Genomic DNA, 72,089 nt, shown 5'->3' on the forward strand with positions numbered 1-72,089 from the left:
GCAACAAACATGTAACATATGGATAGAAAAAAAATAAAAATGTAAAAAAAGCAAGGTATAAAGCAGTACAAGTTTTTATGTACATGGATAATCAGTACACACAATCTACAATCTTGAAATGTTCAGCTGTCAATCAAACGGTTAATATTCATGAAGTAGATAACTCGATTTCTCTTAATCCTAAGATTAGACTAGAGTTTCTCCTAGGAATACTGCCAAAAGCACGAGTTATATTATCACAACATTAATATATTTGCTGGATTTTCATTATAGAACTTACACATTTTAAACTTGCAATACATCTTATGGGGTTTCAAAACTCATAACTTAGTTTCCTTGTTTTCAAATAACTGATTTCTAAGTCCATGGATAGGGCTTTAAAGTTTTGCATAGATCTTCTTATTTACATGAATTAAAGAATCACGTAATAATATTACATTTTAAAATGTTTTAAATTCTCTTATTATGAAATTCAAGGAGCTTACATTATTAACATGAATGAATTCCCTTGCATTTCTTGAATTTGTATATAATTCTGTCTTACGAAAAAATACATTCTTAGGAGCAAAACATTTTTTTTCCGTAGGAGTTTGAAGTTTTGTTACTTTTTCTCAAAATACATTTGTTAAATTCTGTGGTTATTTTGCTGGGTGTTAATGACCTTTTTGTAAATGGATTTCTGAGTTGTTGAATCTTAACTATGGTGCGTTCATGAATCGTATTTGGATGTTCAATCAATAAATGAGTAACTTCTTGGTTGAGGTATTTTGGTTCTAGTAACAAATGTGTGATATGTAGAACAAGCATGGGTAGTGTTGAAACAATACACAGAGCTTTTGAGTGTTAGTTTAGAATTTCCCTTAGACGTTCAGAGTATGTCAGACAGACTTCTTTTAACTGACTCTCACTAGTAACTCATGCATAAGTCTGTTACGTTCTCTGTTTTACCAGAATCAAGGCAATAATAGGCTTTGATATTCTCCTGTGAATTTGAAAGAAAAAAAAATTCTTTCTTAAAATTGTCAAATAATACATTCATTGGGAATACAAAAATTAATCTAAAGACATGGAGAAAGTTAAGAAGGTGTCAAAAGTTAAGGTATCAATTAGAAATTTGGTCTTTTTAAAAGAAGGTTGCTCAGATTTTGCTCAGCATTTTGCACTTGCAATTTTATGTTTAAATTGTTATGTCATCGTATACAAGAGCAACGTAGAAATCACCAGCAAATATTTCTACATGCTGGTAGCATTATTTTTTAAAAAAAGAAGTGTGTTAGAATTAGGGAGGAGGAGTAAAAATAAAGATAATAAAAAAATAGTAGTTAAGTGGCTAATTTGGTTGAATGTGAAATCTAAATTGCTTTGACTCAATTGAACTAATATTTCTATTGAACATGCTCATTGCTTAGTTTACAAATATCTACAGAGATTGACTATTGGCAATTTACACCCTTGTGTCTATAGCATACATTTTGGCAGTCTCTGTGCGAGGGGCTGCATATAACTTGGCTGCAGACACACCTGTGGCTGAATAGGGCTTCCTCATGGAATAAGGATAGTTTCTTTCAGATCCAACATCTGTTTGAGAGAAATGCAAAGATATATAATATAGACCATAGTAAACACCAGAGAATTAAAAAAAAAACTGAATATTCTTCTCCAAAAGAATTAACTTTATAAATATTCTTGGTAGAAAATAAGTGGAAAACAAAGAATAACCCATGAGGGAAACCTGAGGATTTCACATCAAAAGTCATGTTCAGATTTAATTCGGCCCAGTGACTTTCCCAACCCCCTATTTCTGTCTTTCTGATGAGGAGAGGGGTTGTCTTACTTCATCAGATGATATTTTTAGGAACTCAAAGTAAAATCCTAAATTGCTTTTTGAGGTTCTCTTTCTCTTAAATGATTTGGCGCATTTGTTTTTTAATATCTATCACGCATAATTGACACATAAGCGTTGTGTGTGTGTTTGTGATGCACCTTGTGATGTGTGTTTGCATGTATAGATTGTGCAGGCTCAATTAAAGATAAACATATCTACTTCCTGAAGTATTTATTTCCTTTTTGTGAACACTTTTGTGTCTTATGTTCAAAATGTTAAAAATATACAATATATTGTTTTTATCAAGACTTGTCCCAGTGTGCAACAGCCACTAGAATGTATTTGTAATACTCATTTATAATGTAATAACCTATTTATGAAGTTTTCCCTTTTCCCTACTCTGATAGGCATTATTTTAGATGTTTTATTTGTTTACAATAAATATTTGTCTCTCAGTTTACTCATCCATTTCATTCTAAATATAAATTTAGTTCATTGAGTGAAGTATATGTGTAGGAAAATGCATCAAAATAGCCATTGCATTTTTTGTATATTGGACATAGTTGTAAGTGTGTATTTTCTTTATCAAAACTGTGCCATTATTGGAGTAACAAGTGTTTGCCATTTACTGTAATTTAATTGTACTTTTAATTGTACTTTTGAAATATTGTGGTAATGTAGATCTTGTAAGAAACATTATTTTGGCCTGCTGAGATGGTTTCAGTGGATTGGAAAAGAAGAAAGTTGAGGGTAGGTAGTGTGTTATTGTAGATTGTTCTTACCTTGAAGGCGGTATAAGCAGCATGTGAGGACAGCTCCAGCCAAAAAGCAACCCAAGGACCCAGCCATTGCAAGCCAACAGGACCAACCAAATTTGTATTGGATGCCAAGAAATACATTGTGAAAAATCAGAGAAGAACGTTCCACATAAACATCAAGCGCATACCACAAAGAGCCAATGATTCCTGGGGCACCTGGAAGGGAAGAAGGAGGCTAGAGTAACTTGAGACAAAAATACAAGGATGTTGGCTTCCTATTCAATACGAACAGCACTTGGGGACAACTCAAAGACTGTACAATTCCTGCATCCCTTTTGTATAACTTGCGACTTATACAAATAATTCAGTGTCGATCAGTGAAAACCTAAAGTTAGCATTACAGTTTTCTTTATTTTTTTTTCTTTTCATTGCTGTTATGGCATGAAGGAAAATACTAAAAACAATTATAAAACAGTAAAACCAAATTTAACACAAATGATTGAGTGCATCATCTTTCAAAGTTGAAATTTCAGATTGCACCTGCCCATCATTAATGATGTTCTATCATTTCCTAGACCCATGATTAATTGTGCACCACTCAGTACCTGAATGGAAATTAGGCTTCTAACATTATTAATTTTAGTGTGTTGGGATAAAAAATAAGTAACGTAAAAATAGTCTTCATTTTGAAGTAAACCCTTATCTGCCAACACCACATTACATAACAATGGGCAAACAAATGATCCTCTTTTAATAAAGATTAATTTCTACACTTTAGACAGTGAATATTTATTTCATTTTTTTTTTTTTTGAGAAGAGTTAGAAAGGGAGAGAGAGAGAAGCAGAAGAAGCTAGAGGGATATCCTCAATACAATGGCCCCTCCACAAATGACTGCAATTGAGGAGCAGGGTAGGTCCGAAGCCAGAGACCTGCTGTGCTCACTAACACAGGTGTGGGGGCTTCAGCATCACCCTCAAAGGAGGACCACCAGGGAGCTAGATCAGAAGGAAAATGGGACTGCAACCAGCATCAATTTAGAATGCTGGTGCTGGGAGGCAGAGAAATACCATGTTAAAGACACTGATCTTTTCAACAAATGCTGTTGGCACCATTAGATAGTAGCCTGCAGAGCAAGAAGCAAAACCTCATCACACCTTATACAAAAATCAGCTCCAAATGAATCAAGCACCTAAATCTGCACCAAGAAGCAATCAAACTATTAAAGCAAAACTTCGAAAGCATTTTCCAAGATACAGGAATTGGGAAAAACTTCTTAGAAAAGCCACCACATGCACAGGTAATTAAACAAACAAAGAAAACAAGTGGGACTGCATCAAATTACAAAGCAAAGAAAATGGTTGTCAAAGCAAAGAAGCAAAAATGGAATGGGAGAAAGATCTTTGCACACCACACATCCAATAGGGGACCAACATCCAGCACATACAAAGAACCTCAGAAATTCAATGACAGCAAAAGAAACAACCTTGAGAAGAAAGTGCCAAAGGACAAAGTCCGAAGTACAAATTCCAATGGCTAATAGAAATATCAAAATAATCCTCAGACTTCCTAGCAAGAAGGAAAATACAAATGAAAATCACACTGCAGTTCCACCTGTCTCAAGGCCAGTGAGATTGGCCTATATTCAGAATTCTGTTAATAACACCTACCGGTGTGGATGTGGGGAGAGGGGTTCCCCCTTCACTGTTGGTGAGAGTGTAGGCTAGGACAACCAGTCTGGAAATCAGTATGGAGAGTGCTAGGAGCACTGAATATTGACCTGCCATAGTAGTCACAGTTTATTTGGTAAAACAAGAATGCTTATTTGAATCGACTGATTATAATTGACTAACTCATCAGGAGGCATTTACAATTTAGTAGCTGAAACTAAAGGATTACTGTAAACATCAGTGACATTTTAGCTAAAGCTCTCGTGTTCAAATCCCACTAGACAGATTAAAATATCACTTTCTAAAATTCATTATGCTGTATTGATGCTTGCAAGTGACAACTGATGCAAATAACTACTTTAAATGTTTCCTGCAGCGGGTTCCGGGGCAGACATTGTGGTATAAACGATGAAGTCTCAGCCTAGGACATCCACATCCCACAGGCATGACTGGTTCTGAGATCTGCTCTTGTTTCTGACCCTCCATGTCTGATGCACCCAGCGAGGCAGAAAGTGATGCCTCTGGGTCCTAACCACCCACTGTGAGACCCCCGACTGAATTCTGACTCCTGGCTTGGTTGTGTTCTCCTAATCTGGCTGCTTGGACATTTGGGGAGTGAATTTGGGAGGGTAGGTTAGTACAAACACTGTGAAGGTCAGTATGGAGAGTGCTAAGAGAACTGAGAATCCATCTGCCCTATGACCCAGCTATCCCACTTCCTGGGAATATACCGAAAGGAACTGAAGTCTGCATATGAGAAAAGCATCCATAATCCCAAATTTACAGCTCACAATCTTTTTCCTTTCTTCAGTGACACATGGGTCATTCATCAGCATGTTTTTAAACTTCATGTCATAAATTTTCTATTTTGCTTCTATCTGTTGATTTTCTTTTATGACTTTGCATTTAAAGAGATATATAGTAACTGTAATACAAATAAAATATCCAGATGTGAAGTATGCATCTCTACTTCCAAATCAAAGATGGATTTCCAATGAAACTGTTCGATATATATTGACAATAGGAAGCTGCATTCTCTGCCATTGTCCATACCTACATCATCAGGACACACTTATACAGCAGAATGATGGACTGGAGTTATGAGTGGTTGTTAAGTACTATACTGTTGTAATGATATAGAGGATGTCGGGGGTTGGGGATTTGGGATGTATGCTTGGGAAAGGAGGAAAGGGAAGTCCCAGAACCTATGGAACTGTATCATCAAATAGTCAAATAAAAATTTTTATAAATTAGGTTTCAGAAGCTTCCACTATTTTTAATCTAAGGTGTAAAATATTTTATTGCATTGCATACTACCTGCTTAATTCTAGAAGTACTAAATAATCAACATACACCCTACATCAAAGTATAAATTGCTGATATTATCTCCTAGAGCTTTAGTTGTAAAGTCTCATTTTGAACCTTATAAACAGAAATTGATTTTAAAAGACACATTTTTATGCCACTAATTCTGAATCATGTTCCAAAATGTTTGGTCAGGCATGGCCATTTATTTGATCATCTTCACTAATTCCCTAAATTCTCTTCAAACACTTGCCTTTCTTTAAATTTTATTTTGCTGTTTTATTAAAAAATAAGGCATATAATGATGTTACAAGCAGCATTCTTGAGTTAAAGCTGTATAGTATTATACAATGTTTAAATTTCCTTGATACATGCTCTAGTTTTGTTGTATCAGGAGGTTAAAATATTTCTTTTAAAGATTTTTTTTTTTATTGGAAAGGCGGATATACAGAGAGGAGAGACAGAGGAAGATCCTCTGTCCAATGGTTCACTCCCCAAGTGGCCACAACGGCTGGTGCTGAGCCAATCCGAAGCCAGGAGCCTCCTCTGGGTCTCCCACGTGGGTGCAGGGTGCCAAAGTCCTTTCCCAGGCCACAGGCTGGGATCTGGATGGGAAGTGGGGCTCTGGGGTTAGAACCGGTGCCCATATGGGATCCTGGCGCATTCACAATGAGGACCTTAACTGCTACGCTATCGTGTCGGGACCAAGAAGGTTAAAATATTAAAAGAGATGTTTTGAGAAGTAAGAATTGTTAAGAAATTGACTTTAATTTAAGCTGAAGATAAGGTCCTTAAGCCAGCTTTACTGGGTATTAAGAGGTAAAACCGTTATGTCGTGATAGAGGAAAATTAAGTTTTGAAGTTGAAGAAATATAAGAATTAAATAGTTTATTAATAAATCACATACAATTTTGCTTTATTAATTATGCTTGATTTATTCATCTTCAGAACACCATTTTTAATCGGTTTCTTCAAACCAGATAATTATGTAATCTGCTTATTATTATGTTAATACAATGGTCAAAGGAGATTGTACTTAATAAATGTCTGACACAGAATCTGATACATTTTATCTCATTGCTAAAACATAATCAGTAGAGGTGAATAAAGGTGGCAGGTTGAGGTTTATTTTTTCATCTAACTCCAGGTATAATCACAAATTTTTTTTAAAAAATTTCTAAACACTATATCATTTTTTAAATAATTAAAAATGTAATGAAAACTATTATATATCTTACCTGGCATGTTAACCTAAGATTAATTATTTGACATTAAAGCTAGGTATGGCTGATCAATGTGTTTTTAAAAAATAAATTTGTTTTTTTGAAAAAACAGAGCTACAGAAAGACGATGAGAGATGAGAAGGTGGTCTTTCATCTGCTGGCTCTCTCCCCAGATGTTCACAATGGCCTGCCTGCCAGAAGCTTCAACCAGGCCCTCAACGCATTTGTAGGATTCCTGCTTTTTCCAAGCCATTAGCAGGGCATTGGGACAGAAGTAGAGCAGCTGGAACAGCAGAACCCAGATGCAATACACACATTGTTGGGCACGGCTTTACCCAGTCCACCAACATGGCATTCCCCGATAGAATAAAAGCCAACTACACACGATCTTAAAACAAACTGTATCAGAACAGCATTCTTCACCTTCACCTCAAGTTCCTAGATGGCTTTCTCAACTGTAATTGCTAGTCCAGGTCAGTACCTGCTATTAGCATCATGGTTCCTGCAACAAAGCATATGCGAACTTTAATGTACGGTTCATCGGGGAGGAATTTTATGCAGTCAAGTCCGAGGAGCAGGCTGATGAATCCAAATCCAGCTAGAATATCTGCGATAATCATCAGAGCTCGAGTTGCCACCAGCTTCACTGGAAGACCAGGACATGTGGTTACAGCAGAGTCAGAGGAAGGAAACATAACTTTGAGAGGCATATCAGAAACCAGACAAACTGTATATTTCAATACAGGTGCACAAATAGAAGTCAGATAGTACTTTTGCATGAACTTGGAAAAGAGAATCCTTAATTTTTTCATAAATATAAAATATAACATCACATTATTATTTAAGCATACATTTTTAGTCAGTTTTTCCAGCTCATAGCAGAAAGTACTTTAATAAGTACTGGGGAGCTAAATAAATGTGTTCATTTTTCCTCATGTTCTGGAAAAACATGGCTCACTTGTATTACAGTGCAAGGCTGAGCTGACAGATTGACTATTATGTAGAAATTACCCAATAACTATCAAATGAATAAATGATTTCTACAGTTGCAATTTTGTCCTGCAAAGACATAAGATCTAGTTAAAATTTGATCCAGGGAAGCAGGATAGAACATATTTTAAACCTTTTAATTCACATTTCTCGCAGCCATCAGCAATCCTTTAGAAGAATTCACTTCCGGTATCTGTAGCCTACTAACCCTAGAAGACAGGCCATGCCTTCCTTTAACATTTCAGATTGTGGTCTTTCCTAGACAACGTTCCCTACTAAAATTTGCATTTTGCATTGTCAAATTAGCATATTTTAATGCTACAGCTCCACAAGAATACATAGTAGAAGGTCCAGGAAAGAGAAGAGCAGGTATGTATTTGAGGGGTTCTAGCATTATATTCTGCCATTTGGTTATCTTCTGCGGTCAAAGTGGACATTATACTGGTTTAAAAATAGGCACATTTTCTCACAAATGCAGGGCAGATACCTGAAGTTAAAGTAATTATTGTGATATCTGATTGTGGGTGACAGTAATACTATTTATTCCAATCATAGCACCATAATTATATTTGATTTTTATGGTGATCCAGGGTATTCTTGAATAGTAAATAATTTTTCAATAGCTAAGGTAACCTTAGGGCTTACTTGTTAATAAATGGATTGTTTGCAGAAATACAGACAATTTCATTCAAATTTTTAAAGTTTGATTTTTCTGAAGAATTCAATACTAAAATTAGTTTCTGCTAATGAATGAGCTAATATGCTATAAATACGATGATCTTAACTATGTGAATGAGCTCATATTTATTCTTCTATAGTACATATAAAGCAAAGGCTTTCTGGATTGCATTTTGAGATGTTCCAGCAATGCAACTGCGAAACAGCAGCTGCTCTCTGTCAGTGCTTTTCTTGCACTGCAATAGCTGTCTGGATGAACAGTCACACTCCAAGGGTCTACCTTTCATCGATCTTGAGAAAAGAAGTCGTCACGTGCTTCCATTACTCATCTGCATTGAAAGAGATGAGAACCACTTTGGTCTAATAACAAGACCAGGATTTCTTGGCACAGTTCGATGTTTGAGAAAAATAGGAATACGTGTTACGGAGAAAGATTGAAGCAACCAAAGGATTGCTTTTTTTTTTTTTAATCTTAAGAAATATCCTTATTCATAACATCGGCCTTGCTAACACCTAAATGTAACTTAAACCTGACAGTGAGGAAGATGAAGGATACAGCTTTAATATTGCCAATGAAATGTCCTCTGTGTAGCTTTGTAAAAAATTATTCGCCTATCATCAAGAGTCCCTCTCCACCTCTCTCTTTCCTAGAAACACTCATTTGAAGTAACTGTAAACCTTTTCCATTTCATCCAAGTCTCAGGATGCAGCCATTTGTAAAAACACTTTTCATTTAGCATTTCTGATCTAGTGATTACAACACAATGCCCCACATAAGTCACTTCAGTTCAAACAGCATTTCCTCCAATGGTTTACTATGAACAGGGACTATATCTCCACCTTGGGGGTACCCATGGTGAATGACATAGCATTTTTAACCTCAACAAATTCACAAATGTTTGAAAAAAATATAAGATATGCCAAATAGATTGCAAATGCTATTTCAGAAAATAACTCAATTACTAATTGAAAGATATTAATACATATAGGATCTTTTTAAAGACTTATTTATTTGGAAAGTCCGATATACACAGAGGAGGAGAGACAGAGGAAGATCGTCCATCTATCAGATAGCACATTAATACAATGCCATAGAAAACAAGCAGAAAAGGAACGAAGATTTCGGTTCAGTTCTATTGAGGTTGTTCCGGTCTTCCCCCTTGAAAAGCAGGGAGAGCCGAGGCATACATACAGGGATGCTCTGCATATATAGAGTCGTACTCATCACAGGTGCGAATCCCATCAAAGGCGTTGGTGACACACTCCCACCAGAGGCCTCGACATTGTGTGCTCACCTGGAGGTTGGAGAAGACAGCAGATGAAACGACTTGTGCAGACACACTTCAGTTCCAGTGATCAAAGGGGACACCCTGCAGTTGTGTTTGATAATAAAGTACAAGCATGACCAGAATTTCATTTATAGCAACAAAATGTATTTTAGCATATTTTCCCAAAGCTCTGAGAAGTAAAGACCTTCTAAGCAAGAAATAAATCCACTTCCTGAGGGGAGCATTAATAGAGGAGGCAGAAAGAAGTCCAGGGTGGAAGGGATAAGATCAGAACTATAAATATTCAAATAGCTATTATTGGTTCTATGTTTAACCTGAAGACAATCCATTTCACTTCCCATGCTGACATTTACTCAGAAAAAATCTTTATAACAGTGGTTGATAATTGTTAACATTTTAAATCTATTGGGAAGTATATTAATTTGTCTGCATCATGAATACTACATCCCATAAAGAAATGTGTAATTTTATAGAAGGCTCACAAATATAAAAACATTAGCCAAGAAAGCCAACAAGTAAAAACACACTAATAACTGAGGTATAATATTGCATCTCACATATTTTCCTTCCCTGTTTCATTGACACATTACAAATGTTTTTGCTGTTATACAGATGTTAAAAAAATTCCAAACATGAATTTAATATAGGCTTGACCTCTAGGAATCATTTTTACCTGGAAATGATGATTACTAAGAGTTAAAAACGATCAGTGCCTTGAACTTTCCCACACTTAATCCATAAAATGCAAGTAATAATATATTTCTTAAGTTGCAAACATGCCAACAGCAAACAGCTTCAAGTGCTCTTGACAGAGCTCATGCATATGGAACACAGCTTTTTCAGACTGATTACAGATTCACATTACCTAGGAAATCCGGCAATACTTTAGTAAAGTTTAACTAAGAAATATTTGGGAAAAGGAAAATTTCAGTATTTTTCCCAAGGAGGAATAATATAGCTGAGAAAGAGTTATAGAAAATGGAAAGGGAATTGCGAAACAAGGTATCAAATTTGGCTTAGAGTAGACATCAAGATGGACACATTTTTGCATAAGAAAACAACGCCAAGGAAAACATCCGTGATGAAACTCTGCCCGTGCCCTGCTTTTCAGTGCTGGTTTGTGCCAGGGGGAGTGCCACTGCTGCCTGAAACCCCATTACTCAATGTGAAACCGCTCTTCCTATGAAATTGGGTGGGCCTTCTCCCTTAAATCCCTCCTTTAAACATGAAGAAAACAATATGGAAAAAATAATAGTCTTACCCACTTTCCTGTAGCCCTTGAACCTTTTTACCCTTATTAACTATGTAAAGATTGTCGAAATATTTAAAAAAATAAAAATTAAAAAAAAATACATTGAACTGGTAATAGTCAATGAATAAATGCTGAATAGATACTATAAAATAGGTAATATCTAAGCTTATCATTTCATGTATCCTTAAAAATATTGTGAGGTATTATTATTCATTTTACAAATAAATAAGGCAAATGGAAAGTAAACAATAACTGCAAGAGAGTAGTCTTACGATATGGAGACATTGGGATTTAATCACACAGGTCTCTGTGCTATTAAATCTTACAATGTACTTCAAGTCCATTTTCAAAACAAGTCAAATCTGTTTCAGACCAAAGGACTACAGAATTGGATGTTGGAAGGTCATTTTGGCTGATGTGAACTCTAGCTTGAATCTCATTCCTAGACTGTTATTCAAAAAGGCACTCTTTCCCCTGCTTTTCTTATAGTTAAATCTGCAAGCAATGTTCTGAACTTTTCAGAAAATTAGCTGAGTAAAGCCAGATAAAATGGAAGCAGGTCTTTCTTATGAAGTCTAAGCCATTAGTTCTTAAAGAAAAATGAGAGTTAAGATTTTTGCATGCATATATGTTAAACATAAATTGACACAAGTATTAACTATGTTGGACATGGGGAAAAATCTTGTTTCTGAACCTCAGATCCTTATCTGTATGAAGGAGGTAAAGTGGGAGCTGAATTACATATATCAAAAATAACAAATATAGGGCCGAGCATGGTGGCCTAGCGGCTAAAGTCCTTGCATGCCGGGATCCCGTATGGGCGCCTGTTCTAATCCCAGCGGCCCTGCTTCCCATTCAGCTGCCTGCTTGTGGCCTGGGAAAGTAGCTGAGGACAGGCCCAACCAGCACCAGCATGGGAGACCCAGAAGAGGCTCCTGGCTCCTGGCTTCGGGTTGGCACAGTTCCATCTCTTGTACTTTGGGAGTGAATCGTCAGACAGAATATCTCTCTGTCTCTCCTAATCTCTGTGTATCTGACTTTGAAATTAAAAAAAAAAAATTTTCAAAAAATAGTAAATATATATGATATAAATGGTTTTCTAAACGAATGGAAATGGTAGTATAGTGCTCAAACATTATAATGACCTAAAAAATACTTGTATCAGATTTCATTAACTAAATAGTTGAGGGGCTGGCACTGTTGTAGACCTGACTAATTCACCATCTGCGGTGCCAGAATCCCTATAGATGTTGATTCAAAATCTGGTTGCTCCACTTCTGATCCAGCTCCTCACTGATACAGTGGGAATGTAGAAGAAGATGGTCCAAGTTTTGGGCCCCTTCCCCCATGTGGGAGACCAGACAGAAGCTCCTATCTCCTGCCTTTGGCCTGGCTCTACATTGATCATTGCAACCCTTTGGGGTGTGAACCAGTAGCTGGACAAGTTCTCTCTCTCTCTTTCCCCACGCCCCATCCTGCCTTTGAAATGTACAATTGGAGACAATGTAGATTGGTGCCTCTAAAAACATGCTTGCCTGTGAGCATGACTCTGTTGGTAACAGGGTCTTCGCAGTTATGATTAGGAATCTTCAGATGACGATATCAGCTCGGATTATCCGGATGAGCTGGGATTTAATGTCAGCCATCCATATAAGAACAACACAAAGGAGAGAGACATGCACAGAGGAGGCAATGCGACCACAGAGGTGAGGAGTGTCCTGGTGCGGCACCAGGGTAGGGGTGAGGAACACAGCTTCCTCTAGACCTGCCAGAGGCAGTTCATCCTTGCCAACCACAAAATCTCAGATTTCTGGTCTCTGGAATTGCAAGAAACAATTTTTTTTTTTTGTTAAGCCCCTGGATTTTGACTTTTATTACAACAGCCCTCAATATCCGAGTACAGATAGATCTCATTGAACTACAGCAAAGCAGAGAAGGCCTTGTAATAGCCTTCTGCCCTCCATCTCTCCATTAATAGAAGCACGTTGGTCCAGTTCAGTGCAAGCTGAGCTAGGAATGTGGATCTAAGGCTGCTGCATCAAAATCAGGAAGTGACTGTTCACAGTTTGCTGCATTTTAAGTCATCCACTGGGAAAAAACAAGCTAACTAACCTACCACAGTCTTTTCAAATATACATGAAATTATTTAGAAAGTGGTCTGAGATTACCTGCCAAAATTTATTTTCACTATTAAGAGTATTTCTGGCTTTCCAAAATAATCTAGTAGTAGTGGCAATTTCAAGGCCATTGATCATTTACCTCCAAAGGCCATATTTAGAAAAGCAATGAGCTCATTAGCAGAAACAAGGAATCCAATTTCATTAGGTATTAATGCTCGAGGGCATACTATTATATTGTTCAATATTCACATCCAGTTAAGGTATGTGAAAATACGGGCTGTAATTAACTAAACTTCTGTGTTAATACAGCACTTATGGGCGACACCTTAAAGGTGCCATTGTGCACAACAGCAACAACAACAACAAGGTGAAAATAGCTTATATACTCATCATATTTATGAAAGACTTTCTTGATATAATAAATAGTCTCCATCTTCTTACCTCTCTGCTAAAACAGGGCTTGTTAGAAACTCCTTAAAAGTCAACAAAATGTTAAGTTCTTGAAAGTTTTAAGAAAAGACACTTAAAAACAAATTATGCTTAAAATACTATAGTTAACATTCCTGAAATGTGGAAAACAGAAAAACAGGAAGTTGAAGTGGAGCAGCTGAGACTCAAATTGACACTCATATGGGATGCCATTATATTCACAACATCAAAGCCTAAAATTTGATTTTGGTCATGTGGCATTTTTACAGTGTCATGGTCTAGAAGAACTTAACACTAGCCTTAACAAAGATGAAGAAAGAATAAAATAATTGCAATAGCTACCTTTTTACTACCTCTATGTTCCATATTTATAAAATCTGAATGAATGTTGTGAATTTGTCTACTAAAATAAATTTGTTCTTACTTTATGTTGTTATTTGCTATGGAATAAAATTATAAATAATAAAATATGTTATGCAAATGCAATGTATAAGCTATAGCAATTGTGGTCTTCATAATTATACGACCAATTTATTTCTTCAAAATCTCATTTCAATTTTAATATTTCTTATTTAATTTGTTTAAATTACATATGTTAGAATCATCTTTCTTTTGAAAGCATTTTATCACAACTTTGCCATTATTACTGGACAGTGAAAAAATAACAATTCACTAAACTGTGAATACTTAACAAAATATTATTAAATTTTCCACTTCACCCCTTTTTTCCACTTCTGTAATTCTTAAAAGAGTAGGAGGCACAGTTTTTTCACATTCTTTTAGACTAGAATACATTCTTTGCAAACCTATTTAGACATTGTAGGGATATTACATTTTATTCCAATCTTATTAAACATTGAGAAAAATATATGTGTTAAGTTTTTAATCATAGCAAGATAAAAGTTCTTGTTAAAAAAAAGTACCTACAAGTATCTTTTCATTTAGAGCTCAATGTGAGATTTCCAAAGATCATTTCTTATTATATTTAATCTTTATGCATTTTCTCAACAAGTAGCCAAGTATCCAATCAGTGTTCCATCAATTCATGTGAACAGAGGTATCCTGACTTCCTATGATTTGATTGCCTTTACAAGGTGCTGCAGAAAACCAGGAGATTAATAGAAAAATATCTATAGCCTCAAGCATCTGCAGAAAGAATTTGAAATCAACTGAAAAGTAAAACTGGCATAAAAATAATCATGGTGAATGTAAGATATAATCATTTACAATGAATTTTATTTCTGAAAGAATTGTAGCATCATTAATGCAAATTGAATTGCCAGGAGAGAATATGATTATGGGATGAAATAAATTCACATGTGAGCAATCTTTCTTAGATGTAATAAAAGTGTGATCATAGTGGTGTTTGGTGCAGAGCAGATTATCAGCAAATAATTAACAAAAACTGAAAATGGAAGTATCTTTTGAAAACCACTTTTTCCTTCTGATAACTGAACACTCCAACACTCTGTGGAGGAATTATTTTTTTCTATTTCAACATGTAAAACCAAGAGTTGCATTGTCTTGTAGTCAACATGGAAATAATGTAGGAAGTTCACAGTTTGCTTTCCTTGGTAAAAGCTGACATTCATAGATACGTTTTACTATTTGATTCTATTGTCTACACCTTTTCCTTTGTCAAAGGGGAAACAGACATAAGTATATAAATGAACAAAGAGAGCTCAGAGAAGTAAACATTTTTTTTAAAAAATCAATAACAAAAATAATAACAGAATGAGCCTTCATATCTATCTGTTCAGTGAATATGATACAAAATGGCATCTCCTCCTCCAGAACAAAAACACAATAATGGACTGCAAATAGACAATAATATATCAAACATTTATTGGCTGATTTGTATTTGCCTGGGGCTGTGGCAAATGCTTTAGATACACAAGCTCATTTAATCCTTACAAGAAGCTTCTGAGGGGTGTGTCATTATTCTCTCTTTACAGAACAGAAAACACAGTTTATGGCATTTTAAATGACTGTTTAAATTTAGACAGCTACTATCTGACAAGGTGAGATGTAATTTCAGGTCCCTTGGATGATTCATCTAACCTGTATACTTTGCCACCATAAAGGATTTTTTTGTCTGCTTCCAGATGTTTAATAAACTAAACCAGAAGAGGGGACGAGGAATGATGGGATGAAAAATGTAGTTCCTTAAGAATAAACTAGTTTTTCTCTATTTAATCTCTAAGTTTATATTTGTACCACGCCCACAATTGCCTCTGTTTAGTATAGTAGATTTGTCTTGATCTCTCTCTACCACTGTCTTTACCAAATGCAGTCAATTATCAGTCTTCCAAATTCCAGTTCTTGAGAGTTTTCTCATATCTCGACATATTTCTCTTTGAAAGCCATCCCCCTTGTTCAGACCGTTTTTGTTTCTCCCACCATCTTTACCACACGTGACAAAAGTCTCTGAATTACTTTTCCAAGGTTCATTTTACTCTTTCCACCGATTCCCCATCAGTAGCAGCCAAGATGACCGGCCTCTAAAATGCACATATATGTTTGTTTATTGTGAGGCACACCAACTCTACACACTGCATGAAATGCAAAACTTTTGATGACTTAACGCTGTATGGTCTTTGCATTGAAATCTTACCACACTGAAATATGTAAAATGCCACCAAGCTTCACTGTGTCTAGTTCCCTCTGTGCACCATTTCCTCATTGAAGCAGTGGCTCATTCACCTGTTTTTCAAATTCTCACAATGGCATATCTTCTTTTTTTTTCTTTTTTTTTTAAAGATTTATTTTTATTATTATTATTTTTTTATTGGAAAGGTGGATATACAGAGAGGAGAGACAGAGAGGAAGATCTTCCATCTGATGATTCACTCCCCAAGTGAGCGCAACGGGGCCGATACTATGCCGATCCGAAACCAGGAGCCTCTTCCGGGTCTCCCATGTGGGTGCAGGGTCCCAAAGCTTTGGGCCGTCCTCGACTGCTTTCCCAGGCCACAGGCAGGGAGCTGGAAGGGAAGCGGGGCTGCCGGGATTAGAACCGGCGCCCATATGGGATCCTGGGCATGCAAGGCGAGGACCTTAACCACTTGTGCCACCGCGCCGGGCCCAATGGCATATCTTCTTATGAGTAGATTTCCAAAATTAGTTGATAGCAAGTGACCTGTCCAACTAGATAACTTGCTGTCAGAGCACTAGGCACATCAACTGTCAATTTACATGTCCGTGAACACATTGCACTGAAGCAATGTAAGGAAGGTTCAGTTACTATTTTTCATTCAATTGTGTGTACTGTAGTTTCAAGTGTACAGCATTTCTTAGAAAATATTGATGAAATAGAGGATGTAGAAAGTAATGAGAGGAAGGAGGGATACATAAGTAGGGATAAATAGAGAAATGATACAAGACTAAAGTGTAAATGGAAGAAGAGAGAAAGAAGTATAAAAAGGGGGAAGAGTGGTAAGAAAAAAAGAGAAAGGAGGAAGAAGAAGAAAAAAGAAGAAAGAAAGAAAAAGGAAAAAGTAAATATAAGAAAAGTAGGTGGAAGAAAGAATGCATAAAATTAGAGGGGAAAAAAAGTAAAATATTTGCAGTAACACCTCAGTGACATTTCTGGGCGATGTCTGAGACATCCCTGATCCCTCAGTGACTGAATATCTCTCTGAGTTCCCAACACAGTCAAAGCATCCCAGTATTAAACAAAGTTAAGAATGACAAGGACCAGGCCCAGCGCGATGGCGCAAGTGGTTAAGGTCCTCGCCTTGCACGCCCAGGTTCCCATATGGGTTCTAATCCCGGCGGCCCCGCTTCCCTTCCAGCTCCCTGCCTGTGGCCCGGGAAAGCAGTCGAGGACGGCCCAAACCTTTGGGACCCTGCACCCGCGTGGGAGACCTGGAAGAGGCTCCTGGCTCCGGATCGGCATAGTATCGGCCCGTTGCGCTCACTTGGGGAGTGAATCATCAGATGGAAGATCTTCCTCTCTGTCTCTCCTCTCTGTATATCTGCCTTTCCAATAAACAAAATAATAAAAATAAATCTTTAAAAAAAAAATCTTAAAAAAAAAAAAGAGAACGACAAGGACCATAGAAATAAACGGGTCCAGCTTTATGTTTAAACTGAGGAAGTCCAGTCTAAGACAAGGACGTGGCTTATCAGCAGAAGAAAACTAATGTGGCTCCAGATGTGAAACTAGCTTGAAAACTTGAACATGTAAATTTTCTTCACCACATCAGTCTCCCAGAGACACAATGGAATCAATGATGATAGGAACATGTGGGTAATGTAGGGCTTTAGGTCACCGATTAAGGGCTGTGTCTACTGCAGGTTGCTTCCATGATTTATTACTTATTAATATTTTACTTAATACAAAACTTTGCTTGTCATGATAGAAATGCTGCAGTAGACAAAAGAACATTTGATCGGCTCTGACTCTCAGTTTGTAGTCTCAGATCCTGGCTCTCCATTTCTATGTCAGAAATGAATCCTCTCATCCGGAAGTCCACCCTGTATTGTTCACCTTTGGGAGCACTATACATTCTGCCAAGACTTTTCTCAAACCTCTTTTGTTCTGTGAGTCCTGCTTCAATGTTCCTAATAGGAAGGATCATATTGTCTACTCTGTTCAAGTGTTGGTTCACATTTTTCTGAAAATCGTTTTATATTTATTTTATGGTTACATTTATCTGCCTTTTTCTAAGCTAAGTGTACACCCATAAAAGGCAATATCCATTCTTGTTTTATGTTTACTTTTCATAGCAGTATTAGCATCATACATTTATATGGCATATTTTTTATATGTTGAAATGAAAAACATACCCACTTTCCTACTCTCGTACTTGTCCATCTTAAAATACTAACTAACTGATAAATTCACTATACCCTTTATTTAAATTATATGTATATATACATATATATATATTCTTTTTACTTAACACTTGCATTGATTTGTGTTCAGCAATTGTTTGCAAGGAGCTTTAAATATTGACTAAGGAGATACATAACGGGGGGGGGGAGCTGTTTGAATTTGTGGATAATAACATGACATAATATTGGTCAGTTGGAAGAGGAGCTATATAGACCAGTTCTAAAAGTATATTGAAAAATAAAGGTCTTGAAAAATAAGGTATCCTAACAAATAGGCATATCTGAAAATTTATATTATTAAAACATTTCAAGTTGGGGAAATGAGAAAGAAGCTAAGAAATATTCACTAACTATTATTCAAAATTAGCAGCAATAATTGCTTGAAGTGAATAAACTGAAATTTTCTAGTCATTTTAACTAAATTTGTTCTCGTACAAGCAGATGGCAAATTGGCTTGATGTACTGAGGGGGAAGCAGGAAGGAATTTCAAATGCCTTGATGCAGAAGCTTTCTCAGAGAAGTTTGACCCTTTCCAAACTCTGTTTCTTATCAATTGAAGTAATTATATCAGCTTCAGAATAAAGATTTTTAAATTGTTACAGAAAATATCCTAACAATGCCTCTACATAGTTTTACAAAATTTTAACACCTTTAAAGTATGATTTTAAGTATGTTTAAGTCAAACATTTTTCTTTATTAATTGCCTACTCTTAACAGTCTGGATAATGGCAAGTTAATGGCAGCAGAACATTTTATCTGCGCTTTCTCCTGAATTTTGTACAAAGGTCATGATTTTATTCATTCCTTGTATGCATAACCAGGTAGAATGCATTAGTGGACTCACTTTAAAGCAGACATTTGTTGCAATACTTCAAGCCTATCACAAATTTCAGAAATATAATTGTTGATTGTTGGAGAGGTTTTTATAACTCCTCTGAAATGTCATGCAGAAGAAAGAGGAAGATTAAAAGTAAGATAAAATTAGCAGTAAGAATTATATACAATAAAATAATTACTTGCCTTTTGTACTTCCCACTTGAAAGTAATGAATAAAATTATAAGAAAAATGTATATACTTGCTCTCAAGTATCTTTTGTAGACCTCATAGAGGTGACATTATAACATTTGTTGCAGCAAATTGTTTCTTTCAGGAACACCAAGAAGCAAACTGTGTTACCATATAGCCTGTGCTTGGGTTCCTTTTAAATGCTTCTTCTCTTACCTGCGCTTTCTGAAACCTTAGTAACCAACAGCAGATTCTGGAGATTCTCTTTTTTTAACTCAGTTCTACTTGTGTTAGAATCCTACGGCCTCAGGAAATGATTTTGAGTTTCTAAACTACTTGCTTCGTAGCTGTGACTGTGAGGAAAACAAAATGTGTAGATACTTATTTGTTTCTGCAATACAAATGAGTTCTCAAGAGTAGCTTATTTGTTACAGAGGACTTCTTAAATCTCTGTGTGTCTTGTGTATCAGGATTCAATGGAAGACACCTTCTCCCTCGGTATGCATTCCATTTGGGATTTCATGAAAATGTATTTCCATTGCATACCAGTTTTTATATACCTTGAGTTTAATTATTGAATTCTTAGAACATTATTTATTTTTAGGAAGATGTATCATACTACCATCAATGAGATCACTAATATAAAAATATCTGTTTTTTTTTTAAAAAAAAAGGTGTTCCTGCATTGTTGCTGAGTGTCGTAAAGCAGCAATGTGAGAAGTTAATTTCTAGTATTCAACAGCAGAAATGACATAATCACACTCCTCTGAAGTTATCCCTATCTGCAAAATAGGACATCTACACAGTCTATCTCATAGGTACAGTCAGTTGTTGCCTTGCTATTTACTACCCATGTTGGCTTTCTTTGCTATCTGATAGCAAAGGAATGTGTCGGAGATTGAGTGTGGCAGTGAAGCTTAAAAGAGAATGAAGACTTGGAAAGAAAAAAAAAATGTGGTTCTTACCTCCAAGGAATCATCAGCATTCACCATCCAACAGTCTGTCCAGGTGGCCGTAATCAAAAACCCAGTGGAGAAAAAGGCCAGAAAACAGGCAAGGTACTGAAGGTAATCTCTCATGGCGGCTGGCAGCCTGCTGCCAAGGAATCCATGGGCATAAGTCAGCCCCTGACCCACTTCAGGAGCTGGAATGCTGTCAGTTTTCTGCTTCTGGTACTCTGGGAGGAGGGCATCTGACCTTTTGCTTTCCATAACTCCTCACTGCAGGTGTCTTAAGTTGTAATAATAGTACAAACAGGCTGAAACTGACAGAAGGGTTCTAGACGTCATTATCCGAAGCAACTGGCCGCTAGTCAGAAGCCAGTTCCGTGGCTGAACTACCTAGGTTCTAGGTATGGGAGAGAAGGAGGGCTGGGAAGTCTTCCTCTCAGATTACGGACTGGCAGCAGATGATGGTCACCGGCAGCACATACCGCTGCTAAGATGGAGCAGAGAAGGTGGGTCCTAATTTATGTCAGAACCTGGAAACTAATGTTTCTCAGGCCCTCCGGGGAAGGTGAGGTATTCTCCTCCCCCCTCAGAAAGCTACATGGTTGACTGAGCAGTACTTTATTGTTAAGACTATTTTAATATTCACTGACTACCATAGGCAGACAAGCCACTAGTGAAACTATGCTAAGAGCTTGCTTAAGGGAACTTGCATTCCGAAGTGTTTGAGTACAACAGCACCTTAAAGGATTTCTAGTACATGGGGGACCCGCAAAGTCATGGCACCTGACATTTCAACACTACAGGTTTGGGAGTGAGTGCACATTAGAACCATACATCTCTCTTCAACTGCTAATTGACATACAATCATTCTTTGTACAGGATATGGTGTGGCATGTCAATATATATGCATGAGTATTTATAGTTATTTGAGTAATAATTTATCAACTCAAACATTTGTTGTTTATGATGGGACATTTGAAATTCTCTCCTCTGGCTATTTTTAAATGTCATCCTGCTGTGCCAAATCATTCCAACTCTTGGTCAGATTTCCATGTTGTCTCTGTTCTCCTTAGTGTCCTTTCTCCCACTTGTTCCAGTCCCTGGTAGCCACCATTTTATGGTATGCTTCTACGAGATCAACCTTTGTAGTCTCCACTGATACACTTCTCTATCCTCAAATAAAAATGCGAGTGATAACTGTAAATATATATTTGATATGTTTCTTAATGTAAGAGAGTGACAATGAGGAGGAGAAAAAAAAAGTCAGGGAGAGAATGGCAGGGAAATGTATTCTAAGTAAGTCATCACTTTGACAAGATCAGCTGCTGAGATAACACAAGGGATTGCTTTTATCCGTTTAGTAATGATTTGCATGTAGTATTTTTAGGTAGCAGACTAAAAGGCCAAAATCAGTATTGAGAAGACAATCATCAATATGGAATAATACTGGAAACAAATATGTCAAACTATGCCAGAAGATATACAAATACCTGGTCATTAATTAACATTTAGAGGAACCCCAATCAGACTCACAGCTGACCTCTCACAGGAAACTCTACAGGCCAGTAGAGAATGGAGCGACATAGCCCAGATTTTAAAGGAGAAAAAAAATTGCCAGCCGAGAATAACTTACCTAGCAAAGTTTTCCTTTGTCTTTTAAAATGCATCAAAATTTTTTCAGAGTGAAGAAAAGCTCAAAGAATTTTCTCTGCCATACCTGCCCTACAAATGATGCTTAAAGATGTTCTCTTGACAGAGCAAAGGAAGAACATTTACCAAAACCAAAAAGAAGGGTAGGTAACATTCCAGGTAACTGACAACAGATGACTAAGTCAAAGAATGAACAACCTATTACTAAAAACACAGGACCAAATTATGATATTAACCCTGAATGTGAATGGATTAAATTCATCCATCAAATGGCATAAATTGGCAGACGGGATAAAAAAATAAAACCCATCTATCTATTGTCTACAGGAGACACTTGTCACCTATTTAGCATTCAACAATTTTATTTCTGAAGTTTGTGGTAGAGTTGAAGTATTGAAGCAAATGTCTGGCTTAAAGTTAGTCCAATGATGAATAAAATCATGTTTATGTTAAGAAATTTAAAAACGACCAAGTGAATGAGCTAAACATACTTCTGAAGGAGTTAGAAAAACAGCAGCAAAGCAATCTCAAATTTAGCAGGAAAAATAACCAAAATAAGGGAGGAAATAAATCAAACAGCCCGAAAGAACAGTACGTAAGAACAATGCATCAAAGAGCTGATTCTTTAAGAAAATCAACAAAACAGATTCCCCACTAGTCCAAACGATCAGAATAAGGCGGGAGAAAATTTGAGTCAATGACATCAGGATCATTACCATCATTTACTTAAAGAAGGTTTTTGATTTTCATTTCTTCAGAGAACCATTGGTCATTCAGTAGCATGTTGCTTACCTTCGTGTTGTTGCAAATATTCTATTTTTGTTTCTATTATTGATTTTGTTTTATGACTTTCCATTTAAAGGGATGTATATTAACTGTGTAATAGAGACTAGTATATCCAGATGTGAAGAGTCATTGCAATATGCATCTCTACTTCCAAATAAAAGACGGACTCCCTATGAAACTGTTAAAATTATCTTTAAAATTGGATGCTGGACTGTCTCATTGTTCATACTTAAAATATTAGGATACACTCAAATGGTCGAATGATAGATATATGACTGCTTGTGAAAGGGTATACTAATGTAAAGATATAGGGCAACCCAGTGTGGGTGGGGTAGGGAGGGTAAATGGATTTTAGTGGAGGAAGGGAAATCCCAGCGCCTATAAAAATGTGTAAAACATTATATATAATAAAAATAAATATTTTGACTAAGTTTCATTATTTTTTGATTTTAATCATTCTTAGTCATGCTTATAAAATGTGCATTTAAATGAAAAATAAGGAAAAAAACAGAATGGCATGTAAGTCTAATTATTACCATGGTTAAAGACATGCATGCCAATAATAGTTGTCATTAGATGTGTGGTGCTTACATGGGACTTATTATACTTACTTTATTTAATTATTGGAAAAAATAGCTAATTTTTAAGTGCTCATTCAAAGAATGCCATTACCTAATATGCTGGGCAGCCACAGAACACACATTCTACTTTGGTGAGTCACAAATGAATATTTCGCTGGGCAGTGGATTTAAATCCTTATGCTGTGTTGGTGTGGAAGATCATTCTTATTTTCAAAAGTCATGCCTATTATGGGCAAAGGCCTGAACTTAGCTACTGCATTGCTTCCTGGAATTTTTCACAGGCCAGTGGTCATTCAGCTTGTGTGTACACTGAAGTCTCCAAGGCAGACTCAAGAGTCTCACTCCCATATATATGTACTAAAAAAAAAAATGGAGTTAGGCATAAGAATCCAAATACCAATGCATTTTGCATTATAATATGGACTCTGAGAGAGATTATTTTATCTTGTGGGACTAATTCAGAACAAGGAAAATAAATCACCAAAAAACCCAGTACAGTACTTTTCAGACATAGACTATAGACCAAGGACAAAGATGCAGAAAAGGGGATGTCGGAATCATTTCCACAGTACCAACTCCTTCATTACTACCAAGAGCTGATTCCAAATCCCACCATCATACAGGAAAACTAAGGAATAAGAAAAGAAGCAAATGGTAAGCATTGCCACGGGGAAATCAGAGGTTTATCTCACAAGGAAGAGTTACATGTTGACTTGTGTATTTACTTTCCAATATTTACTGGGAAATATATATATTTGGGGGTAGGTGGTTATTTGGTTAACTAAAGAACTGTTTCTGAATTGGGGCTTTTTGCTTTTAAAGAATGAAGTGATCACTTTTACATGCTAATTCCTGTCAAGGTAAAACCAGAGCATGATATATCTAAGAAAGTGACTGAGAAATAAAGATTCCAAGACTGAGTACTGAAAAAGAGGTCAATATTCAGGGAACGGTGAGAATGAAGGGTGCAATGCAGAACGAATCACATGCCAATACAGACACTTCATAGACAAAAAACCAGGGTGGTAGATAACCAGGAAATTGTAAAATCTCAGCCTGGTGTAGTTGAAATGCTGGAAGGTCAGGAATACAATGTACAGTTATTGACCAAGACGTTTTTCTTAGGAGTCTTGGAGAACAAACAAGTCAGATACTTAACAAGCTGTTCAGGCCAATTGTGCCAGCCTAGCATACATCCAGAGATAACCCTGAATGATTCAAACAAAGTAAATAATAGCCCTTATTGTGTAAAATACAGAGGGATAAATAATTAGGCAATGGTAGAAAGCCAAAGATCTTATTGTCAAGATACATTTAGTATTTCCATTGGGTGTCCATTTTTACTCAGATATAGAAATGTAAATTGCAATGTATTTCCAGTTCACGGTATATTTGTCTCCATTATACAGATCCTCTAGATAACTATAGGTGCACACATGTTTGCCTATATGTTTATTGATCTTATATTTTATATGAAGGTTGCTTTATATCAGAGAGAACATATAGTATTTGTCATTTTGCTATTGGCTTTTTCATTGAGGATAATATCATGATATGCTTAAATAGAAAAGTTATGGACTTGTGACTGTTATTGAAGGATGATACTACTGTTACAGCATAGGGGAAAAGAGTGTAAGGATACATGAATTGGAAATATCTGAGCCTATGGAACTGTATCATGGAAAATAAAAACTTAAAAAGATCTGAACAGGCAGCCCTCCAGAGCAAGCAGTGGGCAGATAGATGTTTCACACTGTTTATCATTAGGAAACTGCAACACAATAAACAGATTCTAAGAATGGCATAAGAAAAAGAAAGGAAATAATCATAGAACTGGAAATACTACAGTTGTTCTTTTGATCTGAAGGTAAAAGCAATATTACTTTTTCAATTAATATTTTTGAATTAAATATTTTTCAGTTAGTGTCATAAAACATGATCTTTCTACATTTAATATACTAATATAAGTCCTTAGATTGAACTAATTTATTTCACACCATACGAGTAATATTCTTGCTCCTTTTAGGTGACTTTGCTTATTTGAAAAATCTACAAAAAAACATACAAAAAATCAGTCATTATTGTGGAAGCCATGCTGGCCATAACTAATAGTGACATAAATTGGCGGTTATGAGCTGGTACCTCAGAGTCAGACAGACTGACTTTAGGTTAAACATTAAATATATGTAAGATTCTGAGTAAGCTGCGTAATATTTCTAAGGCAACACTCTTGTCCATTCAATGAGAATTATTACTTGTATTCTGCATAAATCAAAACAAATAATTAATAAGTTATAGTTATATATTATTACCACCTTGCCTTTTAAAATGTGTTTCACACATTTTATACACACATCTGCATAACATTATGTATGTGTGTATATAAATCTTGTTATGAATTTTCATATAAAATGATTTATTAAAATGAATATTTAGAACACAAAAGATGCAATCATAAGAAAGTTCATTTATTTTTAATTTAATTCAATTTAATTTTTAATATCATTTACATAGTTGGCAAGACTGCAGGCCCATAAGAACCACTGACAGAGTGGGGAAGATCAGAGTATGGGAGAAAGTAGTGAGACAAATGCTTTCAATTTTCCTTCTCTTCACTTTTCTCTTGTATAGTGCTGGTGAGGGAGGAGGAGGGGCTACCCCAGCTGCCAGGGTATATCAGTGCCCAGGGATGGGAGGTATGTACTTGATATCATCTTAGAAATCCAGATGAGGAGAATGATTTTTTGATTCTATGGCTTGAGTGTTTTTTTTTTTTTCCTAAAAAGATTTATTTATTTTCATTGGAAAGTCAGATATACAGAGAGGAAGATCTTCTGCCCGCTAATTTACTCCCCAAGTGGCCGTAATGGCTGGAGCTGAGCCGATCCAATGCCAGGAGCTCTTTTCATGTCTCCCACATGGGTGCAGAATCCCAAGGCTTTGGGCCATCCTTGACTGCCTTCCCGGGCCACAGGCAGGGAGCTGAATGGGAAGTGGGTCTGTTCAGACTAGAACCAGGATCCTGGCATGTGCAAGGTAAAAACTTCAGCTGCTAGTCTACCATTTTGGAGCTGCTTGAGTGGTTTAGACAGTTCCAAGTTATTGTTGGTTTCATTGCTCCAAGGTTGAAAAAATCCTTCCAAGAAGCAAAAAGTTAACCAGGAGTGTTATCCAATCTATTCTTCTCTCCATCTCCTGACATGCCACTTAATGTCCTTTGCAAGTCCCAATAATCTGACCATCATGTCCCTGGTATAAACCTTGGCTTGCTATCCATTGCACAGACATCAGCAAACAGGATGGCCTGTCGCAATACAGGCATTCCAAGTTTGGACTACAAGTGCTATGATTCTCCCTGTGACTCAAGTTTTGAGTACAGTTGTTAAGTTTGGAAGTCCCCAAGAAACCTCAGAACCCATACCTTACTCTTGCATGTGCCAGCCAGTAGAAGGTTCAGTTCAGTTCATCACCTGTATCAGCCTATGCATACACTGGTGATTGTGGTTGCCTGGTTAGTTCCTTTCCCAGCCCGTTGGTGCAGCCTTGCCCAACTCAGCACAGTCCAGTGTGCTTCAGGTCTGGCCTTTGCACTCACCAGCAGGATCTGCAGCCTAGTTGAGGCAACCCCCACCTGGCCCACCCCCAGCCCAGGTTCTCATGCATGCCAGTATGTGCAGCAGACTAATTTGTTCCATGTTGCATCCCCATTGGGCTTTTGTGTACACCTACGAGTTTCATAGGCTCTGGAATTCCCCTAGCCCCTCCCCAAGCCCTCCGCCCATATTGAATTCCTCCATATTGTTACAGTAGTACAGTTCATATCCAGTCATGGTTTCTTCATTGTGGGCATGGGCCATGTAGAGAGTCCAGCATCTTATTGTCCAGATAAATTCAACAGTTTCATTGGGAGACCATCCTTGTTCTGAAAGTAGAGCTGGTAGAATATCATCTCCTCCAATGAGATGTTATCACACAACTTCAATAATAGGAAGAAACATCAAAGTTAACAAAAAATAAATTAATTAGTTAAAAAAAATTGGAGCTACAGCCAGAAGCCCCAGATGGTACTCAGAGATAAAAGGGTTGTAAATTTCCTTCTGGACTCAGGAGAGGAGCTTTCTCTGGTCGTTATCTAGTTCCAGCCTTGCTCCCAGGCCTCTCTTACACTGCTCATCAGGATTGCTTGTGAGCCCCAAAATTAGTTCAGATAGACAGAGACTGATAGAGGTCAGATAGTTGATAATCAGACCTGGCTTTCAGGCACACCAGCATGTTGTTCAGTAGAGGAGTGCCCATGGTTTTCCTACTAGGCCCACTCCCAGTCCCAGATCTTGCATGTTCCAAGGAGTACTAGGGTCCAGCCCAGCAATAATCAACACCCTGTTCTGGTCCTTGCTAGCAGATATTGCAGCAAATCCCAACCAGTCAACACCTATTTTGGTCCTTGCATGTACCAGCGGATGCAATGGCCTGACTTAGCCTGGCCCTCCCAAATGACAGCTCACATGCAGGCTGACATTTGTTGCAGTCATGCTGAGCCTAGTCCACCCCTAGTCCCAGCTCTCACACTCACCACTGGGAACAGTGGCCCAGTGAGGGAGGCTCTGCAGCCTCCCAGGTTCACTCTCACCCTGGGGTCTTACATGTACTGGTGGATGCTATGTCCCAGTCAAGCAAGCTGCATATTGCCTCAGCATTCTCCACCATGAGCTGTAGCATAGCCTAGAACAGCCAGGCCTCAGTCCTGTCCCTAATGTGAACAGGTAAGTATTGGTTCCTAACATTGCCTGGTATGCACCACATCTTGACTCTTGCACCTGCCAGCAAGCATGGCAGACTGACTCAACATTTCCAAGACATTACCCATGTGTATGCTCATGGGTACTGTAGCCCAACCAGGCCTGGACATCCATCTCCCAGACTTGGTACTCATGATCATCAGCCAAGGACAAACAAGGGAGTTCCCCAAACTCCCCAGCAGATCAGCTCCTAGTTGTGAATTTTGTGCACAACAGTGGGTGTTTGACTGAACCTGACTTGTCCCACCTCTAGTCCTGATCTTCAGCAGTGGGTATTGTGGATTTGCCAAACCCAACACCCATTCTGGCTCTCACTGGTGGATGTTACAGCCTAGTCTGGCCTTGCCCAACCAATTGCCTGCCTCTCAAGTGGATCAGAACATGCCAAAACTTATTGCAGCCCATCCCACACCCATTCTGGTTCTTGTGAGTATCAGCAGGTGCTGGAGCTGAGTCCAGTCTGGCACACCCCCAGACTCAGCCCACATGCATACAGAGGATGTTCTCGCCATGTTCAGTCTCATCCACCCTCATTTCTGGCTCTTGCTCTCACCAGCAGAAACCACAGACCAAGAGGGGTCCCACTAGCTCCCCAACCAGGTCTGCCCCAAGCCACAAATCTTGCATATGCCAGTGGTTACTCCAAATCAGCCCACATGGCCAATTCCACATGTTGGTCTTTGCCACTGGATACTTCAGTCTGGCCTGACCTGGCCAGCCCTTGGTACCAGCTCCCACTGGTGGATGTTGCACCCTAGCCTGTCCCATCCCTGTTTTTCATGCAAACTAGTGGGTATGATAGCATAACCCAGCATGGTCCACATCCTGTCCTGGCTCCTATATATGCCAGTGTGCTTCAGTGTGGCCCAGTCTTTCCAGGCATACCCTCCAAGCAGTTTCACACACTTACCAAGAAGGGGAGTAGTCTTGCCTGATCTAGCCCCCATCCAGCTCTGACTCTTGTGCTCTCCAGCAGCAACAGCCAAGTATGAAAGTTCTCAAAGTCCCCCAACCAGGACCACTCCCAGATTCCGATTTCTCACATGCCAGTGGCTTCTAGACTCTTACCAATATATTTTTCCCTCAGTGTTGGCCTTTGTGTGTGCTAGTGGATATTGCAACCTGGCCTGACCTACACCCAATTCTTGAATGCACCTGTGGATGCTGCAATCTGGTCCAGCCCAGTGTTCCTAATTCTAATTCCCATAGTGTGAGTTTGGTGAGTTCCATGATTATGCCTAATTTGGCCTGTCACCACTCCCATCCCTAGAGCAAAGCAGCTGATCTGGCAATCCCACAGAAGTGAGCCCCCAGAATATGCCCCCAGATTCTGCCCCATAATCATCTTCCCCCAGATCCAGTTCTCACGCATGCCAGTTAGTGTCATGACCCAGCCTAACATATATGGTCCACCCCTGACCCATTGCTCACTGGTGGTTAATGTGATCTATCCCTGCTAGGCAGGCCTCCCTTTACCCCCAGTCCTAGCTTTCATGTGTGCCTGCAGATGGTGATTAATACCAACAATGCTGTGGGCTGAGGAGTTGATTAGTGCTTGTTTGCTTGGGCAGGATCAGGAACTGGGCTTGTAGCTAAAAACACCTAGACTAATTGGACTCATCTGTATCCAATATCCTGCTAAATGAGGATGTGGGGGGAAGAGTATATAAGGAGAGGTGAGGGAGCAATGAAGGGAGACTTGGCAGAGACTTCTACCATCACTGGTCTCCTGTCGGTGCTTCATCCCCAGACCCTCTCCCTGTCCGCATTACTGGCTCTGCTGGCCGGAGCACAACAAGACCATCTCAGATCTCTCACAGGAGTAAGTATACTGGTCTGACCCAAAACCCTCCTCCAGTTTCTGTCCTCCAAGCCACCTAATCTCAGTTCCCTTTATTTACCAGCAAGTACAGCAGCCTGGTCAGTGGAAGTCCCCCAGAAATCATTTCTCATCTGAAACATTCTTCCTCAGCAGTCCTCCCTCCCACACATCCCCATACGCCTGACTTGAGCAAGCCACAGCCCCTATGCCCACAGACACACAAATCTCCAAGCCTTCTCTTCCGGTGATGTTCCAGCTCTGGACATTTCTTGCCTGCACTGGCCCCATGTGTACTTATTGTGGTCTGCAGCCATGATCCACTGGCATGCCAGCATTTACTTCATATCTTTAAAAAATAAATAAATAAAAAAATAAAAGAGATAATTTTGCTGGCACACTGGTATAATAAACACAAATTTGGCATTAATTGGGCATACAATGCCTGCCAGCCACTAGCCACTTTTCTCTTAGCAAAGTAAAATTTGCTTAGGTACAAGGTGACCTAGGCAGTTGTCTACAGCTGGGATTATTTTATTTTTTGTTTAAAATTTAAATTAATATTCAACAGATTAGAAAAATTCTAGGAACAAAATGGAATTCCACATCCCTCTGCTTCCCCCTTCCCTCCCATCTCTTCCTCTGCACCACTCCGTTTAATTTTTTCAATTTCTGAGATAATATGTTAGAATTACACCACAGTAAAAGGTTTAACTGCTACTTATTCACAAGTAAATAGAAAAAGATCTCAGTTTAGTGAAATACAGACAGTGGCTACAAATAATAATTAAATAGAAAATGACCATTTCACTTATATACAATAAATTATAAATGTCAGGTCTTCAAAACCATTGTAGTATGTGAGGTTGAAGCTCTGACATAAAAAGCCAAGCCTCCACCTGTGCCCTGGCACCTCATATGGGTGCTGGTCTATGTCCTGGCAACTCTACTTTTGATTCAGCATAAAGCAGAAAATGAAATCCTATGATTTTGTACCCACATGGGAGACCTTGAGGAGGCTCCTGGCTTCTGGCTTTGGATGGGCTTAATTCTGGCCATTGTGGCTATGTGGGAAGTAAACCAAGCAATGAAATCTCTCTCTCTCTCTCTTTTTTATCTTTTTCCCTCTCTCATACATAATATCTCTCAGTATCTCTTCTCTGTGTAACTCTGCCCTTAAAATAAAAATAAATCTTTAAAATAACTGTAGTTGTATAACATTAAGATATGTTCGTTTTACTTGAAATTGGAGTTGGAGAAGGGAGAAAGGGAGAAGTCATCCATCTGCTGACTCATTCATCAAATGGTCACAGTGGCATGAGCTGGGCTGGTCCAAAGTTGGAAGCCAGGAGCTTGTTATGGGTCTCCCAAAAGGGTTCTGGAGCCCAAGCCCTTAGGCCATTTTTCACTGCTTTTCCAGGCCAGAAGCAGGGTGATGGGTTGGAGGTGAAACAGCCAGGACTTGAACTGGTGCCCATATGGAATGATGGAGTCACAGAGAGGGACTAGTCTGCTATGCCAGTGTGCTGGCCCCAAGTTGTATTTCATGCTTAACCACTGACTTGACAAAGGAATAAAGCTACATTTGACAAAACTGAATTTGCAGCAATGCCTATACATACATTATTTATTTATTTATTTATTGAACTTTTAGTTTCCACATATATGAGAGAATATAGTTATTTGTATTTCTGGGTCTTTTCACTCAATATCATGCCCTCCAGTTAAGTTCATTTTTCTGCAAATGCTATGCTTTCATTGTTTTTTCATAGCTGAGTAATGTTCCATTGTGTTTTTATGCACATTTATTTATCCATTCATCTGATGAAGGAGACATTGAATGATTTCAAATTTTAGCTATTACACAGTGCTACTATAAACCTGGTAGGTGCAAAAAATGTGTTTGATTAATTACATTAAAACATATAGTATATATTCCCAGAAGTGAGATTGGTACATCATAAAACAAATCTATTTCTCCCGTTTTTGGAAATCTCCACATTGCTTTCCACTGTGACTGGATTGTTTCACGATCCAGAAAATAGAATCTGTTTCCTTTTCTCCTAATATCACCAACTCTTGTTATTCTCTGGTTTGAATTTTAGCCATTCTGGCAGGAGAACATAATATTCCCATGTGGGTTTGATATGCTTTTCCCTGAGGGATAGTGTTGCTAAGCCTTTCTTCATGTATTTGTTAGCAATTTGTCTTTCTCTATTTGAGAATTCCCTATTGAAGACCATTTCTGAACTTAATTTTTTAAAACAACTTCATTTTTTATACAGATTTATTTATTTTTATTGGAAAGGCAGATATACAGAGAGGAGGAGAGACAGAGGGGAAGATCTTCCATCCGATGATTCACTCCCCAAGTGGCTGCAATGGCTGGAGGTGAGCCAATCCGAAGCCAGGAACCTGGAGCCTCTTCCGGCTCTCCCACGCGGGTGCAGGGTTCCAAGGCTTTGGGCCGTCCTCAACTGCTTTCCCGGGCCACAGGCAGGGAGCTGGATGGGAAGCAGGGCTGCTGGGATTAGAAGCAGCGCCCACATGGGATCCCGGCGTGTTCAAGGTGAGGACTTTAACTGCTACACTATTGCGCCAGGCCCTAAACCACTTCATTTTTATCATCTTGGTCTTTTCTCACTCATTTGATGTGAGCCAATGGTTACTTTTTTTCTTGGATAAAATCTGGGGCATGACTTATGACCTTTTTTTTTTTAAAGATTTATTTTTATTATTTTTTTATTGGAAAGGCGGATATACAGAGAGGAGAGACAGAGAGGAAGATCTTCCGTCCGATGATTCACTCCCCAAGTGAGCGCAACGGGCCGATACTATGCCAATCCGAAGCCAGGAGCCTCTTCCGGGTCTCCCACGCGGGTGCAGGGTCCCAAAGCTTTGGGCCGTCCTCGACTGCTTTCCCGGGCCACAGGCAGGGAGCTGGAAGGGAAGCGGGGCTGCTGGGATTAGAACCGGCGCCCATATGGGATCCTGGGCATGCAAGGCGAGGACCTTTAACCACTTGCGCCACCGCGCCGGGCCTGACTTATGACCTTTTTAAAAAATTTTCAGGCATTATAACTCCCAGATATTTTAAGGCATGAAGATACAGCTTCATTCTAATGTTGTAAACACCTGTTCTTATATATAGTCCAATTCATTGCAGCCAAGCATCCTCATAGTCTTTACCCTTTAGATTCATTAGATTAGACATATACAGTAGTCCAATAGTTCTCTCAGAATTAAAGGAGCAAATATCAAGTTTCAGAGTAGGTGAGTTAAACCCTCTTCTTTAGACATTATGTGAAGTATTGGAATCCCCAGGGCTCTCTTCATGGTGACAAGGAATTGCACCCAACGCTTTCCATGCCAATAGATGTCTGCTGATCATAACTCTTTCCCTGGGGTTTGTTGGTGTTGCTCTTTGTTTAGAGTGGATGGGTGAAGATGTAAATAACTGGTCTACTGAAGACTGCAATACCAACTGTCGGTCATTTTATTTTTAGAATTATTTGTTTTTATTCAAACGGTAGATTTTACAGAGAGAAGAGGCAGAGTTCTTCCAATTGCTTGTTGACTCTCCAAGTGGCCACAAGGGGAAGAATTGAGCTGATCTGACACTGAGAGCCTTGAGCCTCCTCCAGACTGCTTGTGTAGCGTCCCCAGGACTTGGGGCATCCTCTGCTGCTTTAGCACGTCGTAAGCATACAGCTCGATTGGAAGTGGATTGAACTGGTGCCCATATGAGATCAGCCTCCTGCAGGTGGAAGATTATCTGGCGGAACCATCTTGCTGGCCCCTCAGACTAATATTTTCAGCTCCTATCTGAAGGTCTTTCATTTCTTTTAGAACATGTTATTTATTACCTAGTGACCTCAGTTGAAACAGGGACTAAAATTGTTCCAAATGAAATACATATTTTGTAGTCTTGTGTTGTATTGGAACTCCAATGTGTGTCTTGGCCAGACCATAACTGGATTTCTTTTGTTCACTGTGCAGTATCACCATTTAAGCCACACGGTAGCTCTTCAAGAGAAGATTCTAGTTAGTGATATTAGTGCAGACCAGGTTGGCAGTTACATCACATGACTCATGACTGGAGGAAGTTAGGAAAACAATCGTTTAAGTCTGAAAATGGAAATTAACCAAGTGACATCAGGAATTCTGATCCTTACGTAGGCTTTAGAGAACATGTTTAGAAAACATAAAGCCCAGAGAAGCAGCATTGTGCTCAAAGCATTGCCGACCAGTTAGAAGTGACTATAAGCCAGGCAGTCTGCTTGTGATGGAGATTCTGAGAGCAGAGCTTTAACCAGAGGCAGGATCACCATTGAGAAAAAAAAAAAAAAATGTGTTCCGTGGTGTTCATGGAGCTGTTTCCGTAAGAATAGCTGACTTCTATTATTAGGAAATGCTTCAGGGAGGATGTATTCTTTCAAAATTTATGCTGTGTTTCTTATCATACGTGGAATTTGAGTTAACTGTTGAGATTCCCGTATCAGCTATCACAGTACCCATAGTACCCAGTATGTCTGCACACTCATCTTCCCTTCCCTAAGAAGGTAACAAGTGAAGGCTCGAGTGTCTGGGCCCCTAGTGCCTATGCAGGAGGCCCAGCTGGAGTTCCAGTCTGCTCCCTTTGGCTGTGCTCAGCCGCATCTGATGTGGGCATGGGCAAGGAACCTGTCAATGCAGGAACTGTTTACGTCGGTCTCTGCCTTTCAAGTAAAGTGAAAATGAGTAAGTAAAAATTGTGATTACACCACAGATTCAGAAACAAGCATATACCATTACTGACTCTGAAATACATTTTACCTGGATGAACAAGATATTCCTCAGGGTACAACTCAATTAATTTATCCAGGGTGATTTGGGTGAACCCTCAGAGAATAGGCCTGATGTTAAAGGTTCACATTGTACATCCTTTGTTAACTAATGGATAACTTATTGAGGCCGTTCTGGCATGAAATCCTCTCTTGAGTCTTCCACATATACCCTTAGGTTCATTACCAAATTGGAAGTAAAACAAATCCATTTGATTCAGGCTTACTCTTATAAGATGAAGTTTTTCAATTGACTCAGGCACATCCAATTTACCGTTATCGATTTTCTTCTGCATCAATTTGCATTTCTTTCTTCTGGTTTTCTCTGCAAATATTTAAACATCATCTTATAGAGCAAGTGCCAGTTCTTTTGAAATCATTTAGTTATAGGAGAATTTGAACTCTTAGAATATTCAGTATTTAAGTCCTTTGAAATAAACTGATAATGGACAGATTACAGAAGACAAGTCATACAAATTTATATGATTAGGGTTGTCTTATATGTAAAAGCCCTCAGATTGAAGTTTCAGAAGCCCAGCACAAACCATTCATTTTCACATGGAAATTTGGTGACATTTCTACAAGTCTGCATAAATCTAATTGGACAAAAGTGTGCAATTCAATAATATATTGAAGAAGCAGGAAAACCAGGCAAAACCCCTCTGTTCAGAGTCATCCTGAGCTCTCTGAACACTTATTGTCTGGGAGTGAGGTGGGAACCTTTTGTGCAGTTGAATTTATGACAAAACATTAAAACCAAGTAAGTCAGAGTATTTCTTAATGGATAAGTTTTAACACAGAAAGGCAGGGACGGCTTGGAATACAATTTGGTTTAGGTCTTATAGCTGGCTTCCATGAATAAAGGAACTGTGGTTTCTATGTCATCCCTTGAGAGATGATTCTAATTTATGTGCAGTGTTCCTCAGGGAGCGATGAGGCGTGGGCAGTTCAAAGGGAAACTGTTTCTGGAGCTTTAACTTTGGGGTATAACTTCCATGCTCTGATAAAGGCTATGTGTATGTTCAGTCAGTGCATACTTAATGCATTTTGGACAAAGAAATACTGAAATAATCAGGAGATTGTAGAGAACACCTGGCAGACTGTGAGGTTGTATCTTTATCATTGTAGTCATGCTCACATTTCCAGCCCAGTTAGCTTAATTGATGTAACGTTGCTCAGCTCATCTACTCCTATCTAATTACTCTGGAATGACAAGTGAATAAACAGGGTCACTATCTAAGACAGTGTATTAACTTTGAATTTTATTAGATTCTGCAGTGCATAATGACATCAGGGATACAAATTATGTATCCAAGGCCTATAGGCAGGAGGACAAAGTCTAAGGTGAGAAGCAGTGAGATTTCAGTACCTCCAGAGTTTGAAACAGCTTTAGGAAAGCAGAAGAAAATGAAGCTAAAGTGATAGGTTATGATAACGACAGTACAATATCTTCAGTGGCACATGAAGAAGAATAAGTTGACACAAGTTGATTGAAAGTCACTGAAACTTTTAGACTAGAGGTTATATGTGATCAAGCAATAGAAAGATTAAGTAGTGTACTTCGGGGCTTGGTACAATGACTAAATGGCTAAAACCTTACCTTGTAAGTGCCAGGATCCTATATATGGGCATTGGTTCGCTTCCTGACTGCACCATGTTCCTCCCAGCTTTTTGCTTCTGGCCTGGGAAAGAAGCACATGATGGCCCAAAGCCTTGGAACCCTGCATCCACATTCATTCACGGAGACGCTCCTGGCTTTGGACTAGCTGAGTTCTGGCTGTTGCAGCCATCTGGGGAATGGACCAGTGGATCAAAGGTCTTCCTGTCTATCTTCTTCTTTCTGTAAATCTGATTTGCATTTCAATAGACTGGCATTTCAAATGCCAGACATAAATTCTCATTTAGGTTTAAGGCATATTTTATAATTTCTTAGGCTGTATTATATGACTTTAAGAGAGCACAATTTTGACTTATCCAATAAATTTGATCATTATAGATAGATGCCTTATCTGTATAATTGGAGATCAAAGCAAAATATTTGAGTATATGCCTTGAATGAGTAATGTACCTATTGATGAACACTGAAGAATTCCAATAAATAACAGTTTATCACTCTTCATTTTAGCCATATTATTACAGTACATAACATTACCATATTGTCATTCTCTGTATGATGGTGTTGGCATCAACAGTGATGAACCCACAACATCAAAATGGAGATAAAAATTCTTATAAACTGTGTTGTGTTTTAAGCAACATATCTTTACAAAATATTTTAAAAGTTAAAAATATTTTTAGAAATATAAGATATTTCAGTAAACTGCAGTCAATTTGTTATCAAAGAAATAGAAATTGTTCATTAAAAATGTTTTCTGTTTATTTGAGTGACAAAGAATTAGAGACATACATGTATATAGGATCGGAGACCTCATCTATTTCTCACTCCAAAGACCTGCAATAGGATGGGACTGGATTAGTGTTGGAAGCTAGAAACTCAATCCAGATGTAGCAGGAATGCAATTATCTGAGCTGTTATTTCTGCCTATCAAGGTCTATATTATCAGGGGTAAGGAGAAATGGACTCATGAATCAAATCCAGACATTCTGCTATGAGATGCCTATATATAGTTTATTTATTTTTGTTGTAAAGTCACATATACATTGAGGAGGAGAGACAGAGAGGAACATCATCCATTTGCTGCTTCACTCCCCAAATGGTCCCAAAGGCTGGAGCTGGATCCTTAATCCAGATCTGAATCCAGAAAGCAGGGGCTTCTTCTGGATCTTCCATGCAGGTGCAGGGTCTCAAGACTTCGGTTCTACTTCGACTGCTTTTCCAGGCCATATGCACGGAGCTTAATGGGAAGTGGGGCTGTCAGGACACAAACTGGCATCCATATGGGATCCTGGCATGTACAAGGTGAGGACTTCAGCTAGACTACTCCACTGGCCCAAGTGCCCCTGCCCTCAAAATTATAGATGTAATGCAAAGCATCCAAATGTAAGCTGTGCAATATTTATAAAGCCTACAATAGCACACAAAAACATGCTAGGCCTTCACATTGACTCACCAGGCATTCACTGACTCAATGCAACCTCCAGTCCTGCACTCTCCATTCATATTAAGTGTCACTTACAGGTGTGCTGTTTTCAAAATATTTTATTCCATTTTTCTGTATCTTTTCTATGTTCAGATACATAAATATCACTGTGTTATAGACGCCCACACTATTCAGAGCAGTAGCATGTTGTTTTAGTTTGTAGCCTAACATCAACAGGCTATACCATATAGCCTAGATGTGAAGTAGGTTATCCTATCAAGATTTGCTTATATAAATTGTAGAATGTTCACATAAAAAAAATTGCCTAATGCCTTTCCAAGAATGTATACTCATCATGTAGTAATGTGTGATTATTATTATTTATCTTTTTTCTTTTACTTAAAAGTTTATTGGAAAGGTAACATGTTTTCATAAAGAAGATCATTTCTTAATTAACATATCCAATTTTAACAGAGCAAGGTGGTGGAAGAATCAGGTTCTTCATCCAAGAAAGTTAAAGTGAAACACAGGCAAACATCCAGCAGAAACTAGAAAAGCTGATGCAGATGAGTCAGGAAAATGGAAGCCTTCCCAGTGAGAGCAAAGCCTACTCAGACGGGCACCTGTTCAGGCAGAGGCGCCTACTCCACTTTACCAGGCTCAAACCCTTTCTCATTAAGATCCCAAATAATTCAGATGTAATATCTATCCTCATCCATCATCAAATAGTATAGAAGTAGGGCTTGGCAGTATACTTAGATCATCATCCCAATTCCATGACACGTCTTTGCTGAAACTATGAAGCAAGTAATTTTATTCCTTTGGATTCATCAGTGAAGTGGATCAATCAATCTGTCCTTGTGAAAGCATCAGTCATCAGTCATCGGAGGCAGAATGCTCCATTGTACTTTATGTCCTGCTTTATGCGTGAGTGCAAATGTTGTGCAAATTCTTCCCTCCCTTACAAAGACTTCCTCTCTTTCTTGCCTCTTTTCTCATGGCTGCTAATTCTACATGTTGGGACCAAGTGGTAATTTAAACTATCCTACTTTTTATGACTAGTGATTGGTGGACCTAGAATCCAAATCCGAGTCTGACTCTGCCAGAGAACCTGGTCCTGGTACCTCTGACAAACATGAGCACAACGGCCGATGCTATGTCGAGCCGAAGCCAGGATCCAGGAACTTCTTCTGGGTCTCCCACGCAGGTGCAGGGTCCCAAAGCTTTGGGCCGTCCTCGACTGCTTTCCCGGGCCACAGGCAGGGAGCTGGAAGGAAAGCGGGGCTGCTGGGATAGAACCGGCACCCATATGGGATCCTGGGCGTGCAAGGTGAGGACTTTAACCACTTGCGCCACCATGCCGGGCCTGCACTGTGTCTTCTTAAGAGGTCACTGAAAACCCAGCATTAGTACTGCAAAGACATGGAATGGATTATTGTCATCCATCTTACTTTATAAATTGAGACTCCAGGAAAGAATTTCACACAGTGTGACAGACATAAATAAAACAGAGTTAGAATCTCCTTTTTACTTTTGGCACAGCCTCAAAGACTCAGAAAGGCAGAGAGGGTACCAAGACATTCTCTTTTCACCTTCAGCATCATATGCACATCTTGCTCTATAACAATTGGTGAACACATTAAATTTCATTGTAAATTTTTGTGACTAGAGAACTCTTAAGTCGAAGACAGATATGGGAGTTTATTATGATTGTTAATTATAATCACAAATACAAACTAAAAACTGTAACTTACTTGTATAGCTTAAGAGACAGGGCTGCAAAATAACCTGTTTTGACTTTTTTTAGCCAAAGACCAATTAAACTCCATTAAACTAAAACTATCTACAGCAATGAAACTAAGCAATGTAGTAAAAAGCCAAAATTGTGGGCCAGTGCCACGCCGTAACAGGTTCAGCCTCTGCCTGTGGTGCCTGCATACCATATGTTTGCTCCGCTTTCAATCCACCTCCCTGCTGAAGACCTGGAAAATCTTTGGATGATGGCCCTAATGCCATGGGTTGACCTGGAAGAAGCAGCTCCTGGGTCCTGGTTTCAGACTGTCCCATCCCAGTGGCTATGTGTAGAGTGAGCCAGTGAATGAAAGAAATCTTTCATTTCTCTCCTGTCTCTCCTCCTTTCTCTTTGTAACTCTGCCTTTCAAACAAATTTAAATCGATTTGAAAAATCAAAAGAAACACAAAATTTAGCCTGAAAGTAAACACATATGATGCAAGGATAATGACTCTGTGACCCTTTCCATCTTAATGAAATGTTTCAACCATGGAACTTAAATATCAATGTAAATCAAAAACAAGGCAAATAAAAAGTGCATCCCTTCTGTTCTGCTATTGTGTAATTTAAACCCTATGTTACTAAGAGCCTGAATCAAGATCCAGAAATGTAACATTCACCCACCACCATTGAATAGGGTGGAATCAGTACATGATACCAAAAAAAAAAAAAAAAAAAAAAAAAGGAGCAACTACATTAGTAGCGCTTCCTTAGTTACTTAGTTACTTCTTTTTTTTTAAAGATTTATTTTTATTATTTTTTCATTGGAAAGGCGGATATACAGAGAGGAGAGACAGAGAGGAAGATCTTCCGTCCGATGATTCACTCCCCAAGTGAGCGCAACGGGCCGATACTATGCCGATCCGAAGCCAGGAGCCTCTTCCGGGTCTCCCACACGGGTGCAGGTTCCCAAAGCTTTGGGCCGTCCTCGACTGCTTTCCCAGGCCACAGGCAGGGAGCTGGAAGGGAAGCAGGGCTGCCGGGATTAGAACCGGCGCCCATATGGGATCCCGGGCGTGCAAGGCGAGGACCTTTTAACCACTTGCGCCACCGCGCCGGGCCCAGTTACTTCTTTACCACATTTTTCTCCACTACCCTTTTGAATGTTGCCATTGTTATCAGCATAATATATATGTAGTACTAAATGTACTAAATGCAAGAATTTTCACAATCTGCTCTATTTCCCTGATTCCCTGTATTCATTGCTTTTGAGTTCCTAGGAGTCAATCTGCTTCCCAATCATTCTAAAATGCATGCAGTTACTTTGAACATCCTCTTCTCTGACATCTGAAAATGTCTCATCCCTTTGTCCGAAAATTCCTATCTTTCCTTTTTCCTCTCACTCTCACTACATAATTACATGCTCAGACTCCTAGACTCAAATTTCATCACTTCATAATCTATTGATGTATGCATCTCTACTCCCAAAGAAAAGCACTCCCAATGCAACTGTTAAATATGTCTTGACAAAAGGATGCTGGACTTTTTACCATAGTTTATACATACAATGTCAGGGTACACTTACATAGCCGAATGATGGACTTGGGATAGTTTCTATTGTAATAATATGGGAGAAAACAGTTGAGGGAAAGGGAAAAAGGAAACCCCCGATCCTATGGAACTATACCATGAAAAATTAAAAATAAATAAGTAAATAACTGGATGTCAAAAATCAGATACAGATATTTGAATTCCAAGTATAATAATTTCTTCAAATTACCTCATTAATGATTTGGAAGAATCATTTGTTTAGCACAATTTCTTTGAGCCGAACTACTCTGTCATCACTAGTTATCAGAATGCAATAATCATCATTTATAATCCTTATCACATTGAAAATTCTTCTGGTCAGAGAATCAACCAATAGTAAAGATTGGTGGGATGAATGAATAATGAGGTTGGAAAGCCTTTGGCTTCTTTACTAAAATACTACAATATGACTGAAACTATCACTTTACGTTCTCATAATATTTTCATTAAAAAGTTTATCTATCCTCATATATTTTCATTATACTCAAGAATATACTTCAAAAACCTCATGGAAATGAGATTAAAAATTAGGTTTATTTTTGTAGCAAAAAACCAAAATAAAACAAAACCAAAAAACCTGAAACCCGTCCATGGGCTTGTTATAATATGCATTAATTTGAACTTTTCAAAAACTCATATTTTCCTCTTATGGCCCTTTCTAATCACACTTATTTATGCATTTTACGTATCTCCTGCTGAGTCTTGACATCTTGATTTGTGAATCCTTCAACATCTCTTATACAAATTGTTTAGTTAATCTACATTTCTTGTTATTTCTTTCCCTTCTAATCTCTCCCATCATGCAGTCCCAGACTAACACTTGGACCAGTTCATACTTCACAGAAAAATAGGTCAGGTCTCATGCTTATGACTTGAGGGAAATCTATGTTCCAATTGACCAGAGAATTATCAAAAATGAACAGTTCTGTAACTAACGTGGTTTCAGTCAATGCAATATAGATTAATTTGCAAATTGTGTCCAGCTATCGGTGTGTACTGACATACTGTGCTGTAGCCCATATGTATGCACATTTATAGTTAGTAAAAGTTTAAAACTATAAGATCATACAACTCCTGCTGTTTTTACTAGGCAAGATATCTAAGTCTATGAACTCTCACAGGGATCTACCATGTAACGAACTGGTCATGACTGAAGTATTTCCTCTTTCTTTGTGACATGATCCTCTTTCTGCTGCGTTAATGTATGAGCAATGGCTTTCTGTAATGTGACTCACCTCACATTTATGACAATGCTACTCATAACTCTACCATTCCACACAGCTCTGGGTGGTGGCAGAATTAAATGCCAAGTCTGAAAAACAGAATTAAATAGACTAAATCCCTTTGGTCAGTTAACATTTGCAAAAATTCTGTTCAGTAAGTTATTAAACAAATATTATTTCTATGACCTTCAGGAATTACATATGAAAGGAAAAGGTAGGGCTGCTTACCACTTATCCTAAAGTACATCTTACTAACTGGAGTTTAAATATCCCCTCTGAATAAATAAAAATGGCAGGGGAGAGGCAGGAGAGAAATGGAAAGATAGTATGTCACAATACCATAAAAGGTACCGTTGAAAGGTCGTAAGCATATGTCTCTTTTTCCATAAGGAAAGATGGTATGCCTACAAATGTCAGTGACTTGTTCAACATGAGCATACTGTGCAAGCAAGGCTTTTGGAATCTTATTTGAGGTATAGGTAGTCTTGAACATTTTTTTTAAAAGAAGCTTTCATTTGTTTGCTTAAAAATTGTATGTTTTTTTTTTACATAAATGTGAGCTGAAGATTTTAGACTACTGATGAAGTGTCTATATCTGCTAGATAAGTACATGTCTGGATGTAGCAAAGAAACCACAAATATTGCACGCTGAACTGCACCTGCTCTATGTATTAGACCCAACCACAAGAGGATTGTTTTCAGAGAGATGATCAACAACATGTCAAGTCCTGCAGAGTGATGACAAACGAAGTGCTTCAAGGTGTTGGAAAGGTCAAAGGGAGAATCCACAGTAAGTCTGCCACTCCTGTAGACGGCATCCTTCAGAAGCTATAGTTTTGGGGGCTCAGTAAATTGTCAAACCAGTTGATTACATACATTCTATTCCTAAACACATTACTTCTGCCTGTGCTTCAGGTAAAACTATGCACACACAAGCATGCACACACTTATCTGTAAAGCCAGCTCAAGTGTTTATAACCCAGAGGAACAGAAAAGTGCCCCAGAATGAAGGTTTAATGGCTGGGAAGTTTCTTCTTTCCACAAAGGCATAAAAAGGAAAAAGTCAGAAGTTCCCTCGCATGTAACATGTGTTTTCAATTGCAATGAAATCGTGAAATATTCTTCCACATCCTTTGACAGACTACCAAACCATGGCTATTTTATCTCATGTATTTTTAAAGTATGAATACATTCTAATTTAAAATATATATCACTATCAAATGTGCTTTTAATTACACTGATGGTTCTGAAGAATTTTTTTTTCATAAAGTAAATATGCTGATTAGGCACTTGAGATCGAATAATTTTAGATATTGGGTGAATTTTAGATGACTAAGAATCTCATCTCTAGGAACACATAATCTATCTCAAACACAATAGCATTATTTAATGAATATAAATAATGTAAATGCAATACACTGCAGCTTGAGAAATTCAGAAAAATAAGATAACCTTCCTTGGAAACTCCATGTTGAAACCCCAAGTTAAGCCAAAATTCCTCAAGCAGATTAGGAATCCAAACACATATTTTTGACAAATGAATAAGTGATAACATCATAAAATGTCCATATTCTATAAGTTGAGTAGAATTATTTATTTAAAAGTATTCTTATCATCATGGGTATGCAATAAAAATTTACAGGCCAATGGGTTTAGTGACACCCTAAAGATTGAGAATAGGATATGGATAAAGAATAGAAGCAGACTAGGTGAGTCCAGGAATTCAGGCTCCAGGACACCCAGAAATAAACCCATAACAGAGCTATTTATTTTAGCAAAATCAAATGATTGCCTTGAGATTCATTCATAACATCGGGGATTAGGGAAAGGGGCGCTCAGTTGCTAAAAGTCTTTTTATTTTCTTTCATATATATATATATATATATATATATATATATATATATTATCATTACATAGGTTCTTGGATTTTCCTTCATCCTTTCCAAATGCCTCCATGACCCTCACTAATGTCCCCAATATCATTTCAATAGTGTAGTTCTGAACCCGGCGCAGTGGCATAATGGCTAGTGTCCTCACCTTGCACCCATCAGGATCCCAAATGGTTGCTGGTTCTAATCCTGGGCAGCCCTATTCCCATCCAGCTCCCTACCTGTGGCCTGGGACAGCAGTCGAGAATGGCCCAAGACCTTGTGTGGGACCCTGCACTCATGTGGGAGACCCGGAAGAAGCTCCTGGCTTCTGGCTTTTGATCAGCTCAACTCCAGCTACTGCGCCCACTTGGGGAGTGAACCATCAGATGGAAGATCTCTCTGTCTCTCCTCCGTATATCTGACTTCCTAAAAAAAAGTATAATCCTTCACAGTCATGAATCCATCATTTCGATAGTTAACCATATCCTGACATTGCAGGTACAGACAGTGGCAGAGTCCAGCATCTTATTCTCAAGATGTATTTAACAGCTTCATTGAGAGTCCCTCTTTGAAGTAGAGATGCATAATGCAGTGTATCTTCACATCTGGACATCTGGATAAGATAGTCCCTACTACACAGTTACTACACATCACTTTAAATGGAAAGCCACAAAACAAAGTGAACAGGAAAAAAACAGAAAGTTTATAATATCAGGTTAAATAACATTCTACTGAATGACTAATATGTCTCTGAATGAATGAAAATGAAAATCAAAAAACTTCAACAAATGAATCTACTCTATGGGCTATGAGTCAGTGAGGAAATTAGTAAGAAAAAAATGAAAAAAAAAAAGAAATTAAAAGTATTAAAACCCCTGAGATGTAACAGAAACTGTATTGAAAGGGCTATTGATTTTATATTTGCATGAAGGCTGCCTCATCTCAGAGAGAATTTTGTCTTGTGGGATTTTGGGGATTTGATATTTGTTCTTTTGGGATTCGCTTGTTTCACTGAGCATAATGGTCTCTTGTTGACACCATTTGGTCTCAAATGGTAGAATTTTGTTCTTTTTAATGGATGAGTAGTATTCCATGAAATAGAGGTACCATGATTTCTTTAGCCACAAATCTTTGGACCAGCATGTGAGAGGTTTCCATGTCTTTGCTATTGTAGAGTGTGCTGCTATAACTTGTAGTATTACAGATTCCTTTCTCAACTGCAGATTTTATTTGCTTTGGATATATTTCCAGAAATGGGATGGCTAGACTATATGGTAGAACAATTGTCAGTTTTCTTACCACTCTTGTATTGAATTCCGTGGTGGTTGTATTACCCTACACTCCTGTCAAGGATGAAGGAAGATAACTTTTACCCCATATCTAAGCCTGGGAAAGCAGTCAAAGAAGGCCTAGAGCCTTGGGACTCTGCACCAGCATGGGAAATGCAGAGGAAGCTCAGCTCAGATCAGCTCAGCTCAGGCCATTGTAGCCACTTGGAGTGTGAATCAGCAAAGAGAAGATCTTTCTGTTTCTACTTCTCTGTGTAAATTTGCCTTGCCAATAAACATAAAATAAATATTTTTAAAAAATGTTTTTAAATTAAAATGAAACAAGACCTCCACTTAAATTCCCTTGTGTTTTATAAAGGAAAAGTACATTCTTTGATATGATATTAAAACCATAGAAAATATGAGTTAAGATAACTGTCAGTACTTTCTGAAAGGAAGAGATCTTCCAAAAGTTTCGTAGCTGTAGTGACAGTCTTGAGTTTCAGAACTAGAATTTCCCAAGAGTTTATACGATACACACTGTACCTTGTCTCCAGCACATTGTCATACCTTTAATAGAAAAGAATGCCAGTTTGTAGAGTAATATCAAATATTCTGTCTGTGTATCAGGCTTCCTCAGGATACAAAAATCTTCCTTGAAACACAGTTGTAATTCTGACTCAGTTCACGGAAACTTCACAGGTTTCATCCACCCACACCTGCTTTTATTTGTGCAAGGGAAAATAACATTTAGTTCTTTCCTCTAACAAACAAGTCTCAACAATGTCAAAGCTGCTATAGTCATTTTTCCAGCCACTCTTTCGTAAGATTTTGTTTATAATGATGAACTTGAGTCACTGTTTTCCCTGAAGAGAGACAGAAATACATGAAAGTATGATTTTGATGACACACAACTGATACAATTAACATATTTATCTTGCTTACTGGAAGGGCATTCAAGATATATGCTTAAATGATAAGAAGGTAGTTAATTGTGTGTTCATTTTTATAAAGTAACCATATAGTTTTTACTATAAGAAGAAGATGATGATTTATGTCAAAATGCATAGTAGTTTTATTTGATACATTTATTTGATAGAGTAGTTTGCCTATAGAGAATTTCAAATTTTTCTATAATGAAAAAATACGTTTTTCTAAAAAGTAAAAGAGACAAAACCATCAGGTAATGCCAATTTATCATTAATGTTTCAATTTGGACCTTTAAATCTTTTTTTAAAGTTAAAAAGCAGTTTCTTACCTGACTTAGTTTTGAAAGGCAAAACAACAGAGAAAGAGGAAGAATCACTTTCCATCCACTGGTTCATTCTGCAGATGACGGGAAAGACTAGGTCTGGGCCAGGTCGAAGCCAGCAGGTAGTCACTTCTTTTACAGAAGTGACAGGATTCTAGTGCCCAGGATCCACTGCCTTAACAACATTAGCAGAAAGCTGGATAGGAAGCCTGATAGACAGAATTCAAAGTTCCATTTTGACATGATGTGGTTTAACCTACTGTGACAGACAGAATACAGGCCCCACAGACTCATTATGGAGGCTAGCGTGGTCATGCATTGGGTTAAGTTACTGTTTGGGCTGGTATCTCATTTACAGTGGCAGTTTGAGTTCTGGCTGCTCTGTTTCCAATGCTTACCCTTTGAGGCAAGATGGGTGACTCAGTTTCTTGAGTCATATCACCGTGAATGGAGCTCTTGGCTCCTGTCTTTGACTTAGCTAAGCTGGATACCAAAACCATTTGAATGATGAACTGGTGGTTGGAAATACCTCTCCCACCCCAGCTGTCACTCAGCCTGTCGAATAAATAAAAATAAATCTTAACAAAATTCATTATATTAAAAAAGCATTTTTCCACATTTACTGAAAATACATAGAGGACTTGCATGCAATTTGATCTAAACCTCACAACAGCTAGATGAGTGGTTTAGTTAAATTATATACTGGGAAAGGACCTTAATGATAGTCAACAAAGAGCAAAGAGAAGTGTGGTCAGGTACAAGGACACCTCAAAGCTTATCTGACTTTAGAACTGGCCCCTCAGAAGGTGTTGCTGTCAGAGAATGGAGTCTAAGTCACATATATGTTACAGAAGGATTTACTAGTCGTAGAGTAACCTAAATGAAATGAGTAACAGCATTATGCTGAAAAACCGCTTTATTTTTAGGATTTTTTTCATTTCTCTAAAAGGTACAGTTACAGAGAGAGAGATGATGAGAGGGATCTTCATCCACTGGCCCACACTCCAAATGGCTACAGCAACCAGAGCTGAACTGATTTGAAGCCAGGGGACAGGAGCTTTCTCAGATCCCCCCTTAAGTTGCAGGGACCATCCTCTGCTGCTTTCCCAGGTGCATTAGTAAGGAGTTGGATTGAATTAGAGCAGCAGGGACTCAAACCCTTATGAGATGCAGAGATTGTAGGCTGAGGCTTGATACATTGCACCACAACGCTGCCCTGGGAAAAACATCTTTCAAGAGGGGCTGCTTAACACCACATAGTCTACAGTAAAGGAAAGAAGCACTAATAAGTTAAAAATGACAGAGTTGAGATCAGTAAAGCAGGGATATTCTATAAGATTTCTCTTTGTAAACTAATACTATAACTTAAACTAAGAGACATTGATATATATATACATATATATGCAAATATATACATACACGAATATTTTTATACACATGACAAAAAAAGCAATCGAAACACATTGAAATAATGAAAAGATTTGGCTACTCATTGTTAAGAGAAAGATATCGGCTTCTGAATGTTCTTCTATAATTCTCTTCAAATGGGCAGCTCTCCTGAGCCTGGCTGCCCTCATCCTCACAAAGTGGCTCCTTATTGCTGAACGGACTTCAGTGTCTAGGAGACAGGAGAGGACATCAATACATTAGAATTCATCTGAAAGATCCTGAATGTTACCCTGAATGGACCAACTAAGAGCGAATCTCCGTATCTATTCCAAGCATTGCGGCAAGATAATTAAAGTACCTTGGTGTCCTGAATGTGAATTATTGTACTAGGCATCTAGTGATGTATAATAAATGACTGCCAAACTTAGCCTCATAAGATACAAACACGCAGGTCAGAAACACTAGATCATTGTATTTGTGTGTGTCTGTCTAGGGATGTCTCCTAACTTTACATTCAAGAGGTTGGCTGGTGTTGCCCACTAGTCTGAAGTCACTACTGGCAGAAGGCTCACTTTAAGTCCGTCAGCAATGGAAGTGCCATTTCCTCACTGCTTATTGGCTGATTTTCAGATTTCTATCATAGAAATCATTTCCTAGGCTGCCCAAGGGTTCTCAAGATGAGATAAATAGCTTCCCATGGCAGGAGTGGTTAGAAAAAGAAAAAAGAGAATGTTGTCATGAAAAAAAGAAACTGTGGTCTTTTTGTATCTTAGGTTCAGAAATGACATAGTATCAATTCTGTTGAATTGTCTTGGTCACACAGAAAGATGCAGACTAAATTTGGGAGGGAATCGTGTGTCACATGAACACCAAGAGAAGAAAGATCATTTGGGCTCTTTTGAAGCTATTACCACAGTCCTGTATATCCTTCTGCATCTAGGAGCAAGATTAGCTTCTTCGGGGCTTCATGGGAACCTGACATAAATTAGGCCACAAAGAATCATAGCAGGGTCTGGCACAGTAGCTGAATTTACATCGGGACATGTGGACATCGGTTAGTGTACCCACTTCTCCACTTTCCAACCAGCTCTCCACTAATGGCCTGGGAAAGTCATTGAGGCTAGCTTAAAGCCCAGGGACTCTAGACCCACTGGAGAACTAGAAGAAGCTCCTGGCTTCTGGCTTCTGGCTTCGGGCTTCTGGCTTCTGGCTTCTGGCGTTGGACCAGCTCATTGGCCCATTATAGCCACTGGGGGAGCGAACCAGCAAATGGAAAATCTTTTGCTTTTTATCTCCTCTCTATAAATATGATCTGCATTTAAAACAAAGAAAATAACAAAAGATTATAGGAAACTTTTGAAAGAGAAAATGGAGTAAATATTCTTAATTTTTTTTAAAGTAAAAATTTTATTGGGAGCATTTAATTTAAATCACTTCTCTTGGAGATAAAATTTAATAGAATTTCTCTACATGGTACACACATTCCCTATTTGATTTCCTTTTACAACACACAGGTAGGTGTTCTATTTTTGTCAAAGAGCTGGAATCACACAGTTTCATTCCATAATTTTAAATTAATTTTGGGGTAGATTTATTTTTTGTATCCTTTTTAAAAATCTTTTTTATTTATTATCATTTTATGATACAGTTTCATAGGTTCCTGGAATTTCCCTTGTCCCCTCCCCAATTCTGCCCCCCACCTAGTTCCTCTATATCATTGCTAAAATATAGTTCCTCATGGTTCAGTCATATGTTCATCATTGCGGGCATGGACAACAGCAGAGAGTCCAGCATCCTATTGTCAAGATATAGTAAACAGTTTCATTATAAGTCCATCTTTGTCTGGAAGTAGAGATGCATACCACATTGTATCCTCACATCTGGATATGTTAGTCTCCATTTCACAGTTACTGTACATCCCCTTAAATGAAAGTTCACAATACAAAATCAATAATAGGAAGAAAAATAGAAATTTACAATGCCATGAAGTTAAGTAACATGTTACTAGATACGACAGTCTCCATTACACAGCTACTATACATCCCCTTAAATAAAAAGACACAAAACATGTAACCAACTAGTGACAGCTGCAGCCTTTAACTTGGTTTCCTATTTTGTTCAGTTGTTTTTTTATTATTATTTTAAATCAATCTTAAAAGACTCAATTTCATTTTTTAAGATTTATTTATTTGTATTGGAAAGTCAGACATACAGAGTGGAGGAGAAAAAGAAAGGAATATCTTCCATCGATTGATTCACTCCCCAAGCAGCAACATCGGCTGGAGCTGAGCCAATTCCGAAGCCAGGAGCTTCTTCTGGGTCTCCCATGCTGGTGCCAGGTCCCAAGGCTTTGGGACTTCCTTGATTGCTTTCCCTGGCCACAAACAGAGAACTGGATTGGAAGCAGGGCCTCCAGGATTAGTACTGGCACCCATATGGGAAACCGGCATGTGCAAGGTGAAGACTTTAGCTGCTAGGCTAGGCCAGAAGGTCCTAAAATATTCAGTTGTAAGAACATAATAGCATTCTCTCCTTCATCCAATTAAATATGGCCAATTCATTGTTATATAGTTAATTTAAAAGTTGTCAAAGATCATTAAAATTCTAGTAGTATATTATTGTTAATCACTGATTTAACAGAGACACAAAATTATATAACACTATATTTGTAGTAACGTTAATATATGAAAATATTTCTTTTTTTTTTTTTTACTTTTTAATTTGAGCTCTCCTGTATACATGCAGAATTTACCTTCCTTGGTTTGGTTTAATTCACTCAGCATGATGTCTGGATACGCATAACCCTTCAGATTTATTCCATATTGGGATCGTGGGACATATCTTAGTTTTCTCTGGATTGTGGACTGCTTCTAGAAGGGAGGGTAGTCTCCAATGATATGAAGCTCTCTGAAAAAAGAGCAATATCTGATGTGAACCAATAGCATCGGATGCTCCACATTTTGGGGGTGGGACAGAGCATCCCAGTCTTGCAGGGGGTTCAGGTAACATGCCACAGCTTCTGCTACATTTGATATGATATGAGCTGGGGCCTCCAAGACAGAGAAAGTTTGAGAATGGCAAGGACTTTAAAATAGCTGCAACTAGCATATGTGCTTGTCCCAGAAACATACAAACACTGGAAGCTATTATTTCAACACAAAATTTCAAAGTATAGATAATTTTGAAACTCTCTTTCTCACTCTTCCCGCTCCGCTTTGGTTAATGATGTCCTCCTTGATAACGACTCAAGTTTGGGTTTGAGAATGGATATAAAAGTACCTAGTAAGTTTAATATGATAGAAATCATTAGTACTTCCTTGAAATAATTTAGCTGCGTGGTGATTTTTTAGAACATTGATGCATTGGACTTGAAATTCTAGGAGTAAACTATCTTGCCTCGGGAATTTATTCCATACCACATATAACTCATCAAATAGAGAAATTTTACCTGTGAACGAAGGACTCAATACTACTCCAGTGTGACTGTCTCCAGTGGGTAGATTTTACATATGCATTTTGAATAGTTGAGGAGTATGAAATATATCAAGGTTGGAAGGGTATCTAACATTTTGAAAGCATCTTTAAATATATGAAGCATCATATGTCAAAGAGTATTTCACAGAAAACAGCCTGAAAAGTATTATATTTTTAAACATATTTACTCTCCCAAAAGAAACTTACAAATCTGGTTTCCTTGCCTGAATTAAATTGTGTGAATCTTTACAATTCATTGCATAACTGGTAGTCTTAGCGGCTAACGTCCTCACCTCCTATGCTCCAGGATCCCAGTGGGTGCTGATTCTAATCCCAATGGCCCTGCTTCACATCTGGCTTCCTTCTTGTGGCCTGGGAAAGCAGTCGAGAATAGCCTAAAGATTTGCGTGGGACCCTGCTCGCACGCGGCAAACCTGGAAGAGGCTCCTGGCTGCTGGCTTCGGATCAGCTCAGCTCCGTCTATTGTGGCTACTTTGGGAGTGAATCATCGGACAGAATATCTTTCTGTCTCTGCTCCTCTCTGTATATCTGACTTTACAATAATTTAAAAAAAACTGCAAAAAAATTTAATTGCATAACATATTTTATGTGGTTTGTTGTTGTTGTTGTTTGTTAGCATAATTTTATCTTCAGAAATGTTTGGTAATCCTAGCTGGACCCAGAAACATTGCGGGCATATAAAGGAGTAATTGGGCTAATACAGGTTTTTTTTTTTTTAAGATTTATTTATTTGTATTGGGAACTCAGATATACAGAGAAGAAACAGAGAGGAAAATCTTCTGTTCTATGATTCACTCCCCAAGTGGCCACAGCAGCTGGAGCTGAGCTGATCTGAAGCCAGGAGCTAGGAGCTTCTTCCAGGATCCTGGCACGGGCAAGGTGAGGATTTAAGCCACTAGGCTATCACACCAGGCCCACCAATGCAGGTTTACATATCAGATTCATAATGGGCATTTTAGAAATACTCTAACAATTGAACTGTCTCTTCATATTCACTGATTAATATATTGTGATTTGAGTGATCAATAAATGTTGGCAGAGTAAAACAATGAATCATACTCTTACATTAGAGGGCTCAATGTTTGTGCAATTATATTAAAAGCTTCTTTGCTCTTAAAATTTCATTGAGATAATTAGTGTGAAACCACAGGGGGAAGAAAGTCCCTATCTTTGAGAAATGTATTACCAAGTATGAAAACTAGAATTTTTTGAAAGATTTATTTATTTGTATTGGAAAGGAAGACATATATAGAGAAAAAGAGACAAAGGTCTTCTGTCCGCTGAGTCACTCCCAAGTAGTTGATTATGCTTTACAGCTCCTGCAAACACTATGGCATTTCATTTTTATTTCTTTAACCCCTCACTTGGTAGAGCATTAATGCTGTAACGATAATATAAATTTAAAATATTGCACCTCAAATATAATAAGTAAGACAGTATGTTGAAAAAAAAGAGATAAAGTCACATTGCATAGGATATAAAAGAAGTTTGTTGATTGGCAACACGTGCCAAGGAAGATAACCCCAAGATGTAGGTACTTTGCAAATAGCAAAAAATATCAGAAGCTATTTATTAAAAAAGAATATTTTGGAGACTGGGCAATAATAAGATATGATAGAAACCACAGTACAGAAGAGTTTAACTTTTTTTTAAAGGTTTATTTATTTGTCTACTTGACAGGTAGTATTATAGAGAGAAGGGGGAGGAGAAACAGAGTTGCCATTCGCTCATTCACTTCCCAATAGCTATCAGGTCCAGGCCTGGCCAGACAGAAACAAAGAGCTGGGAACATTTGGATTTCCACACAGGTCCATGGGCTCACATATTTGAGCCATTTTCTGCTACTATCCTAGGTGCGTTACCAGGGACCTGGATCAGATGTGCAGCAATCAGGGCTCAAATGAGTGCCCATACAGAATGCTGGCATTGCAAGTGGCATTCTGACCCATTGCATTGGCCCCAAGGATTTAACTCATGAAACATAATGAATTCTTATTTACAAAAAGCAAAGTAAAGCATTGGAGACACATGTAAATCTTCCAATTCCTCAATTCCATTCTAGATCCAGTCACATTCATCTGTATGAATATTCTCTGATTATTGACCATCTAGTCAATATCCCTACACAATTAAAAAAGAAACACAGCTCTACTCACAGAGGAAGCTGAGAGAGAATGTCAGTTGACAGGGGTGGTCTCTTCTGAACAGACATTTTTAATATAAACTGGAATATTTGCATACTTCCAAAAATTTAAATGAATTTGTTATTAAAAGAACTAATGCTAACAATTTACACTAAAAATTTTCAGTGGAGATGAATCATCACAGCTCAATGGAATTTGGATTTTTGATTCTGAAGATTTGAATATCAGTCTAGGTGCCCTGTTTCCAATCCAGCTATGTGTTAATGTGTCTGGGAGACAGTGGATGATGCTGCCAGTACCTGGATGCTTATCAAACTTTTGGAAGACCGTGGCGGGAACTTCCAGGATCCAGGATTTGGCCGGGTTCCATCCCTGCCTTTGAAGACATTTGGGGTGTGAACCAGTGAATAAAAAAAAAAAATCTGTCTGCCTCTCTATCTATCTTTGTGGATTTCAAATAAGGTAAACAAATAAAATCTTAACAACAAAATATTGTTTTAATAATGTACTTAATTATTAATAACTTTTAAAAGGAAGGACCCAGAGGTTTTTTTCTGTATGCAATTTTATCTTCTAAATTGTATTATAAATTTCTGTGAGCAAAGGTGTCCTTCCAAGATTAACTACTAGAGGAAAGAAACATGATCTGGAGCAGAGAAGGCATGATAAAATATAATGGCTGCTGCATTTCAATTGGAGTAGCCCAACACGGTAAGTCAGGCCATCAATAATTTGTTATCATAATTTTGCCTTATTGAAATCTCAAGCAATGAATTCATATTTGAGTTTTACAGGAAATGTTCACCATGAAAATTAATTATCACATCCCAGAAATAAACAGTCCCCTCATATTGAAAAAATTCCCACAATTTGCTGTCATCCTACAGTTGCTCTCTCGCTGGAGGGGTTCTTACTTTTCAGGCACCTGTCCTTTGTGGAAGATAATTTACAGGATGCATTTGTCTAGCTGTATGATCTGTTTAATCTGTATTCATTTCAGATTTTTATCTGAATTGAAGTATTTGGTCCTAGATGGGATTGTTACTTCAAAAATTGCTGAACTTGGGAAGCTAATATATTTGCACGTATTTGTTCTCTACTGTTAAATAAAAATTATTTTATAAAGTATGCTTATTTCCATTATGTACATTTCAGTGACCCTCATCCTATTGACATGAAAACCAATATTGTTTGTAAAACAGGAATTTGGGGGCAAAATGATTTTCTTCCAAACACAAAATAAATTATAACAATTCTCATGAATGGAGTAAATCTGAAAAGAAATCGAAGAGCAAAGATTGAAGCTTCAGCTTCCTCCAACAGTACTCTATTTTTAATTAACTAATTTATATAAATCATTTTGTGTATGTAAAAAATCTAAGATGAGTGGGTAGAGAGAAGCAGCACTCAACATCAAAGGAAAGATTCCATTTCTAGGGAACTGATTCAAGGTGTGTTTTTAGTAAAGAAGTGGAAGAATAGCAGAGATTCCACAAGTCAGCAGAATGAGAAGACAAATATTCTAGAATACCAGCTGCTGCCACTTATGTACCACTGGCTTCTTCTAGGAGGAGACATTGTAGCTGGGAAATGAAAGAATAATTTGATGTAGCCTCTGCAATCAGTACAAACCAGCCTCCCTGACTGTAGGAAAATTGACCAGTCCTTGAGTCCAACCTAGAGAGCTGATGGGACCCCAGTGTCTCCTTGAGTCCAGCCTGGAGAGCTGACGGGACCCCAGTGTCTCTTTGGCTCCAAAATGGGATCTCACATATCATCTCTTTGCCCAAGTACCAGACTTTACTTTATTATGGCAGAAACACTTCTGAACTCTATTCTTACTTAGAGGGCACCCAGGAGCCATGTTGCTATCAGAAACCTACAGAGCAAAGACAGGATAATACCTTTCGGGACAGACAGAAGATCTCTGCACTCTATGTCTGTGACAGTTCAGCTCATACGCCTCGGAGCCTTGTATACTCACTGTGCATGATCCAAGGGAGATCCCATTCACATTCTTATAACTAGTACAAACAACAGTCAGTAACAATAACGACAACGTGAAGAGGACCAGCCCTGAGGAGGGTCCTCCATGTCTCCTAACTCACCATGCTGGGAGCCCAGGAATGCACACCAGCATCACTCATGCAGTCTGGGCTGTGAACAGGTGGCAGTTCCGTCTACCTCTCCCAGCGCTAGAGCTGATGTCCTTGTTAGGATCTATGGATGGAGTGACTATACACTCACTTGCAGTGTCCAGAGAATTTAATAAGCATCCCTCTACTTGTCACATCTGGTCCACAGTCTCCAACACAGCTGGTTTCCATATTGAGCCTTGGTTCATGATCTCACAACCTCCTAGAGCAGCAGGCCTATGAGTTTTAGTATGAAATTCCTCAGCTTTATCAAAATCAAACCTGAAAGACCTAGGGAAGAAACCATCTAAACATCACCTCTCCAGACCAATGCCCACCAGTGCAAAAGCCACATCTCTTATAGTAACCCTGTAGGACTAGAGCAGTAAACCCTTTTAATCCCCCAGCTCTGGGACTAGGTCATTTGGTGTTAAAAGCTCCAATATCAGCTTTGCTGCCCTAGCACAACCTGTGAAAGACACAGCTACATTAAATAACCCTAGAGCCATATCTTTTGTCTTGGTGCAATAAGCCCCAATATCACATAGGCTTGGCCACTGGAACAAGGTAAAAGCCTCCTCTGTATCCATGCACCCAGAGTGAGTGTCTAGTTATCAGAAAGCTTAGTTTTACTGACAATCAGCTCTCTAGGAAACAAAGATATATACCCTAAGAAGGCCACAACTATTTTACAGTCATATTCCTACCTCCACAAACTGCTATGGACTAGACAGCTGTACCACTTACCATTGCTGTTGCCAATGAATAAGGAGAAACAAACCACTCAGAGATTAGACTTGTGGAATCACCTAAAACCAAAGCCAAGTCATTATGCCAAATTGCACCCTGTATTTCAGCTAAACATTTTTTTTCTATAAATACTTTTTATTTTTCCACAAAGTAGGGACTGACACTTGACATGCAGACAGCATTGTAGGGCCACAGGAAACATAAAGAAGCAATAGATCATGACACTCCCAAAGTCAAAATTGCCAAGATGTAAATTCTGAACTGTAACAAATATATGCAATACTTGCTATAAAATTCAACATAATCATTCTAATGATATTCAATGCATACAAGAGAATAAAGTCATTTAAAGAAACAAGGAAAATAATAGATGCTATGAATAAGCAACTTACTAATGAGATAGAAATCACTTAAAAAGTCACAAGTTTTGGAGCTGGAAACCTCAATACCAAAAAATATAAACACAATGAAGGTTTTCAACAGCAGAGTAGATCAAGAGGAGGACAGAATCTCTGATCTATAGCATAAGACTCTAGAAATAGAAAAGAATTTAACAGACTGTAAAATACCTACTTAAAACATGGGATACCAGTATGTGAATATTTGCTTCTGTTGTAAAATATGCAGTCAAGGGCCCAGCATGGTAGCATAGCAGCTAAAGTCCTCGCCGTGCAAGGGCCAGGATCCCATATGGTCACCTGTTCTAATCCTGGCAGTCCCACTTCCCATCCAGCTCCCTGCTTAGTGGCCTAGGAAAGAAGTCGAGGACGGCTCAAATCCTTGTGACCCTTCACCTGCGTGGGAGATCTGGAAGAGTCTCTGGGCTCCTGGCTTCGGATTGGTGCAGCTCCAGCTGTTGCAGCTGCTTGGGGAGTGAATTATTGACCAAAGATCTTCCTCTCTGTCTCTCCTCCTCTCTGCTTTCCAATAAAAATGAATCTTTAAAAAAATGCAGTTGTTAGTTTTACTTGATAGAGATACAGAGAGAGAATGAGGAAGAGATATAGAGAGATTTTCCATCTGCTGGTGCACACCCCAAATGACAAAAATGAACCCAGAGGAGCAGATCCAAAACCAGAAGCCAGAACCTTCTTCCAGGTCTTTCCCATGGCTTCCAGGGCCCAAGGCTTGAGCCCTCATCTTCCATTCCTTTCCCAGGCCAAGATCTATATCTGCATTGGAAGTGGAATAGCTGGGACTTGAAGTGGAGCCCATGTGTCAGTGCTACAGGCAGAGGATTACCCTGGTACATTACTGCACGGACCCCTTAAACAAATTTCATATTACAAGGATTCCTGAGAGAGAAGAAAAGGGAAAAAGCCATAGGGAAACCACTGAATGAAATAATAGTTGAAAATACAACAAATGATACACACATCAGATACAGGTAGCTCAGTGGACTCCCGACTAAACCAATGAAAGCATTCTCTGACACACACTGTAGTGAAATTGCCAAATTTGTAGAGAAGAAGAGTCTTAAAGATAGTGTGAGGAAAGTGCTGAATTACATGTAAAGGAAAAACCAGTAAGAATAAGAGCAGACCTCTTAACAGTATCCCCGCAGACCAGAAGAGAGTAAGATTATATGCAAAAGTTCTTGAAAGAAAAACATTTCAACTAGGAATATTTTGTCTTTAGCCATATCTTTAGAAATGATATGATATATCACATAATATAAAACACTCAACTTAATTATGAAATATATACCTCTTTCATCAATACATGGAATATTTTCTAGGGTAGAAACCAAGTCTTGGTAATTTCAAAAAGATTGATCATACCATGTATCTCTCAGATGAAAAAGGTATGTATCCAGAAATCACTAACAAGAACAACAGAGCATTTGCCAATACGTGGAAATTAAACAGTGTTGCTATAAGACCAAGTCACTGACTAAATTAAAAAAGAAATCAACAATATTCTTGAAATCCATGAAAATGAATACACAACATGGCAAGACTGTGGAATACAGTGAAAGCAATATGAAGATATGAGTTTTGGGTCTGGTTCCTTGGAGTAGCATGCTAAGCCTTTGAAGTACTGGCATCCCATATGGATAACAATTTAAGTCCTAGATGCTCCTTCTGGCCCAGTTCCCTGCTGGTGGCCTGGGAGAGCAGAGAAGGATGGCCCGGTGACTTGGTCCATGGCATGTCTCTGGAGACCCAGAGGAAGCTCCTTGTTCCTGGATTTAAAGTAGCCCAGTTCAGTCATTGCAGTCATTTGCAAAGTGAAACAGTGAATCAAAGTGCTCTTTCTCTCTCTCATTCTCTTTCTCTGTCACTCTCTCTTACTCTGTATAATTCTCTGTTTCAAATAAAATTAAATATTAAAAAAGACATAAGTGTATCACAACCTGTACGAGCGATACAAATGCAGAAACTTCTTAGATAAATGTTTATATGATGCTTTTCATGTACTTTTAACCAAATACTGAATTACAAGGGGTAAGAAATAAAAAATTAATGCAGAAATAAATAACATTGAAAGTTAAAGAAAAAAATCTACAAAACATAAAACTAGAATGTGGGGAGTTATAAACAAAGTAAACAAATCTGTACCCAGATTAACATAAAAAAGAAAGAAAAACCTCTAGAAAATAATATTAAAGAAGAAAAAGAAGAAAGGCAATAATTAATACCACAGAAATATAACATCACCATAAACTATTACGAACGTAAGCATGTCAAGAAGTTGGAAAACTTTGATTAAGCGGATACATTTCTGTGTACATGTACATTTCTGTGTACAAGATTAAGTCAAGAAAATATATAGAAATTCTATAGGGACTTCAAACAAGCAGTGGAGATTAAAGCAGTCATGAAAAGTTCACAAACACATAGGAAAAAACTCCAGGACCTAATGATTTTACTGTTCTATTCTGCACATTATTTAAGGAGAAAATGTTCAAATTTTGATAAGGTTGAAACTCTGCTGAATGCTTTTGATGAAGGTAGCAATACTGTGAAACCAAAAGTACACAAACACAATGTGAAAGAGGAACTTTCAACCAAAATCCTTGAACAGGCTTGCAAGTATTTTCAAAAATATACTAGTACACTGCATTAAAACGTGTCATATATCATGCTCGTGAGATTTATGCTGGAGATGCAAACATAGTTCAAAATTTGCAAATCAATAAGTCTAATAAATCATAAACATAGAAGGAAGAACAAAATCCATGTGATCAACTCAATAGATGCAGAATAAGCATTTCATAAGACTTAACATCCTCTCATAATAATAATCCCTCAGAAATTATATATAGAAGAATATTTCAAAATTATGAAAGGTACATATTATTAGTGAATGACCAATATAATCCTGAATGAAGAAAAATTGAAAGTATTTCCCATCAGATCTGGAACAAAGCAAGAATATTCACTTTTTCCATTCTTAGTCTTTAAAATGCTGTGAATATTAGCAAGAACAATTAGGAAGGAGAAAAAAATAAAAGGAATCATCACTGGAATGAAGGAAGTGAAAATGTCCATGTTTGCAAATGATGTGTTGTACAAGATATAAATATTCCATTAAAACAGAAATTCAGATTAATGAATCAGCTAGTGAAGTTGTACATTACAAAATCAGCATGCAATACACAGTAGCATTTTCATACATCAATAATAAACTTACTGAAAGAGGAGTTAAGAAAGAAATCCCATTCAATATATTTTAAAAGTCCACAAATAATTAGAAGAATAAACCAAAAAAAGTGAAAAATAACCACAATAAGAATTATAAAACTCTGATGAAAGAAATCATCAAGACACAAAATATGGAAAGCTATTCTTTGTGTATGGATTGGAAGAATTAATGTAATTGAAAAGTGTCTAGTACCTAAAGTAATGCATAGATTCAGTGCCTCCTTATCATGATGATTCTTTGGCTGGTGAGCAAAACATGTGTTGAAAATGGCTCAGAGCTGAAGGTGATCCATTCTGGCTCCCACCTACATATACCTGGAGAGACCTGACCTGGTAAATAGATTTGAGTCCCTTAACCCTAGGTGAGCTCGTCTGTATCAGTAGTGTCCCAGCTTAAATCCCTATACCAATCAAAACTCACCTGATCCACAAATTGCTAGACTCTGTCCAGTCAGCCACAACCACTAGGTCACTGCCATTAAGTCAACTCTCACAGCCAGTGCCCAACTCAGAGGAGGGAGATTTTTATAGGTGCCAAATGTGCTTTAGAACCTGCCTTGGAAAATACAGCTGAGCCAAAAAAACTCAGATGCTACACAATTCAGGGGTTACTTCCTGTCACAATTTTTTAAAATAACCTGAACAGCCATTTTTTAATGTACACTAGAAATGACTAACTCAAATGCCCTCCTTTCCTGCAAGTAACGATGAATATTTCAGTGTGGCATTTTCCTTGATTTATAGATGTTACTGTACACAATTTCTTGCTGGGGGAAATGTTGACTGGGCTGCATGTTTCTGAAATAAATTTTACAACTACTACTCAACAAACTTATATCACAAAATGAATTTGGGACTGGGAAGATATTTAGGAAATATCAACATCTATTATTTTATTATAAAGCTGACAATAAAGCCAGGTACAAAAACAAACAATAAGTTATACATATATAAGAATATGACTTGCTGTCTATCTATCTATCATCTATCTATCATCTATCTATCTATCTATCTACCTATCTATTTATGAATATTCTGTAATATCCAAATCAGGGTAAACACAGTTATTATCTGGAAGATGCAACATTCATTTCAATAGATTCATTAAAATCTCTTCTGGTCATTTTTTTAAAGAAGATATATAGTACATCATCATTATAGTTATTATACAGTACAGGAGAACTCCAGAACTTCTTACTCTTATCTAACCAGAATTTGGTTATTATAATTTGTAAATTAAAATTTCTTCCCTCTTTGCCCTATGCCCTATGCCCTGTAGCCTCAGGTAGCCACTACTATGCTCTCAGCTTCTATCAGATCAATATGTTAAAATAATTCTTAATTATTTTTAATAATATTTTAAATATTATTTTTAAATAATTGCTATTATTTTTTAATAATTTTTTAAAGATTTATTTATTTTTATTGGAAAGGCAGATATACGGAGAGGAGGAAAGACAGGATGATCTTCCATCTGATGATTCACTTCCCAAGTGGCTGCAATGGCTAGAGCTGAGCCAATCTGAAGCTAGGAGCCAGGAGCCTCCTCCAGGTCTCCCACACAGTGCAGCATCCCAAAGCTTTGGGCCGTCCTTGACTGCTTTCCCAGGCAACAAGCAGGGAGCTGGATGGGAAGCAGGGCTGCTGGGATTAGAACTGGCGCCCATATGGGATCCCAGCGTATTCAAGGCAAGGACTTTAGCCATTACACTATCACGCCGGGCCCATATCATTATTTTTGAAGACATGTACACCATGTACATGTACACCATCCCCATTATCCCACTAGTTACAATAGGCAAGAAATGGGAACAAATGTCTGTGAACTATTGAATTGCCAAAGAAAATGTGGCACACATACACAGTCGAACATTACTCATTCACAAGAGGTGAATTCTTGCCACTGCAGGCACATTCATGGGACTGGAGGTTAGGGATATTAGCTGAGCTGAGTATTGCAAGAACCATATCATTTCACTCACATGAGGAACTTGCAATTTTATAGCAGATTCATACATCCATATGTGCAAGTCTTATATTTAGAATATTACTATGTAAATATGTATTGAACTTACATTGAGTTCGATACATCTGGGATATATCTGGACTAATTCCTATGATACAGGAAAGTTTACACTATTACAATAAACAATTTTTTTTTCCTGAAAAAAATTTAAAAATTGTAATGGAGGGACTAATTAATGCTTAAAATACATCAAAGTGCAATATGAGCCTGTCCTTCTGGAGATGGAACTGTAACTGACAAGAAGAATCCAAGATGGCGTTACAGAGGTTGTCATGTATGGATTTTAAAACAAGGGACAATTTATAAGGGACAAGAAAAAGATAGAACAACAACCTGGGCTAGCGATTGTGACTAAAACAACAATGTGAGAGAAAAATGTGGTGAGCGCCATGACACCGTAGGGAGCTGTGTATACATCAGGGAGTTGACATCATTTGTGAGCAGCTTGGATGCAGCAGTGGGGAATCAGACATTAATTCAGTGCAAGGAAGACTGGCTTAATGGCTACATACAATCAAGATGACCTTGGCTTCATTTTCAGCCCTACATAGACTTAGAGAAATTTTATGCCTTAAAATAAGAGTGTGGAGTGTACAAGACCTGCCATATTCACCTGTGAAAAGTGAGGCAACTTCTGAATACAAAGGAGGAAAACAGTGGATTGTGATTAATTGAAACCCTTTAAGGGTATATACTGACAAACATTAAATATATTAGATATGTATTAATAGGCACTTTCCCTGTGTAAATTTGTATGTTTTGAAAATACAAAATGCAATTGTGTATAATCTAGCACAGAGAATTGTATGACAACTATACTAATATCCTTTATATTAATTCACAAAGGATAATTTCTCAATTTGAATGCAATATTATATAGCATGTTGAATAATTGACTGAACAATCTTTTCAAACTAAGTGATAAATATACTGTCAGCACTCATTAGGTTTCAAAAGTATATAAATGATTCATAGTTGTAATAATATTTTACCCAGCAAGATTTTATGGCATAAGAAGATGATCATATTTCATTTCTTCAAACTAGACAGCTATATCAATTCTACTTATTGAATATCCTATCTCAGTTGCTTTAAATGCCAGCTTTATTACAAAATAAGTCATTTTCTTTGTTTTGTATGAATAATGTTAGGTTTTAAAAGAGCCTAGGGAAAAGCAATCTAATCATTTTGGATAAACATGCCTTTGGCTGACCACAGATAAGTAATTCACCAGGGTTATTTGTGCCTGACAGTACAGAATTTTCCATCACCAGGCACATGAGTCTGGAGCTGCACAGATTTGCCCCAACATGAAGCATTTATGCTCCAGGTGTACAAATATTTTGCTACAAACAGGAGTCGTTGAAACCTGAGCATTATCATATCATCTTAATCTTATTATGTCTACCCTAGCTGTATTTTATCATCAATTCAAGTAAACAATAGGAAAAACCGAGGAGATATTTTTTGCTCATTTGATAATCCCATTAGGTACAGGAACGAAAAAAGAGAATGTGATAACAACGGTCTTACCCATTTTCCTCCAGCCCTTGACCATTTCCCCCTAAGGAACTGTGTAAAGATTATCAACAAAATAAAAATAAGGAAAAAACATTGGGCCCTTCAGGCAGCTTTGAAATTTTTAAAAAAAACGGAATTGAGTAAATATGCACAAATGAAAAATCTAAGCACGTGTTTGTACACATTATTTTTTTATGCCAAAGCAACAGCAATTTTACCATTATATGGGCAATCTGAAATAGTCTCTGCATAACCTAGGAACTTCAAGAAAGGTGAACATTCCATTAGTATATGCTTTATTGGTTCTCACAGGCCTATGAAGCTTTTTTTATTACAATGTGACAAATGTTTATTATTATGGTTGTTCTATAACAATGTATAAAGTTCATAATTTACACATTTTATAAGAGATGGGATGCTTTACTTGAAATACTAAGCATAAACCTATCAAAAAGGAGAAGTTTTCTAAAATATGCTCATATCATAAATTTCATTAGAAGTATTTCAATAAACAAAAAGATCAGAGACCATAAATTGTTGCCTTTGTAGTATTAAAGCCACAATTTAAAGAAAAATAAAAAGGGAGGCTTGGCAATTTTCAACAAGTCAGTGCCTGCTAAGCTTTGGACTAAGAAAAACATCATAAAAATGAGTATTTTGATAGAAACTAAAATATGAAAACTGCAAAGTTTAAAATGTCAACAACTAAAAAACAATTGAGTCTTAGTCTAGCCATGACAAATCCTATTTATGATACCATTCAATTACCTCTGGAAGTGTATAATAATGGTGTGAGAAGGAGCAAGCAGGTTGGAGGATGGGTATGTACTGTGTCAGAAATGTGAGAAATGTCTGAAATGAAGGTATTCTTTAGAGAGCTTAGCATTTGTGTACAAATGATCAGATTGCTAAGCTTTTAAAAATGACACAATAATACTTAGTAGTGACTTTGACATCTTCCAGTCAGAGCATTTGTTTGGTCTTCAATGTGCTAGAGCCAGGTCTTCAAAGTGTAAAGAAATTCAATGACTATCAGTAAAGGAGATGATGAAAGAGCTTAAGTGAAAAGGCCGATATTAGAAAAAGGCAGCATTAAATCTGATATTGGTAATGTCCAAATTCAAGGTATGAATCCCTTTAGACATTCTCAATTCTTCTTTCTGTCCCTCCCTCTGTACAAATACAGTTCTTAGCCTCAATGTATCCACAATTTATCCATAAATGCAGTAAAATTCTCCATAACACTATTATATGAATGTTGTACCATTGGCAAAAAAAAAAAAAAAAAAAGTGCTAGTAAGCCAGTGCTAAGCCTCAACTGGGAATACAGAGTCATCTTTCTCTGACAGTAGGCTTGGTAATCTTTGCATACTAGGGACTTCCACGTGTCACTGATTAATGGATTATACTCCACACTTTTTATTTGGGATTTGTTTAACTGTTAACTTTTTAAGCATTATATAAATAATTTTTATATAAGTAATTTTTATATAAATTTTTACATGCTTATTTTATAGAAATAATTTTACATGCTTATGGAAAACAGTGTGGTGTTTCAAAAATGTATATATTATGTAATAAATAAATCAAGATAAATGTATATCTCCTCAAAAATGCTAATAGACAAAGAAATGATCATTTAAATTAGAGAATGATAGATGGCTAAGGATTATCTTATATTTGAATTGAGTATTGAATAATAAAAAAATTACCAAGTAGATGTAACTAGAAATTTGTTAGTAAAGTTGCTGGAATGGAGCTTAAAAAAAATGTGTAAAGTAGAAGTTTGCAATGAAAGTCAGTTCATGTTTCAGGGCTGTTTTTAATGTTTATTTATGCATTTGAGAGGAAGAAACACAGAATGAGAGGGTCAGATAAAAAGAGTGCTAGTTTTGCTTTACTGGATTACTCCCCGAATTCTCAGAATAATTAGGGCTGAGCTGTGTTAAAGCTGGACATCAGGATGCAATGCAGGTCTCACACGGGATGCCAGGAGCTCAATTCCTTGAGCCATCACGTGTAGTCATCCAGGTCTACATTAGCAAGAACCTGAAGTCCAGCACTGGAACCGGGAATTGAACGCAGGCACAGGATACAGGATGCTGACGCTGATAGTTTTATTAATGGATAGGATAAAAGCCATCTCTTCAGTAGTTTTTTAACAACTGAGACACAAAATAGGAGATGGAAAAGAGAGATCTGGAAGAAAATTAGGTTGTGGGTTGTGAAAATGTTTCAAGGTAAACAACAATTTTAAAAACTGCGTTTGGATCAGCTGGATAATCCGAACAACAATCAACTGATCATATGTGAAGTAAAGCAAACCACATGAGATGTGAAAATTAAGAGGCCTGTACGTATGCAGCCATATTTATTCAAATGCAAAGCACAGCTAGTTATATTGCAGTGTTGTTTTCCTGTCCGTAGAAAATTCTATCTAGATTTGCCTAAGCTGATGTTCACAAAAAAACATGTTTTATTTTGTTATCCTGTTATTGTTTTCTCTTGATGACTAAAGTTTCACCACAAACTGCATGGCTTTAAACAACACCCACTTATTATCTTACATTTCATGGCTCAGCCTTATATTAATATTCTTGCCAAATAAGAAAAGAACTGTTGTAAGTGATGTAATAGCGTCTTACTGGAAAGCATATCTTAACTCTGAAAGAAAAGAGACAGAAAGAATGAGAGAGAGAAAGAAAGGGAAAGAAAGAAAGAGAAAGGAAGAAAAAGAGTGAAGGAAAGGAGGAAGGGAGAGAGAGAGAATACAGTGCTGTAGTTAAATCATAGCTCTTCATATGGAGAAATAACTGAATGTCTATGGTGGGCCCTGCTTGTAGTCCCTTACATCATCCATGGTCAGTTTGACTGAAGAGAAGATGCCTGTGAGAACACACGGGCAGAATCTAGAGACACGTTAGGAAAGGTCGTCAGTCATAAGCTGAGAAGAGCTAATAGTCATTTGAATAAAAAAGACAAAGAAAGCCTGTTTCTCTAGACGTCCCAGAGGGAGAGCAGTCCTACAATGCCGCTATTTCAATCCAATGACACCAGTTTTGGATTATTGTCCCCCCAATTCTTTGAGGAATATCTTTTATTCTTTTCAACTATCAAGTTGGTGCTAATTAGTCACAATAAATAAAACTAACACTGAAACTAAGGGTGAAAATCAATACCTCAAAAATAGGAAAACTCCATAAGAAGAAAAAAAGGATATAACTTATTTAATAAACAAGTAGTCTTCTGTTAGCGATTTCATGAATGTAAACGATGGCATAAGCATGTTTGATTAAGTCAACCATAAGTAAATATATGAGTAAGCAACGTATTTAGCATCTCAGATGTTAAAATGAAATCTTATCCTAAGCATATGCTAAGTCTTTAAAATTAAAAGAGACTCACCACACTTACTAATTATTTTTTATAATAATAAATTTATTTTATTTTTGATAATGTTTACATAATTAAGAAGGATGTGTGCCCATGTGGACCACCAATTAGGGTGGGGAGGGTCGAGGAATGGAGAAAAGTGGGTGAGACAACTCCAATATTCTTTTTTTCTTCCTGTATCAGGGAAAAGCAGGGAGCAAAGGCGAAAAGTCCGCTCCCAACAGCCCAACTACATCAGCATCCTGGAATGGGGGATAGCCATTGATGTCATCCCAGGGTCCCTAGTGTGGAGCGTATTCTGAAGGCACTGCTTAAGTGGTTTGATAGTTCTGAGATACTGTTGATTTCATTGCTCCAAGGATGAGGAAATCCTTCCAAGGTACATGGCTGACACAGGCCACCTTAGAGTCTCCACTCACCCAGATGCTCACTGTCAAAGCTTGGCTAGGAGAATCTGTCCAATTTATTTTGCTTCCCACAGAGCTAGACATCCTCTAAAGCCTCAAAGCACTGGTTGCCATGACCTCCATGTGCATCTGGGCATGCCATCTGCTGCACACGCTTCAACAACTAAGGAGATCCAGTTATGAAACATGTAATCCACGGACAGAATACAGATTCTGTGATTTTCCCCATGGTTGGAGTTCTGAGTCTGGTGGTCCAGCTGGGGTTCCCCAAAGAAACCTCATCAGAGGTGAGCTCTTCACACTGGCTGGCACATGCTTTAACCAACTTAACCAGGCACAGGATGCCCAGCAGCTATTTGTTGCTTTGCTCCCAATGGTGTAACACTTACCTAAGTAAAATACAACCTAGAAAGTTGCCTACAGTTTATTTTTATCTTGATGCCAACTTGATGACAACTTTTTAAAGTTTTAGTTTTAGATACTTATACAAGTAATGCAACAACTTTTTGATCTGTGAACATAAATAAGTAAGTATATTTCTGGAAAAAATATATTACTTATTTTTGACAGTAGGATTCATTGACCAAAAAAATTTTGAAAAGTTGTAGCCATTAAAAAGTAGAAGCATGGGCCCGGCGCGGTGGCGCAGTGGTTAAGGTCCTCGCCTTGCTTGCCTGGGATCCCATATGGGTGCCGGTTCTAATCCCGGCGGCCCTGCTTCCCTTCCAGCTCCCTGCCTGTGGCCTGGGAAAGCAGACGAGGACGGCCCAAAGCTTTGGGACCCTGCACCCGCGTGGGAGACCCAGAAGAGGCTCCTGGCTCCGGATCGGCCGTTGTGCTCACTTGGGGAGTGAATCATCAGACGGAAGATCTTCCTCTCTGTCTCTCCTCTCTGTATATCCGCCTTTCCAATAAAAAAAAAAAATAATAAATTTAAAAAAAAGTAGAAGCAGAAGGTGTTTGGAGTCATGAACTTTTCATGACAAAAATAGCATATATGCCACACATATTGCCTAGAAAAACAAAAGCCATAAATTCCCTTGCTAATCCTGCCTTACTCTATAAATTTTGTGATTTATAATTATAGCTGAAGCTCAAAAGAAACAATCATAAATTGTCTTCTTTTCTTTTTTTTACTTAATGTATCCCTTTTGTTTCAGCTGAACACCCCCTTAGTTGAGTTACACTTTCAATTTCAGACAAATAATGTTGAGTGAAATGTGACCTCAAAATCATAATCGTTATAAGACCAAGACCATTAATTATCTGTGTGTTCTCAACCTAAGCAAAGTGTAGAACGTATGCAATTTCTAGCATCATTTGAACCAGGGAAGTCATTTTGCTGTTCTTGCTAGGTATCTTCCCGACATCCTAATTTGTGTTTGGGAAAATATGTTTCAGTTTAGCCTGAAATATTCTTCAATTTTTTTCCCCACAATTGAGAGATCCTAAAACTCAATGTCTCTATAACCGCAAGGCCAAGCCTTCCATTTTAGATGGCTAAGAAGTAAAACAATTTTTGTGATGTTTCACTACTGTACTTACTCTAATTAGCTATAGAGTACATTTCTTAATTACTTTATTTCTTATCATTAACAGGATCTGCTAATGGGTCATGTGATTTTTTTTACTTAAAAAACAAATAGCAGTTTTAAAAAATAATAATAAAACAATAATGAAATGTCCCATTAATTAATTAAACCTTTACTAAACATCGACCTTCATGAATGTCAATGACTATACATTTCTTGTTCTAAATGCATTGGTTCTTCTACATGTTTGTATGTACTTGGATCAGGCTCTACTTGACCCATTAAAAAGCTTATGATTCAGAGAGCCCATTGTGTTAGTCTAGACTTTGCCTAATTAGCCCCAAATTTGAACTAAGTAGGCAAAGACTTAATTAGTACAAAACACCAGTAGAGAAGATACTAGGGCATTAGGGGGAAATGGAGAAATTTGGGATGAGAAACGGGTAATGAGATATGTTTAGACCAGAATCAAGGAATCTGATAATATGAAACTTTTCTAAAGTGCCTTCAGATTGAAGAAGTTTAGGGAAAATGGCCAGGTTTTCAGATGAGCTCACAACATGAGAGTCCCTTGACACTGAGAACAATGTGACCTCTTATCACGGTCATGGGCACTCACCAGGCATGTGAGCACAGGAGAAGCAGGGCTCCAGCTCAGTGATGGATCACCCAGCCTCAGCTGTCAGTCTGTTATTCTCCATGCACAGGTTTTGCCAGGGCCTAGCAAGACAACTGACATGGACCTGAAATTCAACTCGGTATGTTTTCTAATGCCAAAGGCCTTTCCTTTCTTATATTTTTCATGATCTCTGCATGTACTTTTAATTTTGGCATCAAATACATTTCTTAACATTTTAAAATAAAAATTAACAATTCTTAAAAATGCTTGTGAAAATATACTTTTCTCTGGTTTTAACAGTGAGTGAATTTTTTATACCTTTTAGATGGAAAAATAGTTTAATAGTGTAATAATCTAACACCTATAAAGTGGTTTACATGATACTGTTTTAATTATGATTCTTAAACTAAAATGTGCTTCTCAGGCAGAAAAGTTTTATCATTTTATCCCACACTATGGGTCAATTTAAAGAGATTTATTGAGGTAATAAAAAGGAACTTATCTCAAAAAACCTATTTCTTTCTAACACAAATCTGCAGATATTCCTAATGGATTTGACTATAACATTCAAACATTCATCAAATATTGAAATATTCTTAGATTTAGAGGATGACTGCTTTTCCCCACATTCTGCTCTAACCTACCTATCAATTCCTCATGACCTCACAACCTGTTCAACTAGAAACTCATGTTAAATGAATGCTCAATCAGTTAGTTACTATAGTCGTTCCACCTCCATTTCCAGTTGCTTTTACAGTAATCCTTCAGTATTGTAGTTCCTATGCTTGTGTGTTAGCTGGCTCAATTAGAGAGATCTAGGCCGGACCCACTCATACCTGCACTTAAGCTGTGGGCACTGCTCTGGGCAGGATGGACCAGCAGAGCTGTGATAGCCGCAATCTGCCCAATGCATCCTCATGCTGGGTCTAGCTTGGACAAATCCTCAACATGATGGCAAGAGTGCAAGGCTCATGGAGTCCACATTCAGAACTGCTGTGTGCCTTCCACCTCAAGCTACTGGCCAAAACAAATCACACAACAAAAGCCTGAAAATAAGCAAATCAAATCTTAAAAAACTACTATTTTTTTTGAGTGTGTGTGTGGGAAGTGGATATCAACATCACACAGCAAAATCATGGATTTAGGAAAAATAAAGAGTTGGTGTCATTGGTGAAATACCACAAATGGGAGCCTTATCTTACAATTGCTTTTCCCTTAGTTGAAATCAATGTGTGAAATATTCTTTCACACAATTGTGAATAAAACACTTTGCTTAATAAAGAGGAATAGCCTTCATTTTTATGGAGAGACAGGCTTGAAAGCACATGTTTTTCTTTCTATCCAAGCAGCTCACTTCCATGGAATTTAAAAACTTCAGCCTTGTTTCAAAGGCTTTGGTTTCTCACTCTGCTGTCTGAACAATATCCTCTATCCCAATGGCTTTAAATTACATACAACCCAATGTGTGTAGTGTGTTGGGTGAGTGTGTGTGTACACATCTTTGTAAAAAATATAATCCTCTAAACATGCACTTGCACAAACACATGCACACACACAACACAGCTTCCTTGGCAGCCAGTCTCACCCTGTATTATCTCACTCCTGCCCTAAATTCACTGTGTGCTCCAGCTGTGTTGGTCTTTTGTCCCTCACAAGCTACAAGTACATTACCACCTCTGGGCTGTCATACACTTAACTCCATGAGTCAGCTGCTTCTCCCGCTGCCTTTCCTGGTTCAATGCAGCAGTCACCATCTCTGAGAAGCCTGCTCAAGCCAACCGAACAGAAGAGGGCAATCTCTACCAGTCTCACTTAGATCTGGATCCTGCCCTTTTTACAGTCTGTACAGCACTACCTTCTGTTTGAAATGATCTATTTTCTGTTCATTGTCTGTGTCCCTCATCAGGAAGCCATTTCCATGAGAGTAGAAATGCTGTCTTCTCCACATCCGTGTGGTTAATATGTCCAACAGTACCTGACGCAGTGTAGGCACACACAGATTTGAGGAAGGATGAAAGGACATGTCAGTTTTTGGACTGAATCTATTGGTAACGATTATTTTATTATTCTGGATCTCCTGCTCCCTTCTTCTTTCTCTTTTTCAGGTAGATAAAAATAAATAAATGCACATAAAAAAAAAACTTTCCTTATCGATCTCCGTCCCAGTCCAGTTCTGCCATATACTAGATTAGTGATCTCAGACATTTTCTAGAACTTGAAAGTGACTTGATTTTCTTCCTGATAAAGTTGGGTTAATATCTCTA

At 37.8% G+C, this 72,089-nt stretch overlaps 1 protein-coding gene across 1 annotated transcript; it reads right to left on the bottom strand.

Annotated features, from left to right (window-relative positions):
• Positions 1–1,444: 1,444 nt before the first annotated feature.
• CLDN16 (claudin 16) lies at positions 1,445–20,671 on the bottom strand. Its single transcript, XM_041003015.1, is given in 5 exon segments — positions 1,445–1,578; positions 2,608–2,799; positions 7,261–7,425; positions 9,640–9,742; positions 20,348–20,671. Coding segments are annotated over 5 exon segments (918 nt in total).
• Positions 20,672–72,089: the final 51,418 nt, after the last annotated feature.

The sequence above is a fragment of the Ochotona curzoniae genome, unplaced genomic scaffold (genome assembly GCF_017591425.1).
Source record: "Ochotona curzoniae isolate NIBS_2020 unplaced genomic scaffold, NIBS_Ocur_1.0 scaffold_2587, whole genome shotgun sequence".
In the NCBI taxonomy this organism is placed as follows: Eukaryota; Metazoa; Chordata; class Mammalia; order Lagomorpha; family Ochotonidae; genus Ochotona; species Ochotona curzoniae.